At 41.5% G+C, this 72,089-nt stretch overlaps 1 protein-coding gene across 2 annotated transcripts; it reads left to right on the top strand.

Annotated features, from left to right (window-relative positions):
• The first annotated feature begins 31,225 nt into the window (after window positions 1-31,225).
• On the top strand, window positions 31,226-62,313 carry LOC311090232 (uncharacterized protein). Of its 2 annotated transcripts, XR_014607865.1 has the most exons (10): window positions 31,226-31,462; window positions 31,954-32,738; window positions 52,702-52,815; window positions 55,011-55,671; window positions 56,796-56,885; window positions 56,994-57,133; window positions 57,225-57,456; window positions 57,545-57,676; window positions 57,756-57,833; window positions 57,956-62,313. XR_014607865.1 is itself a non-coding variant. In XM_084125417.1 (5 exons), exons 2-5 carry the CDS (start codon window positions 32,203-32,205, stop codon window positions 60,786-60,788), a joined length of 846 nt encoding a protein of 281 aa, XP_083981543.1. In that variant the 5' UTR covers window positions 31,287-31,462; window positions 31,954-32,202; the 3' UTR covers window positions 60,789-62,313. The 2 variants fall into 2 exon arrangements, 1 of the variants encoding a protein (XP_083981543.1); XM_084125417.1 differs by lacking the exons at window positions 56,796-56,885; window positions 56,994-57,133; window positions 57,225-57,456; window positions 57,545-57,676; window positions 57,756-57,833 and having other exon boundaries at window positions 31,287-31,462; window positions 55,011-55,136; window positions 60,719-62,313.
• The last annotated feature ends 9,776 nt before the right edge of the window (window positions 62,314-72,089 follow it).

Raw genomic sequence — 72,089 nt, 5'->3', positions numbered from 1 at the left:
TTTACCAGTCAATCTACGTTCCTACTCTCACCTATGGTCATGAGCTGTGGGTCATGACCGAAAGGACAAGATCCCGGATACAAGCGGCCGAAATGAGCTTTCTCCGCAGGGTGGCTGGGCGATCCCTTAGAGATAGGGTGAGAAGCTCGGTCACTCGGGAGGAGCTCAGAGTAGAGCCGCTGCTCCTCCACATCGAGAGGGGTCAGTTGAGGTGGCTCGGGCATCTTTTCCGGATGCCTCCTGGACGCCTTCCTGGGAAGGTGTTCCGGGCATGTCCCACCGGGAGGAGACCCCGGGGAAGACCTAGGACACGCTGGAGAGACTATGTCTCCCGGCTGGCCTGGGAACGCCTCGGTGTCCCCCCGGAAGAGCTGGAGGAAGTGTCTAGGGAGAGGGACGTCTGGGCATCCCTGCTTAGACTGCTGCCCCCGCGACCCGGCCCCGGATAAGCGGTAGAAGATGGATGGATGGATGGATGATCAGTAAACCTCAAAAATATTTGAAATGTTGGGATAGAGGTGGATTTTTTTTAGAAAGAAGACCATTTAGTCAAATATTGGGAGAAATAGCTGTAAGGCGATTTAGCAGTTAGCTTGATCATGACTGGAACGTGGTTGGAATATGGCGAGACTGTAAAAAAAGGACAGAGTAATCTCTAAAATATTTCCAACACACAGAAAAATAGTTTCAGAAGGAAACGAGGATAGTGTGACAAGCGGTGATTTATAGTGGTTTAAAGTGGTGGGACTGCGCTCTGAGGTAGTGCAGTATAATAACCCAAAAATTAATTTAAACACGCTTAGGATTAACCCTTTGAAGAAGGGTATCAATAGAATTCTGAGCTAGAATCGCGTGCATTCTGATTTTGACAATGAAGCTGTTCAATATTTGAGGAGACTGATCTGAGATCAACTAAAAAAAAAAAAAGAAAAAAAAAAAGAATAAATACTGATCTGAGTTTAACTAAAAACAAGCAAACAAACAAACAAAAATACTGAAAATATTGGAGTTAAATTTTCTTAAAATTTTTCTTTTCCCTGAGAGTGAAGCAGCCCCTCCCTTCGGAATTCACTCTATACCAGGGATGGGCAACTTCGGTCCTGGAGGGCCACTGTCCTACAGAGTTTAGCTCCAACCCTGAAAAAATCACCTGCCTGTAACTTTCTAGTAATCCTGAGGACCTTGGTTAGCTTGTTCAGGTGTGTTTGATTAGGGTTGAAGCTAAACTCTGTAGGACATTGGCCCTCCAGGACCGAAGTTGCCCATCCCTGCTCTATACACACACACATACATAGCCCTGCTGTTCTGAGCGCACAAATAACAAATAATTGACAAATAATTTGCAAGATGGCAGAAAGTGGCTGTAACAGCAGAACAATATCTGCTTGGTACCTGGAAAGGAAAAACAAGAAGCAAGCTAAGGTTTTGAAAAAAGGACTGGATATTAATGCATCTATGGATGTGTAGTCAAGCTGGTTTGAGTCCCAAAAAGACAAGATCAAATCAAAAGCATTCCCAATACTGGCAGCTCATTGGATTGTGAAACAAGGTGGAATCTGTTGCGGTATTAACCCTCTGGGGACCAAGCTGTTTTTGGGGTCCTTGAGATGTTCTGACATGCCTTGACATTTGTGCTTTTTTCAGTAAAAGTGTAAATTCACTCTATATAGCACAAACAGGGCTACCATAATATGCGAGCAACGTGTATGTAGATGTTTGTATTTTTAAGAGAATAATGTTTATGCGTGGTTATTGAAAAAAACCACAAAACACATATTAAATATGTGTCCACTAGACTTTTGACTAATTGATGTTGTCCCTTTGAGTTCTAGCTTCAAAATGATGTAAAAATAGTCTTGCTTTATCGTTCACAAAAAAAAATACATTGATTTAAATGGTGTAAAACAGGTTTTGCTTGGAAAGCCAATATGCGAGGGGGAGGAGTAGTTTACACCTTAGATTATGAATGTCCCACCCACTCTGTATAATGAGCCATTCACTCAGGTGTGAAACTGACTGAGCCACAATGCAAGGACAAAAGATGTATTTAGAAGAAGACTTATATTGACCATTTAAGATTTCGCTTACATCTCTCTTGTAAATATGTTTTGCTATTTTATTCAAAATGTTACAATTACAACAATAACTAGAATGTACATTTCCTGAAGAAAATGTGAAGTGGTGCTTGCAGTGGCAAAACTCGCCACTCGGTTGCTAAAGTGCGTTTAGCTAGTTTTTAGCAAGATTATAACAAAATGATCATCATGCTAGCATTATAAGCATGTGACTAACATAATGCTAACATGTTGCTAGCATGATGTTAATATGATTAGCATGTTGTTAGCATCATGCTAGCATGTTTTTAGGAAAAGCTAACGTGAATGTAGCTAGCATGATTAGCATGTTGTTGGCATGATGCTAGCATTTTTTAACAAGATGCTAACATGAATAGCATGTTTGCTAGCATGTTTGTAGCAAGAAGCTAGCATGATTAGCATGTAGCTAGTATCATGCTAGCATTATTAGCATGTTGCTAGCATCATTCTAGCATTATTAGCATCATGCTAGCATCATGTTAGCATGATTAGCATGTAGCTAGCATGATGCTAGCTTGTTTTACCACGTTGCTAGCATGGTTTACCATGATTTACCATAGTTTACCATGATTTACCACAATTTACCATAGTTTACCAGATTTACTATAGTATACCATGATTTACCATGTTCAAGTATGATTTACTATGATTCTAGCATGATTTGCCATAGTTTACCATGATTTACCACGATTTACTATAGTTTACCATGATTTACTATAGTATACCATGATTTACCATGTTCAAGTATGATTTACTGATTCTAGCATGATTTATCATGATTTACTGATTCTAGCATGATTTACCATAGTTTACCATGATTTACCATAGTTTACCACGATTTACCACGATTTACTATAGTATACCATGATTTACCATGTTGAAGTATGATTTACTGATTCTAGCATGATTTACCATAGTTTACCATGATTTACCATAGTTTACCATGATTTACCACGATTTACCATAGTTTACCATGATTTACTATAGTATACCATGATATACCATGTTCAAGTATGATTTACTGATTCTAGCATGATTTATCATAGTTTACCATGATTTACCATAGTTTACCATGATTTACCATAGTTTACCATGATTTACTATAGTATACCATGATTTACCATGTTCAAGTATGATTTACTATGATTCTAGCATGATTTACCATAGTTTACCATGATTTACCACGATTTACCATAGTTTACTATGATTTACTATAGTATACCATGATTTACCATGTTTTAGTATGATTTACTATGATTCTAGGATGATTTACCATAGTTTACCATGATTTAGTCAAAAGAGCCAAGTCCCATGTCTATACTATGTTTTGATGCAGAGATATACGTTTTGCTAAACGGTTGCTAGGGTACTCTTTTTGGTTGTTATGGAGTTGCTTGACAGCTGCCAATGATGAAACTGCAAAGGCTTCTTGACACTTTGAATGATATAAACCAACTCCCATGCCTCTGCGACATTCAGAATGGAAGATATGCCTCTTTGGATTTTGGTTGCTAGGGTACTCTGTTTGGTTGCTAGGGAGTGGCTTCTCAGCTGTCAATGATGAAATTCCAAAGGCTTCTTGTCAGTATGAATTATATAATCCAACTCCCATGCCTCTGTGACATTCAGAATGGAAGATATGCCTCTTTGGATTTTGGTTGCTAGGGTACTCTGTTTGGTTGGTATGGAGTTACTTGGCAGCTGCCAATGATGCAGTTCCAAAGGCTTCTTGTCACTATGAATGATATAAACCAACTCCCATGCCTCTGTGACATTCAGAATGGAAGATATCCCTCTTTGGATTGTGGTTGCTAAGGTGCTCGACAATGGTTGCTAGGGAGGGGCTTGGAAGTGTTGAGGTGATTTATGACTGTTGCTAGGGCGTTGCTAGGCAGTTGCTAGGGTATTCTGGGTGGTTGCTATGGTGTTGCTAGGCGGTTGCTAGGGTATTCTGGGTGGTTGCTAGGGTGTTGCTAGGCAGTTGCTAGGGTATTCTGGGTGGTTGCTATGGTGTTGCTAGGCGGTTGCTAGGGTATTCTGGGTGGTTGCTATGGTGTTGCTAGGCGGTTGCTAGGGTATTCTGGGTGGTTGCTAGGGTGTTGCTAGGCAGTTGCTAGGGTGTTCTGGGGGGTTGTTATGGTGTTGCTAGGCGGTTGCTAGGGTATTCTGGGTGGTTGCTAGGGCGTTGCTAGGCGGTTGCTAGGGTATTCTGGGTGGTTGCTAGGGCGTTGCTAGGCGGTTGTTAGGGTATTCTGGGTGGTTGCTATGGTGTTGCTAGGCAGTTGCTATGGTATTCTGGGTGGATGCTAGGGCGTTGCTAGGCAGTTGCTAGGGTGTTCTGGGTGGTTGCTAGGCAGTTGCTAGGATATTCTGAGTGGTTGCTATGGTGTTGCTAGGCGGTTGCTAGGGTATTCTGGGTGGTTGCTAGGCGGTTGCTAGGGCGTTGCTAGGCAGTTGCTAGGGTATTCTGGGTGGTTGCTATGGTGTTGCTAGGCGGTTGCTAGGGTATTCTGGGTGGTTGCTAGGGTGTTGCTAGGCAGTTGCTAGGGTGTTCTGGGGGGTTGTTATGGTGTTGCTAGGCGGTTGCTAGGGTATTCTGGGTGGTTGCTAGGGCGTTGCTAGGCGGTTGCTAGGGTATTCTGGGTGGTTGCTAGGGCGTTGCTAGGCGGTTGCTAGGGTATTCTGGGTGGTTGCTATGGTGTTGCTAGGCAGTTGCTATGGTATTCTGGGTGGATGCTAGGGCGTTGCTAGGCAGTTGCTAGGGTGTTCTGGGTGGTTGCTAGGCAGTTGCTAGGTGTTCTGGGTGGTTGCTAGGCAGTTGCTAGGGTGTTCTGGGTGGTTGCTAGAGTTTTTTGGTGGTTACTAGAGCATTTCTAGACATTGCTAGGGTGTTCAGGGTGGTTGCTAAGGTATTTTTGGTAGTTGCTATGGTGTTACTAGGTGGTTGGTAGTTGTCAAATATGGTTACTATGGAGTTTTTATAGAGTTCTTAAAATCTTTAATAACGAGTGCCTTCAGTACGGCACGAGGCCTGCGGCCTCGTGCCTATGGCCGAATAGGCACAAGCATGGAGCGATATCGCAAGGCCATGAGAGTAAAATTGCTTTAAAAAATAAAAAAAAATAAAAAAAATGGTTTTTTTTTGTTTAGGGTGGTTGCTAGGGAGCTCTTAGTGGTTGCTAGGGTGCTGAAACTGGTTGCTAGGGTGTGGCTATGAAGATTTTAGGCCATTACTTATTGGCTGCTTGATAATATAAATCCTAGGGATAGAGGGATAAAGGGAGAGAGAGAGGGAGAGACGCAGGGGTGTCAGGCCCTTTTGGAGTCTGTGTGTGTGAAAACGTCGGTTGGGATTCAAATATTTTTAGAACTCCCAATGTAAAGTCAATGGGACTTTTTTGGCCGCTTTTTCGTCCGCTGTGCGAACATCGTACACCCGATCGCTTAGAAAAGTCATAGCACACCTCTCCTCAATGAGCCGCTCGATTTGACGCCTCACTCAGGGGTCTGTGACAAACGGTGCGGGGCGAGTTTCGCGCCAAACTTTGTCCAGAATAATAAAAAAAAGAATAATAATAAGTATGAGCAATAACAATAGTGATGCTTTCAAAAAAGCACCACTAATTACAATTTCAACAATATTTCAAGTGTACTCTTTCTTTGTAAAAAAAAAAAAAAAAAAAGATTATAGGCCTACATTTTATCATATGTATTCATTAGTTTGAATATAGCCAACATTGGAACATCTAACATCTTAGTCTATGAATTTATTTTTGACAAAAATAGTATTTTTTTTGCAGTTTAATACGTTGCTTATACAAATACATTTTATTTACTCATCTCAGTAGGCTATAGCAAAGCAGTTTATTCTTTCACACACAGACGCGATTCATATTTAGGCTAAACAGTCTTTACAAATATGTCCCCTTCATTCATCTCACAGAAAGGCGAGTCATATTATAGAAATGCGATTCATCTTTTTGCGGTTTACATAGGCCTACACTAACGTTATTCCATAACGTTATTCCACACGTGAGAAAAGAAAACAGCCTACCTCACTCCTCAGCGGAATCTGCTCCTCATTTCAGGAGATATTGCTCCTCATCAGCACTGTTCTGAGGAATATTTTCTCCATAAGGTAGGCTATAATGTCTCACTCGCAAGGAGTCGCGACGCGCTTTGTTTACAGCTGATGTGGGCGTTTCACAGCTCTGAAATAGTTCTCAGAATTTGCGTTTGAATAGCACGCGCTCTCCGGGGAGTGGTCACATTACTGTGAATGAGCTCCTAATGAGCTCGACAGGAGTCGCTCTCTTTTTATACAGATTACAGAAGCTGAGAATATTTGTTTTTTATATAAATGACTTCATTTAAAAGATGCGATCTCAAGCTTTATGCCCGTGGGTCTGTTTGCCTGTTTGACTGAATTTTCGCGGAGTTATAGATCATTTTCGAACGCGTTTCAAATGGGAGTTTACTGACAGAGAGAAGGCAGAAATCGCATCATGTTAATTTTTCTTTATTTGTCAAAAAGCAAAACACTTTATTTTTATTGTGAGTATACAGAAAAAAAATAGAAACTGAACAGGATCGATTGATGTATTACACGAAAATGAAAGATCAAAATTAACAGAGCATTTAGTGTTTATTTTCATTGCTAAAAAAAAAAAACGAGCAAAACGCGCGGGCGCGTTTGTGGTCCCCAGAGGGTTAATGGTTGTCTAGTTCCACTTGTTGAAGCAATGAAGCCTCAAATTCTGTGAATGAGCTCCTAATGAGCTCGACAGGAGTCGCTCTCTTTTTATACAGATTACAGAAGCTGAGAATATTTGTTTTTTATATAAATGACTTCATTTAAAAGATGCGATCTCAAGCTTTATGCCCGTGGGTCTGTTTGCCTGTTTGACTGAATTTTCGCGGAGTTATAGATCATTTTCGAACGCGTTTCAAATGGGAGTTTACTGACAGAGAGAAGGCAGAAATCGCATCATGTTAATTTTTCTTTATTTGTCAAAAAGCAAAACACTTTATTTTTATTGTGAGTATACAGAAAAAAAATAGAAACTGAACAGGATCGATTGATGTATTACACGAAAATGAAAGATCAAAATTAACAGAGCATTTAGTGTTTATTTTCATTGCTAAAAAAAAAAAACGAGCAAAACGCGCGGGCGCGTTTGTGGTCCCCAGAGGGTTAATGGTTGTCTAGTTCCACTTGTTGAAGCAATGAAGCCTCAAATTGAAGCATATAACAAGTTGAACAAAATTATGTCTATTAAATGTTCAGATGAAGAAAACACAACCAGTGATGACTCATTTGATCCAGATTGGACAAATATAATAACTGAAGCTGAAAGGAAATATTCACAAGCACCAGTGAAATCCGCGACAACTGTAACGTCTTCTCCATACAAACCAATCTATGCAACTTTGCCTGAACAATATACAAGTTCATCTAAACCTCTGACACAGCCTCAAGCTTCGAGATCAAATGGAGTTCCAGTTGACAAAATGTATATTGCATCTGCACAAGCAGCTCCAATAATAACAAGATCTAAATTAGCCCAGCCAAACAGAGACATGCTGCGATGTACACCAGCTCGTAATTATAGATCTGACTGGGGTGATGAGATAAGAGATGACAACATGATCACAATTGATAAGATCTGTCCTGAATTTTCTTCACCTGCTGTTAAAAGGGAAGACTTACAATCTGAAATGATGACAGAAGAGAGACCATTCACACCAGGAGAACGTTAAGCCATTCTCACAGCCTTGCCGCCTCTGAAGAGACAAGATCCAAACACAGAGTTTTGGCGAGAATTAGACTCTCTGGTTGAAGCACATCAAATGACATTAAGAGACATACACACCATTGTGAAAGCTAAAATCCCAAGAGACAGATGGGAACGCTTGCCAACGTCGATAACAATAGCCCAATGGGTAGACTTGTGGGTTGACGGCCAGGGAAGACCCCTGGGTCTTTGGCAAGCATTAGATCAGTTCCGAAAAGAAATCCAAAAAATCTTGGGCAGTGGTAAAATTCCATTCACATCAGTGACATTAATTAAGCAAAAGGTGATGAATCTTCAGATGAATATGCTCTGCGTAAGTGGAATGCTTATGAGAGATGGGCCCTCTGTGCTAAGAAACAACCTGACAGAGATGATGTATAGTTCACTGACACACTTGTGGATGGATTTAGCACGAAATACCAACAAGCCTTATCACTTGGAGTCAATCCAGGTGAGACATTTGACCAAATTATGCAATGGCCTGGCTGCCTAGAGATGGCTATGAGATCAAACAAGGAAGAAGGAAACAAGCCATAATCGAAGAGGAGTGGCAACAGCAACAGCTCAATACAACATGGACACAAAAAAGAGGATGATTGTTTGCCTCAATTGTGGAAAGCCTGGCCAAGTTAGAAGAGATTGCTGGGCTAAAGGAGGTGGAGCAGAAGGTCAAGGTCCATCATTTAGACAGGTCAGTGTGAAAAACCATGATGAAACCTCTCAAGGGAAGACGTGGACTGAAGCACAAGTCCGTCAGCTCATTGAGGGAATTATGCCTCCCGTATTAGTAAGAAAAGAGACAATCGCCTTTTCGTCAATGCATTAATAGGGGGCCACACATGTGACATTTTAGTCGACACAGGAGCAGTGATTTCAATAACAGATCTGAGCCTACCTACAACAGATGAAACTATGGAAATTGAAGGAGTTGGAGGAGGTATCACTAAATTTCGCAAAAGTATAAAGTAAAAGTTCCTCTGCAAATACATGAAGATGAAGTCTTATGGACATCTTTCTGGGTGGGGACGAATTCACAAGGAAGCCTCATTGGCATGAACATTCTTCCATTGTTGAACATATCAGAGGTTTTTCAAGATGGCGCCGGTGTGTCTGGTTTGCCGTTTTACCCTGGCTACTTTTATGTTGTTTGTATTGTTTTTGGTTTCTATTACAAAGAACATTGACTCTCTGCTGGTATATGATTGTCAGGAGCTACTAAAAATAAAAAACACCGTGGACCTGTTCACCTGTTCCGTGCTGAGGCTTCACTTTTCCGGAAGCGCAAACGCAGAGGGACACGCGGCGGCCGGCTGGTCAAGATTAAAGCCTGGCTAGCTCTTTCTCCTGAATTGGCTCGGTTTCCTCACTGCATTCCACCAGTGATGGCATTATGTCCAGCATTTCTGCCACCATGTCTCTCGTCGTGCCCTCGTTCCGGTTGGCACCTGGCTATTACCTGTTGTTGGCCCGTATGAGGAGCGCCATGCCCTCCGCCCCTACTCGCCTTCCCTTCGGCGTCCTGGTGGAGTAAACCTCCGCAACCTTCAGCCGCTGCGCCGATCAGCTAATGCGGCTGCCAACCCGATTTCGCCGACTAGATGTGCCTTGATCAACGCTAGGTCTGTCAGTAACAAGACATTTATCCTTAAGGATTTTTTCACCACACATGCTGTGGATATACTCCTTTTGACAGAAACCTGGATAAGTGCTGGTGAGTCCGATGCCCTCATTGAGCTTTCACCTCCAAACTGTACATTTTTCAACTCTCCTAGGAGTACTGGACGTGGAGGAGGAATAGCTACAGTTTTTAAGAAGAGCTTATTTTGTAGGTCTCTGCCACTTTCTACTTTTTCCTCTTTTGAACTCAGCATATTTGTATTAGGTCGTTCAAATCCAGTACTTTGTGCAGTAATTTACCGCTCAATATAACAAACATTTTATAGAAGACTTTTCTGATTTTCTGGCTGGTATCATGACAGATTATGACAAGATTTTAATTGCTGGGGATTTTAACATACATGTCTGCTGTCCTTTAAAACCACTTGCTAGAGACTTTTTAGATATGATTGATCTTTTAATCTTTCACAACATGTGACTGGACCAACACAGGAATATGGCCACACGTTAGATCTTGTTTTATCTTATGGGTTGCCTATTTCTAATATTCGAGTACATAATGCTGTTTTTTCTGATCACATGCCTGTCTTATTTACATTTAATAAAATTAGGGGAAAATGCCCTTTATAAAGGTACAAAAAATGTGTGTTTTCAAACAGTGGGCAGAGTGGAGAGTGTCTAAGAGTGGAGATGATTGATTCTAGCTGGATGCTGTTGTCTTTTTCAAATCTAGTATAGAAGGAGTTGAGGTCATTCGGCAGTGAAGTGGAACTGCTTCCTGCTACCTGGATGGGTTTACGGCTGGAAGAGACAGAGTTCACTGCTGCCATGTTCTTGATGCTCTGCCAAGCCGCACGGAGGTTCCCTTTTTCAAAGGTCTGCTCCACTTTGTTCTTGAATTTCAGCTTGGCAATTTTTATGGCTCGCTTGACCTCTCTATTTACCTCCTTCTTCTCAGTTTCAGAACCGGTAAAAAATAATCTCTTTTTCTTATTCAATATGTTTTTTAGATCTTTAGTCACCCAGGGTTTATTGTTAGGGAAAATTGTAACCTTCTTGGAGGGGATAATACTATCCACACAGAAAGTGATGTATGCTGAAACTGTATCCACTTGCTCACTGATGTTGGTGGAGCAGGATGTGAGGGTATTCCAGTCCGTGGTTTCAAAGCACACTTGAAGCCTGTCAATACTGTCCAGTGTCCACTGTTTGATGTCCTTGATGACTTTCTCCATTCTCTTAACCACAGGTGTGTAGGCGGGAGCAAGCAATATGCTGCTGTGGTCAGCAGAGCCTAAAGGGGGAGGGGGACGGCTCTATAAGCGTTCGGAACTGACCCATAGCATTTGTCCAGTGTTTTCCCTAAACGGGTGGTGCAATTGACATACTGATAAAATCCTTTAATTGATTTGTCTAAAAAACAGTTATTAAAATCACCCATGATGAATTTGGGGGCATCCGGAGATATCAGCTCGAGTCTGTCGAGCGTATTTCTTATATAATCTGTAGCAGTGGATACATTAGCCCTGGGGTGGATGTAAACCAGAATGAAAAACAGTTGTGGAAATTCCCTGGGAAGCTAGAAGGGACGCAGGGAGACAGCCAAGAGTTCGATGTCAGGATTGCACAGTTCTTCTCTGACAACAACTGTTTTGCACCAACGTGGATTAATGTAGAGACAGACACCACCACCATGGTGCTTGCCAGTCAATTCAGTATCACGGTCTAACCTTACAGGGGACCCGAAGCCATCTATGTACATACTATCACTGTTGTCACTTCCAGTTAGCCACGTTTCAGTGAGAGCAAGAATGGAAGCAGTCCGGTATTCATACATGTGATAAACGTTAGCTTGCAGTTCATCAGTCTTGTTACGCAGTGAGCGCACATTAGCAAGGATCACTGCTTATTTCCTCCTCGCCTAAGTTTTGCTTTAATTCCACCCTTCTTCTTCCTTCCCCTGTCTCGTTACCTTCTTTCTATTGTTGTGCAGAGTGTCTGTCCTGTCGGTTGGGAGTTTACGTTGTAGCTCCTCTGGCAACTTGTCAGTGCCTTGGTGAAAGTGAAATTGCAGCTGCAATAAAAAATCCCTGGAATAAGTAATCCGTCGGGTGTCCGGAAGAGTATATCCATATGATGCAGTAGGCAGATAATCCAAAAAAAAGCCCATAGTGTCCATGTAAAGTCCATACTTTGGAGCAGTGAGCGCAAAAGCTAGCTGGTTTAATTAACGTCGGCTTGTTGATCCCAGTATGTGAGGAGGTGGCAGCACCCTCACAAACACACCACGAAAGTGCTGAGCTAGAACTGTACGGTAATAGTTGACAGTCGATCGATACCCGAAACAAAACACTCACAAACTCACGTTACGAAGAGACAAACATTCAAAAGCTACTTTCTGCACCGACCGGTCAACCGCACGAGCAGTGACCCGGAACCCATGAAGTCCTGAAGTTATGCTTCTCCTAGAATGTCTAATTTTGTATGGTACGGTACTGTATATGTAATTTCTCCTTTCTCCCAGCCCCCTTCCAGCACTGTCACCATGGCCTCTCCAAGAAGTCCCACTATCCCCGCACCTCCATCAAACCTTTCTACACCCTCTACCAGTCCCACTGTCTCCCATCCTGTGTCCATTCCTAAAGCCTTTATAAGGACCATCTCCCCTTTCTCTCTCCCACCTTCCTGTACATCCTCTGTGAGGACCACCAATCCCCCTGCCACTGAAATACCCTCAAACTCAGCTGACTTTGTAAGTTTAAAAATAAATAATTTTTACATTCATAACAGTTCATGTGTCAAGTACTGACACAGTATTCTCTCTGTATCTGTGTGTCTGTTCCTTTTTATATTAGGGAACTGCTTCATCTGCCCCAGTAGTGCCTCTGCCTGTGGTTGCATCATCTGGATCATGTCAACTCTGGTTACCTGAAAAAATGAAAACCGGTCTCCCTGTGCAAGATCGGCAATCTCAACATTGTGGAGAAACCAGCGTCTACGTGGTGACCTCAAACTGTGGTATGAACCACCTACCCCATCCCTGATCTACCACCAGGTCCCCACTCCAGAACGCTTCTTCTGCCACCGGCTTTTATTATAAACTATTCACACAAGTTTTCATTTTATTGTATAATCATTGACCAATAACTGCATGTGTGTAGACATAATTAACGTAATGGGTACATGTTTGTTTATTTATTTTGACACAGTCCCCTGATTTCTATTTGGTTGTCCTTTTATCTGTGGTCTCTGCATATGTAAGTACGCATGTGACATTTGTGGCATACGTCTCATGAGAGAAAGAACATTGGGGAATAGCTGTACCTGTCTGGCCAAGCAGCTGAAGCAGAACCACAGTGAGGAGTGGCTGCAGCGCCTGTCAAGGTACTTTGGAGAGTGTGCAGACTTTGTGGATCATCCTAGCCTCTTTCCCGTGGTCTGTCAGGAGCCCCCAGAGCCTGTAGCAGTACCAACCAACAAGTGGCTTATGACAGTTTATGCCAAGGATATCATGAGCAGGATGAACCACATAAAGGCCAGAATCACTTCTGTCTTTGGGTCTGTTTTAAAAATGGACTCAACCAAGAAGGTAATTAATTACATCATTCATAAAAATAACAAAAGATTATTGCAGTTACCACAACAGCTTTATTTAAGATGTGAATTAACCACTTTTTTGTTTTGTATGTGTAATCACAGATCACCAGGAAGCTGTCAGGGGCAGCAAAGGGGACAGCACTGTGGGTGACTTCAGTTGTAAATGAGCTGGGTCAGATCCTTATCAGTGTGCTGACAGCACAGGAAGGACCTGGCCTGGATGTCATGGTGGTAAACCTCATCAGAAGGTACGGCCAGGCAGCTATGCCTCCTCCAAAGCTGCTTTATGTGGACACCGGCTGTTGCATGGAGACTGGTGGACAGACCAAACTCCAGAAAAGATTTGGTGGATGGCCAGACCTCAACATCTGTCTGGATATCTACCATTTCATGCGCCGATTGGCAGCTGGTTATACCACTGACGCCCATCCTCTGTACCCCATTTTTATGGCACGCCTCTCTGTGTGTATCTTTGAGTGGGATGCAGAAGATGTTACCCTTCTACGCCGGTCCAAGAGAGTGCACCTGCAGCAGGAGGGTGTGCCTGGTATAACTGATGCTATGATGGATAAAAACATTTCCAAGGAGGAGCTTGCGCTCCACTGCAGAAGGAAGACCAGAGGACAGGAGACCACCATCAGACTTATTGACCACCTGCTGCAAGAGCTGATGGGGGAAAAGGGAAAAGACCTGCTAGGTGTTCCACTCATGGACAGGGTCAGAATGGAGCACATCTGGCATGTGCAAAAGAGGCATGTTAAGTGCATCCAAGATGTGCCAGGTGTGGCTCTCTATACGGAGACTGAAGAACTTCTGAAGAACTACAGGTGTGCCAGAGGCTCAACATCGCTGGAGTCCTTTCACTTACACCTGAACAGGTTTATTCCAGGTAATATAAATTATTCATCATAATATATTATAAAATTATGATTAACAATTTAATTTTATAGTAATTAATTACAGAGGGACTGCACAAATTATGGTAAAAACACACTACAACTTTAATTTCAGGTACAAAGGCCAAAAGCCTGAACTTCCAGCTGTTTCTGCTAGAAGGCCTGAACAGGTGGAACCAGGACCGGGCTGCACAGTCTCTGGCCACAAAGCCTCTGGCCACAAAGCCATCTAATCTCCTTAGCTACTCCGGAGACCTTGTCCACAGTGTCAATGCCAATAGTTTGAAGGTGCTTCATCGGAAGTATGTTCAGTCTTTCTACCCCCCACCCCAGTACACTGGTACGTTTAGCAGCAAGCATTTACATGGTGTGTGTTTATGCATGTGAGCTAATTCATACTAATAAGTTGTGGTATCTCTTGTCTGTTTTCTCTTTTCCCAGGAGAGCTTATTGGTATTGACTATTTGTATAGGCAGACAGGGCAGGCCCTTCAGGACATGAACCCAGACTCTGAGGAGACTGATGAGCTGTTGGAAGATCTCAACATTGGGGAGGAGCAGGAAGATGAAGGCTTTGGGGACCAGGATTTAGACCCGACTGTTGGGAACCTTATGACCTCAACATCTGTTCCAGGCCAGCCTGCTACTTCATCCACACATCCAGCGGCCTTCTCTGCCTCCATGCAGCCCACCTCTGCCTCCACAAAGCTTGTGGTTACCTCTACCACCACACACTCCGCCTTTACACAGTCAGCGGCCTTCTCTGCCTCCACACTGCCCACCTCTGCCTCCACACAGCCAGCGGCCTTCTCTGCCTCCACACTGCCCACCTCTGCCTCCACATAGTCTACGGCCTTCTCTGCCTCCACACTGCCCACCTCTGCCTCCACACAGCCAGCGGCCTTCTCTGCCTCCACACTGCCCACCTCTGCCTCCACACAGTCTGCGGCCTTCTCTGCCTCCACGCAGCCCACCTCTGCCTCCACAAAGCTTGCGGTTACCTCTACCTCCACACACTCCGCCTCCACACAGCCAGCTGCCTTCTCTGCCTCCACACTGCCCACCTCTGCCTCCACACAGTCTGCGGCCTTCTCTGCCTCCACACTGCCCACCTCTGCCTCCACACAGTCTGCGGCCTTCTCTGCCTCCACACAGTCTGCGGCCTTCTCTGCCTCCACACAGTCTGCGGCCTTCTCTGCCTCCACACTGCCCATCTCTGCCTCCACACATCCTGCGGCCTTCTCTGCCTCCACACAGTCTGCGGCCTTCTCTGCCTCCACACTGCCCACCTCTACCTCTGCTTCCACACAATCTGCAGCCTTCTCTGCCTCTGCCTCCATACAGCATGTGGACAAACCTCTGTTTAACATCTGTTAAACCTGCTGGTGCTACTCCCGAGATGCATGAAGGACAGCTGGTAAGAGGGCTTAATCAAGAGCTGAAAAAGAAAATACCAAAAGTAGTATTGTTTAAATAACTAATTATAACCAATAATTGTTGGTCTGATGTCCTTTTCAGGCTGTGGATGAGCACAACATGTCAGGAATGGATCGTGTGGACACACTAGCAGAGTATCTGGTGAGTCTGCAGAACCATACTGATTTGACCTTGAGCAACCAACAGGTCAGCACTATCATAGGCCTCTGGCAGAACCTGCTGCAATTTGACCAGCAACGGGTGGTGTTTGCTGCCAGGCACCAGGACAGGCTCATAGCAGGAAAGTTTAGTTCTCCCAAGAAAAAGGCAGAGTTTACTGCTGGTGTGGAGAGCCTGAAGCGGTGTGTGCTGGGGTCCACTGCCTCCCCTGCCCAATGGCCAGACTGCTGCCGCTTGGTGGAAACCATTTTTGTTAGACTCTTTCACACAAGACTCCCAAAAAGCAAGGACAGGGTGGGACCCTGACAAGATGGACTCTTATCCTGCAAGATTACCGCAACATCCGGCAGCTAATTCTTGGTAATGGAGCTATCATGCAGAGCACTACTCTCCAGCTGGTTGAGGTCAATCAAACGACCCTCATCCAGTGGCATAATAAACGGGTGAAGCGGCAGGATGTCACACTGCTCCTGCAGGGGATAAATCTACCTGGTCCACTTCCTCTAGCTTCTGAGGTCCTTCCACCTGCTAATATCCACCCTGCTGCTCCTCCCCAAACACACGGCACTGAACATGTGTACAATCTGCCCCCAAGCACTGCAGGACAGGCAAAGACAAAGTGGCAAGTTGAAGCTACTGTCACTACTGCCTCACAGGCAAAGCTATCAGCCCAGAAGCAGCTTTTTCCAAAGCCTCCTGCTGCAACTCCAATGTTTGTCTTCCCCCAAGCAACCTCTGTCTGTCCTCAAGCACCAGTCACCTTCACTTTGTTTGCTGTTCCGACACCTGCATACCATGCACCCCATGCTCCTGTTGCCCCTCTTGCTCCATCAGCACCTTCACCTGCCAGTGGTCGTCCTGCCTCTAAGGCAAGATTTAATAAAAGAAAGGTAGTCTTCAACACTTGCAGGAAGTGTGGACAATTCCGGACTGCAGAGAAAGGGCACAGTCAATATCAGGGCACTATCTACTGCCCCAATACAGAGACAGTACCTAAAGAGCTGTGGTTGGAACAGAACTGTAAATCTAAAATGTAAATAGGTTAGGATGTTCCTATACAGATTCAGTGTTACGTATAGTGTTTTAAATATTTGTTTGCTTGTTTTTATTTTATTTATTTATACTTTTTCAGGTATTTTATACTTTAAGTTTTATACATTTGTACAGAATGTATTAGTTTGTTGTGTTTGTTAATTCTCTCTCTTTCCTAACGTGGTGTCAAATAATACACTTTTTAGAGTTTTGTATATGAATCTTGCAGTCAGTCATTTCTTTGAGTGTACAAAAAAGATGACTTGAATATGATGTATGGTTGTGTTCGGTTCAAAAGTGTTTATCCCAACATAAATAGGTTATGATGTTCTTATACAGATTCTGTGTTATGTAAAGTGTTTTAAATATATGTTTTGTCTGTTTTTATTTTATTTATTTATCAGGTCTTATACAGTTTTATACATTTTGTACAGAATATATTAGTTTGTTGTGTTTGTTAATTCTCTCTTTACTAACATGGTGTCAAATAATACACTTTTTATACAGTTTGTTTTTTATAAATCTTGGAGTGTTTATCCCAACATACACTTTATAAATAAACTAATTGTACACCAGAAGAATTCTTGGTCTGTGAGTTGAAAAAGTCATTGTCTTAAAGGGGACCTATTATGCCCCTTTTCACAAGATGTAAAATAAGTCTCTGATGTCCCCAGAGTGTGTATGTGAAGTTTTAGCTCAAAATACCCAACAGAATTTTATTTACAGCACGTTTAAATCATCATTTTTGGGGTCTGTAAAAAACGCACTGTTTTAGTGCTTCTCCTTTAATGCTAATGAGCTGCTGGTTCACGTCACAGGGGGCGGAGCCTAAGCAGCCGCGATCAGAGCCAGAACCAGGCGGTCAGGGTTTCATATTATTTTGAAGGTACCCCCGGGAGCCGCCATTGGCTAACAAGCCTTCACCTGCTGTTAGCATCCCATTGACTCCCATTCATTTTCGCGTCACTTTGACAGCGAATAACTTTACATCTGAGGCGTTTAAAGACTCCATTTGTCCATTGTTTATTTCTAAAGAAACACGACAATGTATAAAAGGCTCCATTACCTTGTATCTTACGTTATGGCCCCGTAGAAGCAGTTTTTGTAAAAGTAGGCTAACGATTGCGTCATAACCACGCGACTCTCTGGAAATTACCGTAGAGACAGGAAGAGAAGCTCGCAATCAATCGGGGGGACATGGAGGCATAAAGTCCGATAAAGTAAAGGGAGAAGCCCATAGAGAGTCATGACGAAGCCCATAGAGAGTCATGACTCCTGCTCCTAGCTCATGGACAGCTCCTACTCACACTCTCCGTCTCTGCGAGATTCGGAAGGGAATGGTTCCGATTTCGCTTGGCACGGCTACTAGAAAACTTACAACTGTCAGGCAGGCTGCTCACGTCACATCCACGTCGTCAAGCTCAGTTTGAGTCTGCGCAGTACGCTCGGCAATCAGGAAGTGACTGCTTCTAATGTGCTTCAACTTCTCTCCGTTGAAACCTATGGGGTCGCTGTGTCCAGTTTATATACTGTCTATGGCCAGAACAGGGTCTTCTTGATAATAATAAAACAGACAGTCACAGTAATGGTGTTCATTTCGACCATAAAAATGCCTACAGAGTCAGAGAATATATGTTGGAACAGGTATAGTTTAGTTTAATTACGATTATAACCTATTTGGCATTGCTTGTATACACTATTAATGCAAGCCTGCTGTAGGACTCTGTCTGACGATCTGAATTGTCTGAATGATGACACAAAATATACTGATGAGTTTAATAAAGTTTACTGTATGTCACACAAAAGATGAAGCATCAGTTTTTCTTCAGAAAATCACTGTTAGAACTGAGTAAACAGTATAATAAGTGCATAAGTAACTTACATACATTTTTGTAGAGTTGAGGGAGCATTTTCTTTGAAAACAAAATGAATCCACCTAGTCTTCAGTGGCTGGCAGATTTCAAGAGTAAATAGAGAGAGCTATGTGAATGAATACATCCAGCTACAACACCTTCAACGCTTGGGAGATGCTTCGACGCTTCTCGTGAGTGCATTGCTGCAGCAATGGCTGATGTGTACAACTCGCAGTGAACTCGATCAGGGCGGGTCTAAGTTATAACGGCAGTGTCAGTCAACACTCGTGGGCGGGGCCTGTGGCTTTAGTGATGTCACTAAAGCCACACTCTGAAAACGGGTCGTTTGGAGAGACTGCTTATGATTTATGGGGATTAAAAAAAAAGGAGTGAGTGGATTTTTATCACTGTAGGGTGGTTGTGTACACACACTGCCAACACACATTTATGTCCAAACACCATAAAAAAGTGAATTTTGCATAATGGGTCCCCTTTAAACTACTTGAAGTTTGACCAAATCTATTAGGATTACTAAATGTAGAGTTACATGCAATGTTAATTATAATAAACAGCATTGTTAGGTATAACAACACAGTAGTAGGCAGTGTTTCTAAGGTGTAACGACAACGCACTAAGCTCATCAGAAAGCTTTGGGTCTAGGTGGGACTCAAACCTGCGACCTTTGTAGCCACATCGAGCTTCCCTTTTCCACCAGAAACACTACAATTTCAGCAATTCAATTAAAATTCCACTAAGTAGCAACTAGGTAACAATTAAACAACTTGATTACTTCAGCCTCTCTCATCTTTTCTCTCATTCTTTCTGTTTTAGTCATTTTCACTTTCTCCTTTTTCTCCAATCGTAATTTCAAAAGCAGTTCTGTTAAAAAAAGTTATATATATATATATATATATATATATATATATATATAAAATGGCTCATTTGAATTCTGCCGAAGGCATTCAGAATATGTGTGCTACCCAAATAATGACTAAAAGTAAGTCTTTGAGAACGGGTTTCTCAAGTCAGGTGGCGCATTAGACCAGGGGCTCATCTCCTGTTTCCAAAATGCATCACAAACTGCTTGAGAAAGGTGTTCTACTATGATAATTGGTGATGAAAATAAATCATGTTCAACAAGATGTACTTGTGTTTACTAACTGTTTGCCGACAACTCTTCCCCTGCGCTACATCAGTGCTTGGCCCGGCATCTTCCGCATTAGCTAAGGGATGCTTTGCGTTTAGGTGGTTCTTGAGACTGGAAGAACTCCTACAGTAAACTAATTCCGCATTGCACAAGGTGCAAACAACCTTAGTCTTGTCGAGGATTCCATTGGGAAGCTTCTTAAAAATACATTTTCCCTGAAGCAAACCCGGCGGCTTCATAGCTGCATCCATGTTAGCATGTCACGTTTGATGTGGTAATTTCACAGTAGGCATACACACAGGTTTGAAGACTCGTTCTCACCCCCTACAGTGCAATTCGTCTAGGTATACATCCGCGCTAAAATATCAAGGTGAAAGTCATCATAGCTTGCGTAGTATAGACCCAGCTCCCAACCCAACTTTGCGAATAGATTAACGGCGATATTTTTTTTATCGCCCGATAAGAGTCTCACGTTAACGCAGCACGTTAACGCCGATAACGGCCCACCACTAATATATATATATATATATATATATATATATATATATATATATATCAATGCTAATTCAATAGACCATATAAAATATATAAAATAAAGATATGCAACAGGCACGTTTAAACGTTCATGGTTCCAGTGGCAGTAATGCATGTACGGCTTTTCAAAATGTCACAAAGCGTTTTGAGATTGTTTTGCATGAAATATTGAAGTTTATAATTAAGTGTTTTGGCACACCACGACGAGTGGCGCTATGCATTGTTCTAAAGTCGGGTTTTATTCTGGCATGTTGAATTAGTGTTCGACAAACGCGGTGGCGCGTTCATTTGGATTTATTTTTCTCTTAACAGCTAAAATAACTTAATAGGCTATAGTTTATAGAATTGATTTGCTACCAGCTTTCAATCGCTATCAATGAGCCGCGGCGCGGCGGCAGATTACGCAATAGAGAATAAACTGACACTTTTCAAAGTCTGTGATTGTAGCGCCTCTTAGCGGTAAGAGGCTGCAAATACACAGCCACAATTTACCGCCGCGGGAACAAATTATTCTGGTTGTGTACCCTCTGTAAGCTGTACTGTAACTGTCATTCAATATGAAAATAATCTTTGATTTGGTTATCTATATATAAATGCGCTGTTATTATGGTCTTAATAATTGTCGACGTCTCATCTCGAGAGCTTTCTTTCCCGCGCGCCGCTGCATAGCAAACATTCCTGAGGTAAATAATAAAATAAAGAAATGACAATATAACATTTCACAGATATATGAGCTCTTCAACTCCTCGTTCAGCTGGTTCAGCTGAAATCAGCATGAAAATTAATATAAATGTGTAAATGTGATGTATGTGGTCCCGCACATAAAGCACAGCTGCCATCAAATAACAACATGCCTGATGTTCAGTCAGCATATGTGTGTGTTTGGTGTGTGAAGGAGCACAAGCACTGAGAGAACATACTCCTGATAGACGTTTGAAGCACAGATGAAGGTCTGTGATGTCCAGCTGCTGTTTCCCTCCGTCAGAACTGATTGTGCCGTTCACACTGTCCCAGGGTTTAGTGTGGCATCAGTAGCAGCTGAGAGTTCAGTGCAGGTGTGATGGAGAGATGCTCTTCTCATCTGTGTTCTGCTTCATCAATCCTCACATACAAACAGAAAGAGACCAGCATTTATCATTCATGTCTGGAGACATTCTTCACGTTTAACAGCAACTATTTCAGAATGTGTGATTCTTCAAACTCTGAGGCTTTAGGGGAGACCAGGGATGGTTGTAACAATTTTGACCTTTCTGTCTATATCTTGTAGTACTTTGAAGTCAGTGTGTTCAAAATGTGATCCAAACTAGTTACAAGTGTCTGCTATTAAATGACATAGCTATTATCATTACTGGAGGAGTGGTCAGATGAGCTACTGGAAAAGTGGCCTGGTAGGCAGGTGAAGGAGCAGTCAGGTGGAAAATTTGAGGAGTGGTCAGGTGGGCAGCTGGAGGAGTGGTCTGATAGGCAGCTGAAGGAGCAGTCAGGTGGAAAACTTGAGTTGCCGCCTTTTGGGCAGCTGGAGGAATGGTCAGATGGGCAGCTGGAGGAGTGGCCTGGTGGATGGCTGGATCAAGACGATCTGTGACTTGTGAAAGTGTAAACTCACTCTCTTTGAATATGTCTGGATTGTATGGCCAAATTCCACTGCACTGGAATCCAGCTTGAATATTCTTTGGTGTAGCTGCAGATGGAGCTGCTATCCTCACAAGACCTGGTATGTCATATATTGTCATGTTCTTTCCTGGATTCATTCTCATCCAGCAATCACTTGCACTGTTTACCATCCTCTTGAGTGGGCCATATACACTCCTGTCGAGGGGTTGGAGTTTATGACTACAGTGCGGGGGGAATGTTAGCATCACAATTCCATTGTTCTTGCAGAAGTCAATGGCTGTAATTGACAAGTGTGAGCAATGGTTATCCAGGAGAAGTAGCAACTTTTTCTCAGGGCTGACCTTGGTGTGGGTTGCGAAGTGCGGAAATGTTCACGGAAATGTTCATTTGGCGTTTTTGCGTTCGCTGTGCAAAAAAAGAATGGCATCCACTGTACCGGGGTTTAATCTATTTCTCCTAGACTCCAGCACCCGGCCAGCAGAGCTGAATGTGCGCTCGCTTGATGCGCTTGTGGCCGGGATACAGAGTATCATTTTTGACAGCTTGGAAAGCACAGGAAAGGCGATTGACTGGGACTGCCAGAAGCTAAGAATGTCCTCTCTGTCCCAGAAGAACTGTCCCTCAATGTAGCACTGAACCTCGTCTTTCTCGGCGGCAACTTCACTTTCATCCTCCCACTCACTAAACTCGTCTCTTTTTCTTTTGACTCGCTCGGCCTCGTCAACTACAAATAAAATATAACAATATTTAACCTTTAAAACATACAGTACATTAGACCAATAGCTAAAACGCCTATTTATTTTCTGGTGTTACAATACTCACCTCGAGGCATCGGCTCTGGCTCCCTCAGACTTGCTGGAGGTGTAAGCGGCGCACTGTCAAATTCCCTGACAAGCCTTCTGGCCTGGTCGTACACAGCGTTTCTCTCCTCCGCTTGAAACATCTTCAGGGACTTAAAACGGGGACAAAGAAACGTTCCAAGCTTGTGGGTGATGCTGATGGACATTTTCTCGTTTAGCAGCTGCGTTGCCTGTGCCCGAATATAAACCATGTACTCCGGATCACCGTATTGGGGCTCGCAGTGTTTCTTCAGTTTAAAAAACCAAAGCACGACCAGCTGAATAGTTGGATACGTATCACCCTCCAACTCTTCACTCGCAGTTCTAAAAGGCAGCAAAAACTCAGTAACTGTGTTTAACACATCCAGCTGAATGCCATCCATTCTGTGGAGCTGATCTTTCTCCTGCAAGGCCTGTTGGATTTCACGGTACTGTTTACTGACTGACTGCATCATCGCAACTTTACTGTTCCAACGGGTTTCGCATTCCTGTGTCACGGTGTGTGGGAGTTGTACTACAGTCCCGGATTTTTTCAGGTATGTCACAAGGCTTTTGCACTTTGCAATGACATCATTCACGTCACGCATATATGTTGGCGTGTTCTCTCTTACATCAAATGTGTGTTTGAGAACGATGTTAATGACATGGGCTGTGCACGGCACCCACTTGTAGCTGCGAAGGGCAGCTTTTATGTTTGCGCCCTGGTCACTTACAAACATTACTTTTGATATGCTGGCAGGTTCAATACCAAAGTCATGCAGCTCCTTAATAATTTGCTCGTGGATGTTGTGCGCTGTCTTTTTGAGAGTAGAGTCAAATTCAGCTGTGCTTATGACACGACTCTCCAATTTCCAGTCGTCATTAATGAAGTGACCAGTAAACGCCGTGTATGATCGTTTGTTGAACTCATCAGTCCACATGTCAGTGGTAATAGCTATGCCACAATCCAGAGCTTTATTTATCTTCTTTGAGAGGATTTCTTTTTTTTCTTGCGCGGTCGCTTTGGCTCTGTCGCACACAGTTTGCCTGTGAGGGAGTACACTGCTGGCATCCACACGTCCGTAACGTGAACCAATGTTAATTAGACACTGGGCTACGGTATGAAATCCATCTCCAGATACTATGTCGAAGGGCCGCAGGTCTCGACAGCACAATTCAACACAAGCGTCTGTGACCTCGGACTTGACGTGCTGGTACTACTTTACTTTTGAGGAAAGCGGTAATATTTTGAGACGTGCCACTGTCGTCCTTTTTCTTAGACCCACCACAAACATGCCTTGACAGGCTGGAAGTGCCCGTTTTGTGGCTCTCGTGTTTATATATTTTTTCACACGAGTTGCACTTCACATAGCCGACACTGCTGTTTTCTCCTGCTGCAACTATTTCTGAGAACCTGTCCCAAACATTAGATTTAGCAGCCTGACCTTCTTTTCTTTTAATGATGTAAATTCCCGACCTCAATTTCTCCCTCACCTCGTCTTCCATCTCCACTTTTATTTTTTCCTTTTTTGTAGCTGGCGGTGGGAGGCTGGGATCTGTTTGGCGCGCCGCTTTCGTGACGTGTCACGTGGCGCCTGGGCACATCACGCAATTCACATTGCTGCGACCTTCATATTGTAACCTTATCAAATAACCTAATAGAATATGAAAATAGATATTTCCAAATATTTAATATAGGCTGACATTTTTTTATTTTGTTTTTAATGACCCGCCCCGCAAATAAAGTGACAATTTCTTTACCCGCCCCAACCCGACCCGCGGGTAACCCGCGCATCACTATTTCACAGCAAGCTGATACGCAAGTTCTCTCACCTGTAATTTTAATCACATGCAAATTTCAGTATTGTCAATATTTCCCCCATCTATCCATCTCTATATTTTACACTGGCACCATTCTAAATTGATGATTTTCTCCTAACTCCTATTTTATCCCTATTTCTACTCTTTATTCTACTTACCTCGCGTGGACACAGTCCATAAAATGCATCAGCTGCCCCCAACAGATACTCAGTAAGTTGTTTTTCTTGTTCCTCAGTGAAGACCCTCTTTCCACTGTGGTAGCCTACTCTCGGAAGTTCACCTGATCCCTTCTCTTCTAACATCCTCCTCTTTTTACAGAATCTGTACAAGGTTACATGGCAAATGCCATACAACTTTGCCACAGATCTTATAGACTTTCCCTTTGCCCCATCTGATGCTCTCCTCAAAATTGTGAGAGACACCCCTCTGTCTGTCTTTCTCTTCCAAGACCTAGGCATACTGAAATTCAAATAAAACATATATAAATTGAACAAAATTTTCTTGGGGTAGGTTGTAACGTTTCATTGTTGTTACAACTAACCCAGAGTCTTGTTGTTACAACTAACCCAGAGTCATGTAGCCATGAACTAGCTCACCTTACAGCTAACAGGCAAAACATTAGCACTAACAACTTGCATGGAAAATATCTACACAGACACACAATAAACATAATAAAAGTTTGATGAGTTTAACTACAAAGCAGAAATTCCCATAACAAAAACAAAAAAAGTTTAAAAAAAAGTAACTTTCTTGCCTCAAAATTGTTTTTTCCACTCAAACATGTGCTGTGTCTGCCACAGGGCTCTACTTAATCACATGTGGAATAAGAACTAAACTGAGCATGTGCGAAGTGAATCAGGTGATTTGTAACTAGTTCCTGATTGGACAGATTGGAATTGTTACAACTGACCTGTGTTACAACCATCCCCGGTCTCCCCGTGTTGCCCAGATTACTGAGAGCCCTGACAGACACGACACCAGCGCTTCATGTGGAGCTGATTTCAGGCTTTTGGGATGTTGTCCTGTTTTTATGTCTTTCTTTCAACCTTTCCGCTTCTCTTTTGCTTTGTCCACCGTCTCTTCAGGATTCTCCATGATTCTCTATTTCTTCCTCGCTTCTTATTCTCTGATAGTTATCATTGCAATATGTTACAAGACAATGTTTTTATTTTCAGACATTAGGTCATAGATTCTAAATAATGTGCCTTAATATTGTTATGATAAAGTCACTAACAAAAACATTTAAATTCAGACTCTCTCAGGGGAATCTTGTCCCAACTGTCATCTGAAGTTTATAGAGTGTACGGTATAATATAAAGGGAAAATAATGTCTAATAAATACATTTTTAGTTCATTATTTAACAAAAAAAGGCATTTTCAACATAATATTAATAGGTTACTAATATTACTTAAAACAAGTTAATGATTAAATAACAATTCATTAATTAATATAATTATTATTATTATTAATTATTTTTAATTAATGAAGAAACATCTTACCACCAACTTTATCAAAACTGTTCCAATGGTATAAATCTCTCAAATGTTGATGTTGAGAGTAAATTATGAAATGCTGAGATGAGATTTAGTGTCTTCTAGGAGTGTGTCGATACACTGATCTAACGAGACGTGACACGATATTGGGTTCAAGAGAACGAGACGAGACCATATTTTAACACTAATTTTAAGAAATCTTCAATGACGAAATATATGACTGTCTTTTATTTGACTAAAAGTCACAGAATGCAAAACAATGCAGGGACATTATGTAATGTTTTAACTACTAATCATCTTGAAATGAATGTCACTTCAGTCCTACTTTCTGAGTATGAATTATCATATGCAGTAAAAGACAGAATAATATAATGCAAGCGCTGTAAAAGCTCAAACTCGACTCCATCTGATGTCTGACAGCTTTTCACCTCCAGGAGAAATATGGTCTGGTTTTAATATGGCGAGATCTGGATTAGTCAAAGTTCAAATGTATTTGTATAGCACATTTAAACACAACCACAGTTGACCAAAGTGCTTAACAATGTCAGGATACACACAAATAAACACATAAACACAGTAGAGAATGTCACAGGAGCAAAACTCCACTGGAAATGAAAGCTAAGGAACACAGGAGGGTCTTAAGCAACGACTTAAACATGTCATCAGTCCGAGCTGTTCTTATATGAACCGGTAGACTCTTCCAGAGATTAGGATCTCAGAACATGGAGGAACATCTGATTGGACGACCTCAGTGCTTTGACAGGAGAGCGCACATGTAAAAGCTCTGAGAAATAAGAAGGCGCCAACCCATTCAAAACCTTAAAAACAAGCAATAAAATCTTCAAATCAATCCTGAAACGGACAGAAGCCAGTGGAGCGAGGCTAAAACTGGGGTAATGTGCTCACGCGTTTAGTCCCAGTTAGGAGCCGAGCTGCTGCATTCTGGACTAACTGTAAGAGATGAAGAGCTGACTGATCCAATCACACATATAAAGAGTTACAGTAGTCTAGTCTAGACGTAATAAAAGCATGGTCAGCAGAGACCAGGACAACTAGACGAGCCCTAGAGATAAAGCGCCTGTGAAGACCTCGTGGACTCGACAGTCATCGGCACAGATCCTCAGCAAAGACCAGGAGAACCAGACAAGTCCTCCACACAGACCCGATGACCAGCTTCAGATCCTCACACCTAATGCTGGCGTGATCAATCCCAATCTTCAAGCAGAAGGAGCTCAATCAAATACTCTGAATCATATCAATCCACAATCTGACTTGTGATGCAGCCTGGACTCATAATCACACCATGTTCCTTCGTTTGTCCAGAGGAGAACTGGTCAGGTTTTTCCTCCATTCTGTCTCCTGATGGAGTTTGGGTTCTTGCTACTGCTTGCTTAGTTTACGACACTTCATATTCAGCACTATTATTGATCTGACGGCACTAGCCGCGTTTACATTACCCTTCAAGTTGCGCAAATTGAAATTGCGAATTGAAAATACGCCCAATGGAAACAGTTTTTGCGCATTTACAGGTCACCTGACTTGACAAACGCGGTGTGTTTGGACAGAATACGAGACAGAGCTTTTTATTGAATTCATAAAAGACAAAAGAATGACAGAAATATTGGATTCTAAACCTCAAAGAAATGCCACAAAAAAGACCTCGGAGCAGAAATGAGTGAGAAAAACCCAGAAACTCCTCATATGTGCAGCTCACAGTATAAGGGTCTTTCCTTGCCATTAATGCTTGGATAACATGCCTACGTTCCCTTCCATTAATAATAATAATAATGTCTAGTGTGGTACGTGGCTGTGATATATATATATATAAACTTACCAACATCCGTTGCCATGATTTTTGGAATGACTTATCGCGAGAGGAAAAAATGACGTTTTAGTCGCATAACATCGGTTAATGGAAACGCCGTCATTTTGCAAGTGTTTTATCGATATTTAGAAAAAAACCCCAAAAAAAACAACAACAAAAAAATCGCAAAGGTTTTGCGCGAATCTTAATGGAATCGCGCCTACTGACACTATTGGAGGAGAACTGAACTGAGCTGGATGATGACATCACTGCTTTATAGCTGAACTGAACTCGTTTCATATTTGATGAACTTTACACAGTTATTGAACTGAATCAACACTGAACTGACTTCAGCTGATCAATAGCCCTATTCGGACGGGACTAGTTTCACAGGGGGACGTTAGAGAAATTTCTGTTTCACAGACGTACTTTGAGATTTTAATCCTGTCCGAATCTGCCATGTCTGTCTTTTTCTCACATGACCTCTGTAAAAATTCCAGAGCAAATTACCTACTGTTTTTCGTCAAACTCGGCGGTCCTCAGAGAAATCGAATCCCGTCCGAATGCGAATGTCTGTGATTGCCAAAAATGTTTTTATCCAAAACGCTTTTTCTTGTGTTTTGGTCAACGTGAACTACCGTACAATCTCTCGCTATCGTGCCGGTATTCAAGTTTCTGCTTTTTGCGCACCGGTAATGGATGTAGATGTGTTCGGTACACTGCGAAGAAATAAAAAAATTAAATCAACAAGAAGAGCCAAATCATGTAAACTGTTAAGACTGGCTACTGTAATATCAGTTTCAGGTAAGATTACTTTCATTTCTGCACTTAATTACATAACGTGTAAATTATATAAGTTAAAACTTTTTATTCCAGTGGGTTTATTATAAGAACCCAGCTATAAAATCATGATGATAAATGTATGTTTAGTTTTTTTATACTACAATTTTTATAAAATTTTACAAAACACTAAATACGTTAGGACGTTTTACTTTATATTTCGAAGTGCTTAATTTTAAAAGTACTTAATTTCAAAATACATTTGGTCAAATTTCATAAATTGTGTTCAGTGCGAGGTCCATATGACCATACGCAATCCATGCATTCTGAACACGTGATCTTCTGCAATGCCCACATGTAAAACACAGACACTCCTACCTCGGTAATAAACACAGAGATGTTAGTCCCGTCCGAATCCGTACATGAAATCACAGACGTAGGTTGATAAGAATTGTAACTCAAACGTCGTTTGGAAAACTAGTCCCGTCGAATAGGGCTTACGCCACTTCCGACGCATAGTGATTTATAAAAACAAACTTAACGGCAAAATTTGCGCACCTGCACGCAAACTCTGACCCATGCGTACAAACGTTTTGGAGATGGAGCAGTTTGGCGACACCGATGGTGAGCTGGAGTTAAGTGTCTTTTTGGTCACTTTTAGACAGAATATCTAAAGAAAATTAAACATATACAGAAAGATAATACAAATATAATTTCACTCACCAAGCCTGTCACTTAAAGCAAATATCCATCCCTTCTTAAATGTCCGCGCCAGCGAGTGCGCTGGGCCGTTTAGTGAAACTGACGCAAATAAGTTTAAATAAATAAAATAATGATTTAAACTATGTTTTACTTCTGATATAAACATTTAGATTAAATATGCCATTCAAATGAATGGAGTTAAACACTTAAACACGAAATCATTACTGAGAAGTTACAAAAAAAAATTATATTCAATCAATAACAATATTTGTTGTGGATGCGATTGTTTTTTAACACTTTTCCTGTAGCGTGCTGTGTTTTAATGTTTTAACCACAGAGATAATTGCTTATCATGATAATACCAAATTGTCTGAGAAAATAGTTTCGTGCAAATAATGCCCAAGGCCTATCTGTTTCCATTAAAAATATAAATCAATTAAAAATACAATTCGGCCAGTGGAAAAGATTGAGAAAAACTTTCTCTGAAATGTGTTTTACACTATTTGATTTATGTATTCAAAAACAAGGCAAGGATAGGCAACTACATGATTTTTATTAATGTAATGTGTATTGTACCGTTAAACGTTATCACGTGGATGAATAATCATATGCAAATGATATGCAGATGAGGATCTACATAGATAACGTTATTTCGGGGAGGAGACGAATGTGCGCACAATCTTCTGCTGACTGGAGTTTATAAAGTGAATTATGCGCAGGTTCTGGCGTACGAACAGTTTTATAAGTCTGAATATTTTTTGGCGTACGCCATTTTTGCCTTTCGGGCGCACGTACACTTTTTGTAAGGATCCTACACACAGTTTTATAAATGAGAGCCCTGATCTGGGATTTGATGCTCTCCTGTGCTTTATCTCCTGCTCCCTGATTCCTGCTTTATCAGCCAATCATTCATATTACTGAATCACTATTAAATGTGATGAATGTCACTGATCTCCATTCAGTTCAGAAGTTCCTGCTGAAACACAATCACAACAAACTACATCTTGTGTTTATGAGAAAGTGACTGACACGGCTATTGTGTGATATTTAAAGAGATTAAGCTCTACATAAGGTGAATCTGCAGCTTTAGAGAAATATCCACTGAAAAAACCCAAGCTCTTTTATTGTCCAAGATAAACGTGTCGCTTGAACGCTATTGTTGTGGAATGAGCTGATATATAGTTTATAGTAATGGCTGTAGTTCAGAGGTGTTTATTCCTCTTCATGCAGAGTTTATCTCCAACATTGATCCTGATGGTCTTGATTAGCAGCTTCAGTGTGTTTAATTAGAGCTGGAGATAAACTCGCTGGAAGAATCACACACAGTGTAGCCTAATGTTGATTTAATGGCATTACCTTTGATTTATTGTTGAAATCTCACCATTGTTTCAGCATTAATTGCGGGTGCAAAACATAACGTTAACATTAACTTAATGTTAATTCAATGCAGTTAGCGTTGATGCATCAACATCGACTCAACATTGTTTCAATGATTGCTTGCTGGGAAATTAAATAAGTTTTATTAAAACTGTTAAAAATGTACAATGTTTTTACTGTGGTTTTAATCTGATTCTTTCAGGTTTATGTCACATTGCATTGTTCCACATTTGTTGATCGCTTTGAAAAAATCATCTGCTAAATGACTAAATGTAATTATAAACATGATTGGATGATGACAAACTTATTTCATATCATACGATGTGATCAAACAAAGTCCTCTTTATGATTTATTATCAGGAACTCTGCGTTTGCAGAAAGAAAAATGAAAAACAAAACTGAACAAATGAAGGCAAGGATTAACAAATAAAACAAAAAACATGATAAATTACACGGATAAAAACAGACAAGAATGGTCAAAGAACTGAAAAAAATACAGAAGACCAAAATAATGAACAAATGAGTGAACAAATTGACGAATAAACAAAAGCACAAAACGAATTAATAAAAGACCAAAAAATGACCACTTTATATACAAAATATTAATATTATCTCCAACAAGCGATCACGCAACAACGTCTGCGCTCACACGCATGCGCCGTGGTGCTCTCGTGAACGCGCGTCTCTGTTTACGTCTCTCTCTCTCTCGTCACACATAGAAAGTTAAAGTTCTCCTGTCGCTATTTTGAGCAGGAAAAATATGAATAGGCTACGATACGGGAAAACAGAGCATCAAAGTGTTTATCAACGTTTAAGAAGGAATTTACGTGTATATTTATGATGTTAAAGCTGGAGGATTAGAGATCCTGTCATGTAAAAGTTTGATCAGGGTGAGTGTTCATGTGTGACTTTCTCATATTAATATGAATCTCTGGAGGACATTTGACGTGATTGTTTGTTTGATATAAAATCTTTAATTAAAGGTTTCTTTCACTTCAAGGTTTCTGTTTTGTGTTTGGTGATGTTTGTGATAAATCAGAAGTTTAATAGCACATGTGTAAACATGCATAGGCCAACTCACCTCACAGAAAAACGTTTTTTTTTTATTTTATCGGATCAGTGTGTGTCGATGTTGGTCGGGGTTTGTTTTCTTTTTCACCCGAACATGTTTGATCAGCATTTCTCGGTGTCAGTTATTTTTCATAAATTCTAAATCCAACGGTCGACTTGTGTGTGTGTGTGTGTGTGTGAAGGCCCAATGAGCTTGAGTTAACGCAGTCACATGATCCTTTTTCTCACACACTCCAGATATGTTCAGCTAAATTATGAATGTTGTTTATTTTAATCATTTAATTTAGTGTGTGAATGTTTCTTCATTCAGAGTCAGTGGAGGAGATCAAACTCATCAGATTCTCCTGTATCTTCATCATGGCTCATTCACAAGGATCCAGAGATGGAGATTTGGAGGGAAAGTTGCAGGGTCCGACAGAAAAAGTGATTTTGACATCCAAAACAGTTAATTTTTGAACAACAGTCACCCCTCAAGCCATTGTGAGGTAGATAACACTCTTAAAAGGCTAGTGTGAGACACTTTTTTGAAAAGACGCACAAAATAATACACTCGGAAAAAATGGCTAACACTCAGGACCAAGCTAGCCTCAATGAACATGACTGCAGCGTGGACGGGATACGTGAGGCATGTTTTGACGAATTTGTTGAAGAAGAGATGCAGATGGCAAAACCTCTGAGCGACCACACTCCGTTACAGAGTCCAAATCCAAAGAAACTGAAGAGGAGAGATGAATCAAAAGAAGTAAGCATGGAAAGCATATATGATGCTATTCACACTCTGTCACAAAGATTTGAGGAAAGACTGGATGCGTTCGAAGGGAAGTTTGAGAACTTTGAACAGCGCATCCAGAATAATGAAAAAGAGGTGACAGAAAATAAAAATGAAATAATTCAACTCAATGCGCAAGTGGATAGGCTGACAAAAGAGAACAAGGAGCTGAAGGAAAGATGCCGGGAAATCGAGCGATACGGAAGACGATGGAATCTCAAATTGATCAAAAACTGGTCAAAAGAAGATCGTGAAGCCCGGGCAAAGCTGTATCCGACGGTACAGGAGGCCAGACGCAACGGGAAGAAAGCTTACTTGAAGGAAGGGTATGCTATTATAGACGGAAAAAGAGTGGAGGCACCTTTTACAGGTTAAGTTTAGTGTCATCACCTTGATTCAGAAAGTTTGATTAAGGGGACTGTTACTGTTAATGTCAAAGTTGAAATCTATGACAGATTGTTCATTCCTGCCTTAAATCCTATTTTTTAAGCGCATTTAAGAGCGTGTATTTTGTTTCATTCGTATGTCTATTGTTTTCAGTTCTTTAAATGTTCGAGGTTTAAAGAATAACATTAAGCGTAAGGCCACTTTTTAATTTTGTAAGGAAGTCAAAGCCAACCTTATTTTGTTACAAGAGACACATTCTAACAAGGACGATGAAAAATTCTGGAAGCAACAATGGGGAGACTATTTTGTGTTCACATGGAACTTCTCATTCTGAAGGAGTGATGATTTTATTTTTTAGGTTTATAGGGAAAATTATTGATTATAAAAGTGATGAAGCAGGTCACTGGCTAATGGTTGTGGTGGAAGTATTTGATTTTAAAATGATTTTGATTAATGTATATGCAGGGCCGTAGCTAGAGGATTCGGGGCCCCCTGAAAAAATATTGATGTGGGCCCCCTCCACCCTCCACCGATAACATATACTGTAAATAGATGAGTATGGAGGCCCACATATAACAGAAGATGGTGATGTTGTTGTAAAACCTTTATTTTAAAAGTTAAATGTATATAAAAATTACAACTAATAAAAATAAATTGTTAAATAATAATAAAACCAATTTTTAAAAAGTAGCAGCAAAATAATGTTTTTTCCCCCATCAGTCTGTTATACTTCATAAATCAAAAAGTAAACATTTATAAATTGACAAGAATGCAGTCAAATTTAAAAAATAAAGTCATTTATTGTCTTATTTTTTAATAAAGATAATATTATTAAATAAAGCTAAAATTTATTCATTCAAGTGCAGTGTGTTGTATTCGTGTTTTCTTGATTTAATAAATACATCATCAGCCGGCAGGTCCGGTGCATAATGCAATGCGTCGTGACTCGTGTCAATTTTTTAACTATTTACAATAGTGTAAAAAGATAGGAATTTTGACCACGTAATCATTCGGTCGATTGTGGTGCGCACCGATAGGCTAATGAAGAGTGACAGTACCGACAGGCTGTAGACGGTAGTTTTCTTATTCCCACCGAAATAACAATGCAACCTGTCTTTAAGAATGTCTTGATTGACTGGGATACAACAACTCTCCTGGCCTCCCTCTCATTCTTTTCATGGCGCTTCTGGTGCCCTGATTTACGTTTACTTTTCCCCGACATTTTGTCAGTCAATCTCCTGCTCTTCCACCAAGTTCATCGTTAACTTCAGGACCTGCCGCCTCAACTCTGATTGGCTCTGTTCACGAGCTGGGGTGGGACTTACTATTTTATTGGGTCCATCTGATGTTTGTCACTGACTGAATAATTAATAAATACTTTAGATCGGACTAAACCATTTATAGGGAGGTAAGAGATATTTGGAAAAAATATTTAACCAAATTGCATGTTTTTGTGGTTTTCATTTAAATCTCAGGCATACAACTAATATAAATATTATAATTATTCATACAACAGGGGCCTATATAGTATAACTGCTGGATTTTGTGGGGCCCACTGGGCAGTGGGGGCAGCTATAATTGTCACCACCTTTCACCCCACTAGCGACGGCCCTGTGTATATGGGTACAACAACAGGTCTCTCAATAGAAATATGATAAAGTTAAAGTTAACTCAAGCTATCAGGGAATGAAGTGCAACTTATGGCACGGAAAGCATAATAATAGGAGGTGATTTTAACATAGCACCTAATTCCTGGCTTGACAGAAAACCTCCCAAGGCGTTACAACCAGAATATAATGACAGGTTAAACAATTTTTGTTTATCCAATAACTTGGTAGATTATTGGAGAGTGACACACCCAAAAACAATGCAATTTACATGGATCAGCCCAGCAGATGCTAATCTATGCTCAAGGTTAGATTATTAGCTTGTGTCTCCAAATATTACTAATCTTACACCAAAATGTGATATTCAATCATCTTCTCTCACGGACCATTGTCTTATTGGTTTGTCACTCTCAATAGTCAAACAAAAACAAAAATCAAACAATATTTGGAAATTTAACAATACCTTTTCTGTAGCCAGATAATAATATGTCTTGAAACTAATAACATGGATTTGTCAGATATAAGTAAATGGGAGTGGTTTAAATTTCGAGTAAAGCAACAAGCTATTGAAACTGGAAAGAAAATAGCCGACAACCGTAAACGTAAACAAAAGGAAATAGTTGAAAAGATAAGTTTATTATGTGGAAAACCTAACATAACTGTAGAAGAGACACAAGAGTTACACATGCTCCAGAACCGATTAGATGTTATATACTTGGAGAAGGCAAAAGGAGCCTTTGTAAGATCAAAAGCCAAATGGATTGAGCAGGGGAAAAAACTCAGCATATTTTTATAGCCTTGAAAAACGGAGACAGACTAAAAAATGTATAACAAAATTAAACCAAAAATGGAAATATCATTTAAGACACAAATAAAATAACAGAGGAAGTATGTCAATTCTATAGCAACTTATAGAAGAAAAAATTTCAGAGTGACGATTGTGATGCCTTTATGAAAAGTGTAAACGAAAATGTAACAAAACTAACAGATGAAGATAAATTTTTACTAGAAAGAGATGTAACCTTAACAGAAATTGAAACAGCTTTAAAACAAATGAAAAACGGTAAATCACCGGGCATTGATGGATGATCTATAGAATTTTTTAAGACTTTTTGGACAGATATTAAAAATGTATTATTTAATGCGTATCTCGATTGCATAAAAAAATGGTCAGTTATCCCCAACAATGAAAACTGGTCTGATAACCTTGTTGCCCAAACCCAATAAGGATTTATTACTATTAGATAATTGGAGACCTATAACTCTACTTTGCAATGATTATAAATTACTAGCTTTGGTATATGCTAACAGAGTAAAAAATGTCTTGAACAAGTTAATAGATGAATTTCAGTCAGCTTTTATTAAAGGTAGACATATTCATAACAATGTGAGACTAACTATGGACATGTTAGATTACCAGAGCCTTATTAACACAGAAAGCCTAATATTGTTTATTGATTTTTTCAAGGCATTTGATTCTATCGAACATGACTTTTTACTGAAATCGCTCCAACTTTTTGGGTTTGGCAACAACTTTTGTAAGGTAATCAGAATGTTTTATGACCAGATATACAGTTATATTTCACTTCAATCAGACATCACTCCAAGAATCAATGTCTCTTTTGGAATAAGACAAGGGTGCCCAATTTCACCAAAATTATTCATTCTCTGTACGCAGCTTTTGACCTATTTTGTAGTAAATAATAAAGACCTTGAAGGGATAAAAGTTTGTGACACTGAACTGAAAATAAGCCAATTTGCTGACGATACAGTGATATTTCTAAAGGACAAATCAATTCTTCAGAAGGCTTTAAATGCGATTTTTGTTTTTTCTAGGGCATCAGGCCTTTACCTTAATCTAAAAAAAATGTGAAATATTACCTTTGTATAATTGCACTGAGACAGACTTGGAGATGATTACAGTTAAGAATGATGTTAAATACTTGGGTATTCATCTAACCAAAAACGTGGCAATAAGAGAATCCAAAAATATCACAGAGAAATTTGAAGAAATAAAAAGAAACCTAAATCATTGGTTAACAAGAGACTTAACTATTTTAGGACGTAACCTATTGTCAAAATCAGAAGGGATTTCTAAATTAATTTACCCAAGCTATTCTCTCTATATTAGTTCACAAAACATAAGAAAAGCAAATACTATAATTTACCAATTCATCTGGCGTAATAAAACGCACTACATCAAAAAATCTCAGCTTGTAAAGGACTATAATAAAGGGGGGTTAAAAACAATTCATTTTGAATCTATGGTTGGAGTTTATAGAGTTAACTGGGTAAAAGCCTTTTTAGATAAACCTGATTCTCTATGGTATCATATTCCCAAAAATATTTTTTGATAAAGTGGGAGGCTTAGAGTTTCTTTTAAAGTGCAATTTCGAGGTATCCAAATTGCCAGTAAAACTGTCTGAATATCATAAACAAGTTCTTCATTACTGGAAGATGGTATTTACTCATAATTTTACACCACATGCACTGTAAAAAAAAAATCCCGTAAAAAACCGGTAAATCTCTGGCAGCAAAGTTTCCAGACGGGTTCTGTTAAATTACAGCAAATTACCATTTCACAAAATTACAGGCAAAAACCGTAAAAATACAGAATTGACTTTACAGTCAAAATTAATTAAATTACAGTACATTACTGTTAATAATGGCTTATTAAACCGTGGAAAAACAGATAAATTATGTCAAATTACATAAAAAGAGCATTTAACTTTAAGGTTAAACTGTAAATTTAGGGTTTTATAAAGTTATTTTATAATAATGCTCTGTCTATCTACAGTAATTATCTTTTAATATATAGTTTTTCTGTGTAAAATAACTATGAAGTTATGTATAAAAATGTAATAAGTCCATAAATTCAAATACAAAGTTTGTATATTTACAGTTTTTATTTTTTTGCAGATCCAGTTTCACAACTTTGACCAATCTCTAATTAAGCACTTAATAATAGCAAATGTACAATCAATTTCTGTTAAATTAACTAAACCTACAAGTACGGAATACCTGCACATTTACAGTATTACTCATTAAACAAACACTGAGCATCAATATACGTGAATGATAGGAAATACAGGCTTAGTATATCATTTAGAACATGTAAAAATATCCACAAAAAAAGACTTTATATTTATATTAAGAGAACAATAGAAGCAACAAGTGCAGTGACAAGTCCCAGTTAGTGTAGCACAGTGCACAATTTTATTTATTTTTTATTAAAACAAAGATTTAGTATTATTGGGTCAAGTGTTTATGAAAAGATGGATCTTTAGCAGTTTCTTGAAAATGTGTTGAGTTGCGCCGTTCATCCCACCAGCAGGAAACAGTCCAGGGAAAGGTCAGTGAAAGTGATTTTGTCTCTTTGGAATGATGGCACCACAAGGCGCCGTTCACTTGCAGAATACAAGCTTCTGGAGACAAACATAGATCTGAAGCAGTGAGTTTAGGTCTTGCTGCAGCATCTGGATCAGTTGCAGAGGTTTGACTGATGCTGGAAGGCCTGCCAGGAGAGCATTACAATAGTCCAGTCTGGATAGAACAAGAGCTTAGACAAGGAGTTGTGTGGCTCCGATAGGAAAGGCCGGATCTTTCTGGTGTTGTATAAGGCAAATCAGCAGGATCACACAGCAAGGATGGTTTGGCTGAAACCATAAGCAGGTCTGTCTTGGCAAGGTTGAGTTGAAGGTGAAGGTCATTCATCCAGCAAGAATTTTCCAATAGGGCTGCACAATTAATCGAATTTCTAAGCCGCGATTACAAAAAAAAAAAAATCCACTCTGCGTGCATTTAGAGCATGTTATGAGAGGCAAATCACAACTACTTCAGAAAACCCAGCACAATAGTAGGGAACTACCAGGCAGCGACGTATGTGTACGCTGAAATAAAGTCCTTCACCTCAGAAAAACGGACGTTCCTGTCATGTCAGCCGTTATAGGCTACTGTGTTCGTAGCGCACACTCTTCAATTGCACGCGCAAATGTGGCCGCGCGCGCTGTGTATAAAGTGCAAAGGAAACTACGAGCATGCAACGTTGTTACGTTGTAAATTGGTAAGTCACAAAAGTAAAATACCAATAAATCACGTTACTGGTACGTCGTGTGTTAGCTGAGAAGGATTTGCATGCAGGGATGATTTTCATTCTATTCGCCAGGAGCAGTTTCCATGTTTCATTAACAGTTCTAGTTAGTATTGTGTATCACCATGGTAACTGTCGTTTTAATATTAACCCACTGATCTATATAATGACATTCGATATAGATCAGTGTATTAACCCCAAAATGCCACTTTATTTTCACTTTGTGTTTTTTATATTTTAAATGACTTTGGTGGCTCATACCAACATTGTATTAACAAAAGCTAGTTTGGGACTGCTATTTAATAGCTTTAGCATAGGCCTAATGTTTATTTCTTAGTAGTCTTTACTATTAGTCATATTCTTACAATTTATGTGTATGTTACGTAAAGGGGGACAGTGTGTGTGTTCACAATTTTTAAGTAAACATGTATAATAATATGCCTATATATATATATATACAATGTAAATTGTGATAATCGTAATTAATAATCGCAATTACAATTTCAAGGGAATAATCGACAATTATGATTTTTGTCATAATCGTGCAGCCCTAATTTTCCATCAGGTAGGCTGAGATGCGAGCAGCAACCATCAGATCCTCTGGCTGGAATGAAAGGTAGAGATATGTGTCATTAAGTGATAGGAAAAGTCATGTTTCTAAATGACAGAGCCTAGTTACACTACAAAAAAATAAAATAATAATAATAATAATAAATAAATAGATGGGTGGAATCTAACACAATCGTGGTCTTACTGTAGTAAAACCAAACCTTGTGCAGCTACAGTGGCCTGACAAAGGATCAAATGAATATTCATATGGGAAAATACAGTATAAAACAAATTAAATGTTCTGCCACTTTTAGTGCAATCATATGGAATCAGATGACTCAGCCATAACAATATTTTAAATTACTTCTTCCCATACCTTGTTTGCCATGATCATTCTGCTTTCCACTTGACCTGAAATCACACAAAAAAAAATTAACCACTCAGTATTACATTTACACATGTCAGAATATGTTCCACTGGGACAATGCAAAACCTCAACTGACTATGATCTGGAAGCTGAGCAGGAAAGGCTAATAGTGAAGGTTTGAGCTGAGACACCTAGGGGTGTAAGTTAACTTTCTGTTCATCTTGATCAATGCAATTTTCATAACCAATGATCAAAAGTATCATATGAAAAAGGCTACTATGATGAACCCAGTTCATCCAAAATGTAGATAAGTTCATTTCTTCATCAGAACACAAACATTCTATCAACTTTTATTTTATAAGCCTAATATGCACATGTAGGCCTATGCATTCTATAGCTAACGTTACGTGTTGGCAAGCAGATGCAGCCAGAATATGCAATTTATCATGTTGTGTTCATATTCTAGTCTCATGTGCTTTCCTGTATCAAGTAAGTTACAGTATTTACTGAATTCGTTTTCTTAACAGTCTAACTTAGATAGCCACGTCAACCCTTACGAAAATTAACTATGGTTTAACCACAAAGAAACAAACAAAAAAATGGTAGGCCTATTTGTAGTATAACTGTGGTTATTAAAAATAGTAATAAAAATCCGCCAAAAACGTGGTTACTATAATTTTACTATAATTAAAACCAAGGATATTTTTTAAGAGAAGAGTTTTCAGCTTCCAGACAGTGTTTCAAAATGTCCCGCCATTTAAGAGATTGATTTACTGACAGATACTATCGCGTATTAACGAAGATTTTATATACAATTAAACGGACTTTGATGTATAACAAGTCTACGAAAGCTCGTTTTAGGTCTTTTGAGGTGTAGGTTCAACTGATCTTTCTTAAAACAGATGGAAAATGTAAAGACGCATGCTAAGTTACATAGTGTTTTGCCCTTCAGCTCTCGCCAGTTAACTGAACATAATTTAAGAATGCTAACGTTAGCTTGAAAACTGTAAACTTAACACAAATGTACTATAAAATATCGTTCACATGTAACTTAGTATAATGAGACTCTTACCTCAGCCGGTGATCGGTTGGCATGATGTCCGCTGTGATGAACAAGGCTCACTGAAAAGGGCGTTATTTCCGAAGAATACAAACGGACTGACTAAAAACAGAGCTCCTGCTCACGGCTGCTCTTGACGAATACGATTGCTTTGAACCCCTGTTGATCTCACAATCCACTTCACGAGAGTAGACTGAATTCAAATCTCCCGCTTGCCCAAACTCGACTGATCAGCCAACGTTAACCGTTGTGGGCGGGAGTAAACAGCGGAAATGAATTAGTGATGTCCGGTTCGTGAACGAATCGTTCTTTTGAACCGGTTCTTTTTAGTGAACTGGTCGAACCAGTACACTAAATCGGACTGAATCGTTCGAAACAGTTCGCGTCTTGCGTCAGCACTGATCCACAACAAGTTACTAAAGTTACTCACTTTCGGACATGCCTGAGTTCGACAGTCCCTTCGACTCAAAATAAACCAATATCCCGGAGTAGGCATATATGTTACTCCAGTAAATCCAACAGTTCACTGAACTGAGACATGTTGTGCTGAGAGAAGTGATGAGCACGAGCAGTTGATACTGAGCATGCGCGCACTACCGTACAGGTACAGCGGTTCTCGGATCACCAGTACAGAACTGAGAACTGTTTCTTTCGGACACGTTCGATACGGAGAACCGATGAGCTGATGAGCTGAGCATGCGTGCAATTTTTTCAGAGGGACGAAGTGTAACAAAATAGAGAGGCGGTATTAACATTAAGTGACATGGCATCTGACGCACAGAAGCCAATGGCACATGTCACTATGCGTATTGGCACATCCGGTGGCACATCCGGTCTTCATTGGCATGTGCCAGCTGGATAGTGGCATGTGTCACTGACATTATTGGCATGTGCCAGTGGTGGATAGTGGCATGTGTCACTGACATCGCGACACACTGACACTGACATGACACCTGACTGACACCGAGTCGCGGAACATGTCACCGTGTTGCGACACTTCCAGTAGTGACTGACAGATTAATCGAACACCTAGTACTGACGTAATTGTGGCACAAAATCCTAAATAAATAGCCTGATTTTGTGATATTTAAAATATCAATTAAACGAATTAAAGTGCATTAATATTTTTTCAAACGTGTTATTTGTGTCACGTCTGTATTTGATTGGTATGTGCCACTAAATGTTTTGTAATACCAGAGCTACTTTATGTTGTTTATCTCGCAAAGTCACAAACTGCCCATTCTAGGAAAGACGCGAAATAAATCTATCATGGGTCACTACGAATAACGTATTAACAGTCGCGTCCATAAACCTTTATTTTTGCGTGATGCTGCACAGACGCACGCCAGTAGGTGTCAGTATAAGTGAGTGTAACACTGGCCAGCGCAAGATTCTCATCTGTGGCTTTAATATTTCAAAAATAATTTGATCGAATTATGTATGTTGTAGGCTACACATTAACTTAGCGATGTTATAAATCATTTTTTGACAGCATAAAGCAAATTGTTATGCAAGTGGCATATGACGCAATCCATTTGGCACATCTCACGTTTTAGTGACACATGCCAATATCCACTAGTACATGCCAGTTGGCCTGTGTCACTAAAACTGACATGTCTCTTTATGTTGTGGCACCTCCAGTAGTGACACCTGCAGCTGTCTGCCGGAGTATAATGTAGATTATGTAACATATAATGCACATAGTTAATTTGTACAACCAATAAAATATTTTATTTATTGAATAATTCCATACAATTATTTTTGAAATATTAAAGGTACTGAGGAAGGTCCTGCGCGACCGAACGTTTGTTGAATTTTTAAAATGCACTGAGCACTTTTTTGCACTTGTATAAATAAAGAATATTGCTAGTAGCTCGGTATACTCCTTTTCAGATACATAGCCTAACAAACAAATGATTTTTAATAATTAATTTTTTTACACTTTTTGGAAGGACTTGAAATATTAAAGCCACAGATGAGAATCTTGCGCTGGCCAGTGTTACACTCACTTATACTGACACCTACTGGCGTGCGTCTGTGCAGCATCACGCAAAAATAAAGGTTTATGGACGCGACTGTTAATACGTTATTCGTAGTGACCCATGATAGATTTATTTCGCGTCTTTCCTAGAATGGGCAGTTTGTGACTTTGCGAGATAAACAACATAAAGTAGCTCTGGTATTACAAAACATTTAGTGGCACATACCAATCAAATACAGACGTGACACAAATAACACGTTTGAAAAAATATTAATGCACTTTAAATTCGTTTAATTGATATTTTAAATATCACAAAATTAGGCTATTTATTTAGGATTTTGTGCCACAATTACGTCAGTACTAGGTGTTCGATTAATCTGTCAGTCACTACTGGAAGTGTCGCAACACGGTGACATGTTCCGCGACTCGGTGTCAGTCAGGTGTCATGTCAGTGTCAGTGTGTCGCGATGTCAGTGACACATGCCACTATCCACCACTGGCACATGCCAATAATGTCAGTGACACATGCCACTATCCACTGGCACATGCCAATGAAGACCGGATGTGCCACCGGATGTGCCAATACGCATAGTGACATGTGCCATTGGCTTCTGTGCGTCAGATGCCATGTCACTTAATGTTAAAACTGCTGCTGACAAAATAACACATGTTAGAAACATGTTTATCACATAGGCTACTGCCTTTTCACTGTATTATTTTAAAGATTGGAAACGCAAAGAATGGATTGTAAAACTAAACATTTATTATTATAATAAAACATTATTTTCTGGAACAGATCATTTAATTTCTAAGTAAGTTGATATACATTTTTGACGTAAACTCTTGCCAAGGTTTTAAAGGGTGCAAAGTAAAAGTTTATAATGTGTTAATCAAAACATTAACGTATTAAACAGATATGCATCAAGTTTTTAGTTTTGTTGACTGAATAAGGCTATAGCCTAGTAAGGTTTCAGTAGTTCTCAGCTCACACACAGGCATATGCTACGGTTCTCGAGTCAAGAACTGGTTGTTGCAGCAGTTCTCGGATCACCAGCACAGAACCGAGAACTGTTTCTTTCGGACACGTTCGAGAACCGACGAGCTGGAGAGACTGCGCATGCGTGATCGCACCGTCTCTGAACCGAACTTTCTTTTGGCCAACTGATGCTGTTTATACTGTCTATGTGCTGTGCTGATACATGAGCACGGGTGAACCAAGGACTTGAATGAGGGGCCGAATTCGGCGAAATGTAAGTTTATTTAATTACAAATTAAATAAAAATGATGAAGACAGTTTATTCACTTTAAGACATGTAAAACATCCGAGTTTGCGCATCGCCTTAGGCCTACAGGGTTCATTCTCAAAACGTAAAAGAAACCTATCCAAGATGATTATGAAGATGAGTACTATAATTTAACTGAATTTATGATTACAAATGCCTTTATTTGAATGTATATTTATCCGCCGGGATGATAGAATTGACGTCATTACGTGATGACGTAAAAGAACTGGTGAACCGGTTTTTTGAACCGGTTCATTGAAACGAACTGTCCGAAAGAACCGGTTCGCGGAAAAGAACCGGACTTCCCATCACTAAAATGAATTTGAACCTGCGTCATCGCGCGCGCGCACACAAACACACACACACACACACACACAAACACACAAAGCCCTGAATGTGCAGCAACGGAGATTTGGAAAAATATTCATAAAATATACATGAAATTATGGGAGAATGAAAATGAAATAATGATCAAAATGAGTATAAAATAAAATGTGAAATAAAAAATAATTCAGGCCTACTGTAGTCTATGTAGGGTACTGTATGTACAAATCACAGTCTATGGTAGGGCCTACAAATACTTTTATTTAACCTTAAAAAAAACTCACTTTAGCTCCCACATGCTTAATAATCTGTAAGGAAAACATATTGAATAGATGCTGATTTCCGCTGTTATACCTTCTTTTCTTTGTTTTCTAATTTCACAGAAAAAATCTGTAAAATATTACTTAATAATTTCTGTAAAATTACACATAACTCTGTAAAAATACAGACAAGTTCCTTTTAAAAAACGTAAAATTGCTGTAAAACCAAAATACAAGCAATTACCTGTAAATTTAGCAATGGACCTTTAAATTACAGCAAATGCCTTTTATTTTACAGATATTTGCTGTATAATGACAAAACGGTAAAATTCTGTAAAAAAATACAGACAATTACCTGTAAAATTACACTTTTTTTTTACAGTGTGGCTCCACCTTGTGGAACAACAGAGTGATAACAATAAGTAGAAAAACACTTTTTCAGAAATTGGTTTGAAAAGGGAATCATTTTCATCACAGATATATTAGATGAACAAGGTAATTTTCTTAGGTTTACGGATTTTAAAACAAAATTTAATATACAAAGTTTAATAAGGGATTATAATAAGGTATGTAAAACAATACCAATAGCCCTATTAAATATGATACAAAACTATTTACATTATTCCAAAAGTCAAATAAATTTGCCTAAACTGCAACTAAACCAAATTCCCCTAAATAGTGAAAAATGTAACAATAATTGTATTAGAAAATATATTCAAAATATTCAAATGTAAACTATTTCATGATTTTGACCAAAATATAAAAATAAGGCATTATGATGACAAAATAACAAATAAATACATCAAATTCATGAAATGGCCTATACCTCCTAAAATCAAAGAAATGCAATTCAAAATTATAAATGGATATTATCCAGCAGCAGCCATGCTTAAAAAGAGATTTGGTTTTGAAGTGGAGCCATGTGTGTTCTGTTCCCAGGAAGATGAAACTATTGAACATTTGTTTTTCTCTTGTCCAGTGATAAAAAGATTCTGGCAAGATGTCATGAATTGGCTGGAAACAAAAATGGAGAGAATTACACAATTAAAGTTAGAGCAAATTCTTTTCGGTAATGAAAACATTCCGAAGGAACTTTTTAGAATTTACAATATCATAACAATTATGGGTAATTACCATATTCATAAATGTAAATGGCAAAACAAAAATCCATCCCTAATGGTGTTTAAAATTGAACTGAAGGAATACTTTGCTTCTTTGAAACTTCTGAAAGACTCCAGTGATAACATTTACTCTCTATGTGAAGATGTCTCAAAATATTTGTCATTATAACTTGTAAAGCTTCCATGTAACTTTATTTTAAGAATATATGAAGACTGAGGACAGTATGTGAACAACTTTGACATGCCTTATGGACGGAAGTGCCTTTGCTTAATTTATTTTACATTTATTTGTATTTATTTTCTTTATCGAAATTTGTTCTGTTTAACTGTGTTTAACTATGTTCTGCACATAAGTCTCCCAACGAGAGATTTTGTAAATTGTGTTTTGTAAATAAGTGTTTAATAAAAAAAAATTATAATAATAAATGGAGAAAAAAAGAGATGGAGATTTTCCTCCAGGATGCAGGTACTTTCAATAAAAACTGTTAAATATTGTATTGCATCTCAGAAAAAGATCTCACTGATCACAGAAACGGTTTATTAAAACATTTATTTGTTTTGCCTGTTTTTGTTTTAAAGGTCCCATATTGACAAAACGATACTTGGTTACTCACGTAACCTCGGTTCTCTCTAGAGAGGGAACGAGTATTGCGTAAGCTGTGCTTACGCAGCGGGAAAAGCCTTCTTTTCTCGAGATACTGAAACCAAAAATTATCCTTAATTTCATATATTGTCAACGCAGTGCGGCTGCAGGCAGCTGAGCTAGAGCGGCATACTGCGCGCTCATTGGCTGCCGCGCGGCAACTGCTTAAGCCTACCAGTGAGCCTGGCGTGACGTCACGCCCAATGAGGGCGCGCGCGAGCTCGCGCTTCACAGCCCGCCAGAATGGGCGGCGTCAGAGCGTATATAAGGAAGGCTCGTAGGCTATATTCTCTGCTTTCTGTCGACTGAAGCGACACGAGCGATAGGCTCAGCACGGTCAGGGAACGCAATACTCGTTCCCTCTCTAGAGAGAACCGAGGTTACGTGAGTAACCAAGTATCGTTCTCTTACGAGAGGTTCTCTCGTATTGCGTAAGCTGTGCTTACGCAGCGGGAACCCTTTGTCCACGCCGTGCGAGCCTAACAATCACATATGACTCATAGAAAAAACATAGAGGTGATTAAAACAGGTGGCCAGCGGTGCGGGCCAGCGCATGTTCATAAGCACACATAGGGAAAAAACACAGAACGGCACTGCCGGTTCATGTAACTGATACCCTGAGCGTGCAGCTCAACAGACAAGCTAATCGGTAATACAGCCTGACCCTTGGGCAGGACATGAAACACGACTAGACTGACAGAAGTTTAGCCTGCATAGCGGGAACTTCCAGGTTATAAAACCTAACAAATGTGGAGGGGGACGCCCAGCCCGCCGCCCTACAAATGTCATCAATGGAAACCCCACTGGACCATGCCCACGATGAGGCCATGCCTCTGGTGGAATGAGCCCGTATGCCTAACGGACATTGCAGGTCTTTGGACGCATAAGCTGCTGCAATCGCGTCTACTATCCATCTGGATAGTGTCTGTTTCGAAGCGGCGCGACCCTTGGTGCGCCCGCCAAACGAAACGAAAAGCTGCTCTGAGAACCTGAAGGCTGCAGAGCGCGTCACATAACACCTTAACGCCCTGACCGGGCAAAGGCGGTTAACCCCTTCCTCACTGCTGGAGGACGGCAGGGCCGATAGGGTAACGACCTGAGTCCTGAAGGGAGTGCCTAACACTTTGGGGACATAGCCGTGCTTCGGTTTGAGAATGGCTAACGAGTCATTAGGTCCAAACTCGAGGCACGACGCGCTGACGGACAGCGCATGTAAATCTCCCACACGTTTAACTGAAGCCAGAGCTAGCAGAAAAACGGTCTTAAGCGTTAAGTATTTCAACTCCACAGAGTCCAAAGGCTCAAAGGGATGCGCTTTTAAGGACTCCAGGACCAGAGACAGGTCCCAAATAGGAACCGACGGGGGCCGCGGAGGGTTCATTCTCCTGGCCCCGCGTAGAAAGCGGGTAATGAGTTCATTTCTGCCCAGTGCACGGCCGCGCGTCGACTCAGCGAACGCTGCTATGGCCGCGACATAAACCTTGAGCGTGGAGGGGGACCTGCCCGCGTCCAACATCTCTTGGAGAAATTTCAATACCTGTGGAACTCCACAGGTCCGAGCATTAGAACCCATATTCACACACCATTTGTTAAACACTGACCACTTAGACGCATAGAGCCGCCTCGTCGAGGGGGCTCTGGACTGCGTGATCGTGTTAATTACCCCTTCTGGCAGGCCAACGAGTAATCGTTGATTATCCACGCATGCAGAGACCAGTGCTCTGGATGGGGATGCAGAATCGAGCCTCGGGCTTGAGAGAGGAGATCTCTCCTCACCCGAATCGGCCATGGGGCTGTGTCTGCCAGTCTCATTAGCTCGGGGAACCATGGTTGGTTTACCCAGCGTGGGGCTATGAGGAGCACTGCGCAGTTCGCCTCCCTGATCCTCGCTAGCACTTGAGGTAGCATCGAGATCGGTGGGAACGCGTACAGCGGAGCGCTGGGCCAGGTCTGGGCCAGTGCGTCCTCCTGTTTCGAGAAAAACCTCTGGCACTGAGCGTTCTCGCTCGTGGCGAAAAGGTCGATCTCCGCTTCGCCGAAACGACGCCAAAGCGTCTGTATCGTCTGGCGGTGTAAAGACCATTCCCCTGGGGGAACGTTGTCCCTGGACAGTCTGTCCGGGCCGTCGTTCAAGCGACCGGGTACATGAGCTGCCCTTAGGGAGCGCAACGGGCCTTGAGCCCAGGATAGGAGGACAGGGTTCTGGATTTGATTCCGCCCTGGCGGTTCACGTAAGACACCACTGACATGTTGTCCGAGCGAACCAGCACATGGTGTCCCCGTAGAAGCGGTAGAAAGTGCTTCAGCGCTTTCTCGACCGCCAGCATCTCTAGACAGTTTATGTGAAGGTCTTTCTCCGTATTCGACCACGGGCCGCAAATCGGACTGCCTTCGTGAGTCGCTCCCCAACCCATGTTGGACGCGTCTGTCGAGATCACTTTGCGGTGTGCGATGGTTCCCATCGACACTCCCCGCTGATACCATTCGGCCGCCAGCCAGGGCTGCAGGGCTGTAACACAGCGCTGAGTCACTCTGATTGGAGCACGGCCTGAAATCCATGCTTTGCGGGGCATTTCTGTTTTTAGCCAGCGTTGAAGCGGACGCATTCGGAGTAAACCCAACCGCAGGACAGCTGCTGCTGATGCCATGTGGCCCAGCATCCTCTGAAAAGTTTTCAATGGAAAAACTTTTCCCTCTTGAAAGGAGGCGGCGAGGTGTCGAACACAGCGCGCGCGCTGTGCGGACAGTCTGGCCGTCATCGCCGCCGAGTCCAGATCTATACCCAGAAAAGTGATAGACTGGCTGGGGGCTAAAGAGCTCTTGTCCCAGTTCACGGAAAGACCCAAGCTTTGCAGGTGACCGAGAAGCGCTTCTCTGTGGGAAACTAGTTCCTCCGCTGAGTGCGCTATAATGAGCCAATCGTCCAGATAGTTCAGGATTCGCATTCCCCTCGATCTCAGGGGTGCGAGAGCCGCATCCATGCACTTCGTAAATGTACGGGGTGCCAGGGATAGGCCGAACGGCAGGACGGTGTACTGATATACCTGGCCGTCGAAGGCGAATCTCAAGAATGGCCTGTGACGGGGTATAATCTGAATCTGAAAGTACGCGTCTTTCAGGTCGAGAGATATGAACCAGTCCCCCGGGCGAATCTGCGCGAGGATTTGACTGGTTGTGAGCATTTTGAACGGCCGTTTCATAAGCGTTTTGTTCAAATATCTCAGATCCAAAATAGGTCTGAGTGCTCCGCCCTTCTTGGGTACGAGGAAATAGCGGCTGTATACGCCTGCCTCGGAACCCGGAGGGAGAACCCGTTCTATCGCCCCTTTGTGCAGCAAATTCGCTATTTCTGTGTGAAGCAGATGCGCTGCATCCGCTCTCACTATAGTCTCGGCCCGAGCGCGATAGCGCGGAGGGCGGCGAGCGAATTGAAGCGAATAGCCCTTTATCACTGTGTTCAGTACCCACTTCGACACTCCCTGAATAGCTTTCCATGCATTCGCACTCATAGCTAGGGGTCGAATCGCCTCTGAGTCTCGCCCGCCGCACAGCGCGGGACGGGGGATCTGTGGCGGTGTAAGCGCGAGTCGCGCAGTGGCAGTGAGGGGGAACGGGGGTTCGCTGATGGCGGCAGCCGGCTGAACGGCGCTGTGAGAGAGCGTTGTGTGTGACGGCTCGCGGCGCGGAAGCGGGGCGGGCTCGCGCATGTTTATCGGAGAGTGTGCGTGCTGTAAAGCGGGCACAGAGCTCTTTATTATCACACAGCCGGTGGCTGACTCGTACGTGTTTACATGAGAGTGTGCGCGCTGTGTAGCGGGCACAGGGCTCTTTATTAACACACGGCCAGTGGCAGAATGTTCTGGTCCCCAAACGTGTGAGACAGAGCGAGCACTGTGTAGGTGTGAGCGCTGAAGTGTGGGCACGTGACCTACAGTTATCACTCGAGCGGCCGTAGCGCGCTTTATGTGAGTGCACTCTGTGGGGTACACAGGGGGATTTGTGCTTGTGTGTAGTGATGAGCACTGGGAAGTGGGCAAGCTTACTACACTCATAACACTGACGGCGTGAGCCGACTGACCAGATATTACACTCTTTATTCGATTTATCTGGGTCGCCGTAAAAACGGCGTTTGTGTGCAGGCGAGAGAGTTGAAAAACTGGCTCGTTGGCTGCTGTGGGCACTACTGCAGTAGCCTTCGATAAGGGGACTGGCAGAGGGATATATTTTAGCTTTGACGGTGGTCCGGCCGCAGCGGGACTCGACCGTCTTTTCCTCCCGGCGGATGCTAGGAGGACTTTGCAGGCTCGGGCTTCAGCGTTACCTTAGGCCGAGGCCCACGCGGGGGCGGCGGCCTGTGCTGGCTGGTGGAGCGGGACCTAGGGCGGCCGCGCTGGCGCTGCTGGGGGGCTGGGGGTCTAGATGGCCGTTGTGCGGAGCTGCGTGCAGGAGGCTGGTTAGAGCGGCCTGCAGCGGAGCTCGAGCGGCGGGGCAGGAAGAGGTTCATGGCCTGTGACGCTTTCTGTACCTCAGAAAAACGGTCCACGAGGCCACTCACTGCGGGGCCGAAGAGACCAGTAGACGAGAGCGGGGCGTTCAGGAAGACGGACCGCTCTTGTTCCCCCATGTCGGCTAGCGTTAACCACAGGTGGCGCTCAATGACGGTCAGCGAAGCCATGGATCGACCGATAGCTTGGGCCGCTGTCTTCGTCGTGCGAAGGGAAAGGTCCGTCGCACTGCGCAGGTCGGTTAAGGCCGATCTATCCAGTTCTCCCTCGTCGAGCTGGCGGAGGAGGTCCGCTTGGAGAACTTGAAGGACCGCCATTGTGTGCAGGGCTGAGGCGGCTTGCCCAGCGGCGGAGAAGGCGCGGCTGGCGAACGCCGAAGTAGTCCTGCAGGCTTTAGACGGGAGGGCAGTCTTTGAGCGCCATCTCTTGGATGGGGGGCAAAGATGCGCTGCAACCGCCTGTTCGACCGGTGGAATCCGGTCATACCCCTTCTCCGTGGCTCCGTCCACGCGGGAGAGAGTCGAAGAGGCTGGAGAACGGAGTCTGGCCGAAACTGGAGCGTTCCACGATTTAGCAAGCTCGTCGTGAAGCTCAGGCAGAAACGGCGCTGGTCTGGATGCTGGGGCCTGGCGACCGGAGGTCAGGAAGCATCCATCGAGCCTGTTAGGCGGGGGTACCTCTGGCGGTGACCACTCGAGGCCCAGGCGCTCGACTGCCATAGTGAGGAGGCGGAGAAGCTCGGTCTCCACCCCGGCGGGAGCCCTGCTGGAAGCTCTGGTGGAGGAGGCGGATCGGGCGGAGCCGGACCACACCTCGCTGTCCGACGCCATCAAAGAGCACGTGTCCAGCCGATCGTTGTCATCCGCTTCATCCGCTGTGTCGACGGCATCGAGGGCGAGAGCCGTCGGCTGCGCGTCGGGGAGCAGGGGCGGAGAGGGAGAGAGCGAGGCTCGCGGGAGAGGCTCCGGCGAGGCCTTGGCTCGTGTCTCAGGCTCCGGAGGGCGTTGTGAGCGGCGTTTCTTTTTACGCGGCCCAGCAACGGCAGGAGCGGTGTCTGTGAAGAGGGCGAGTCGAGCCCGCAGGGTCGACATCTGCAGCTCTTCGCAGAATTCGCAGCCGCCCGAGGACAACGCGACGGCTGCATGGTCCCGTCCCAGGCAGAGAGCGCAGAGGAGATGGCGGTCTCTGTCGCTGAGCGGCGAGCGGCATGAGCCGCACGTGGTGCGAGGCATTTGTAACAACGCCTCGTGCTGCGGAGAAAAAGCAAACACACACAAAAAGAGCTTATTAATGAAGGATATGTATCGCCGGATAGCTGAGCTGGCACGGCAGGCTGAAGGCGGCGAAGAGATCGTCCGGCTTCCTCAGGCTGTCCTAAGCTGGCTCGTTAGCTTGATCCAAGAAGGCCACGGCGACGGTTTCCTCTCAGAGATCAGCGATGCGAGTGCTTCGCTGAAAAGACAGAAATCAGAGAATATAGCCTACGAGCCTTCCTTATATACGCTCTGACGCCGCCCATTCTGGCGGGCTGTGACGCGCGAGGTCGCGCGCGCCCTCATTGGGCGTGACGTCACGCCAGGCTCACTGGTAGGCTTAAGCAGTTGCCGCGCGGCAGCCAATGAGCGCGCAGTATGCCGCTCTAGCTCAGCTGCCTGCAGCCGCACTGCGTTGACAATATATGAAATTAAGGATAATTTTTGGTTTCAGTATCTCGAGAAAAGAAGGCTTTTCCCGCTGCGTAAACACAGCTTACGCAATACGAGAGAACCTCTCGTAAGAGAACTGAAATTTCCTGGCTTCTTTCATGATAACAGAGGTCTAGGGACTATGAAACTACCATATAAGAAAGGAGCTGTAAAATGTATATTGAGATGTTTTTTGGTACTTATACAGCAAATATATATTCTTAAGGACATCAAAACCTGAAATAAAACTTCAGAAAGATGTACAATATGGGACCTTTAAACCTAATATGAAATGTTAAATAAAAAGATCATAAAGTTTCCTTAAAGTACTTTTTGATGCAAGATGAATGTTTGTTAATATGGTTCCTCTCATAAAGAATGAACACAGTAATCTAAAGGATTAAACTGAATCTGTTCTCTGTTACAGTTCAGTCCAGCAGAAGAGCTCAAACCCAGAGTCCAGCTGTGTGTCTGTGAAGAGTAACCAGTCTATGGATCCGCCAATGAAGTTTAAGAGTGGAAACACACAGTCTGATCTCAGGTATATCATTTCTATGTTATGCTTGTAGTATTTGATATTTTATGAAATTATTATTAATATACAGCAGTTTAATGATTTGAGCCAAACAATTCTAAGCTTCTAGTTTCAGTCTATTAATGATCATCATTGTGCTCTTGTGTAAAGCTTGCTAATCATGCTTAACATTTGCAAACCAATGAGTTCATTTCTCAAAATAATTGTAATCAAAGTTTGAAACAGTGCAAAACTATGGAGGGATTATTGGGTCAGATTTAAAACTAAAAGTCTAAAACTAAAAGTCTTAAACGAAAACTAAAAGTCTAAATTTGAAACTAAAAGTCTAAGTCGAAAACTAAAAGTCTAAGTCGAAAATGAATTTGGTATTTAGGATTGGGCATTTGGTATTTAGGATTGGGCATTTGGTATTTAGCCATTTAGGATTGGGCATTTAGGGATTTAGGATTGGGAATTTGGTATTTAGGATAGGGCATTTTGTATTTAGGATTGGGCATTTGGTCATTTAGCCATTTAGGATTGGGCATTTAGGGATTTAGGATTGGGAATTTGGTATTTGGGATTGAGCATTTAATCATTTAGCCATTTAGGATTGGGGATTTAGGATTGGGAATTTGGAGATTTAGGATTGGGCATTTGAGGATTGAGGATTGAGGAGTTTATGCAAATAAGGAGGCGTGGCCCAAATACTGGAGGCTGGGTTTGAAATGGCTGGTGCGCAGAGGCACCTTATGGACAGCAGAGGGAGCTCCCAGTGCTAAGGAGCACACCGTAATGAAACCAAACAGAGCGAATGAGCAGGGCTGGAGCGAGTAACGTTACTGTACTTTATGTAAGGGATAATGTATAGCGAGGCGGTTGTTATAGCGAATAACAACCCCGACAGGCTGAACGGGACCCCGACGTGAAGCATATAATATAGTATTTATATATACTATATATAAATATATAGTATATATTTACTACCTACAAAATAAATAAATAATTTGACACAAAATATTGATTTAAAAAGGAGTTTATTGATTTAAAAACGATTGTATTGCTTCCGCTAAAGAAAATAGTCCATTCCGCGTCCATAGCAACGCTCTGTTTTTCATGGCAACAGTGTGTTATACTTCGCAGCGGTCTGTTATAATAACAGACCGCATTCTACATTGGAATTCAACCAAGCCAAGTAAAAAAATATATATATTTTAACGCAACGCATCAGAAAAGGTTAGGAAACAGTAACTGTACGTTCACAACGCCGCCGACTTGAGCTGCAAAGAAGCTCTGGCCGCCCTGTCAAGGACGCTTGTCAAAAAGTACGGGGAAGCTTGTTGACGCTTGTTGACAATGACAACGGTTGTTGATAGTGAGTCATTTGCATGTCAGTTTAACAAGGGGGCGCTTGACAGGGCATATAAGAACGAGCAGAGAGAGAGAGAGCCCCGGCCGCGCGCGCGCACTCACTATTAATAATAATAATAATAAGTTATTCTCGTCGTCAGACCGATAGCACTCCTTTCACTGGTGACTTTGTGTGTGAGGCCACATAAATGTCACAACGCTGTCATTAAGTTGAAGTTATCACATTATAAAGTACAGTAACGTTACTCGCTCCAGCCCTGCTCATTCGCTCTGTTTGGTTTCATTACGGTGTGCTCCTTAGCACTGGGAGCTCCCTCTGCTGTCCATAAGGTGCCTCTGCGCACCAGCCATTTCAAACCCAGCCTCCAGTATTTGGGCCCCGCCTCCTTATTTGCATACATTCCTCAATCCTCAAATGCCCAATCCTAAATCCCCAAATTCCCAATCCTAAATCCCCAAATCCCCAATCCTAAATCCTAAATGGCTAAATGATTAAATGCCCAATCCTAAATCTTAAATGGCTAAATGACCAAATGCCCAATCCTAAATACAAAATGCCCTATCCTAAATACCAAATGCCCAATCCTAAATACCAAATTCATTTTCGACTTAGACTTTTAGTTTTCGACTTAGACTTTTAGTTTCAAATTTAGACTTTTAGTTTTCGTTTAAGACTTTTAGTTTTAGACTTTTAGTTTTCAATCTGACCCAATAATCCCTCCATACAAAACACACTGAGTTACAGACGCTAAAACAAAAGAGTTACAACACTCCCTGGTCTTACCTAAGATAGAAGTTTCCAGTAAAAGTGCACAACATTTATAAGTCTGTCTGCTTTTTATTTTACTTAGTTTTGAAACCAGTTCAGTCCAGCAGAAGAGCTCAAACCCAGAGTCCAGCTGTGTGTCTGTGAAGAGTAACCAGTCTATGGACCCGCCAATGAAGTTTAAGAGTGGAAACACACAGTCTGATCTCAGGTATATCTAGGGCTGGGCACCGAACATCGATACTTTTATGGTATCGAACGAAAAACTCTGATACTATGAGTATCGAAAAATGATTTATCTTTCGGTGCCAAATTTCGGTTCCAAAAGCCAAGCAGCTGTGTCTGTGTGAGCCTGTAGCATACTTGCATGTAAGGACCTAAAGCGCCGGCGATTGGTTGTCCACCACCACGTGACGGGGAGGATTTCTAAAGAGATACTCGCAGTCACACAACACACGTGTAGTTGTTTTTTCTCATGTGTTCTACCGCGTCATTTTACAATGCCAAAGAGGTCTAAAGTGTGGCTACACTTTATAAAAGTGCAACATATGCGATAAGAGTATTGCAACCAAAGGCGGCAATACCACCAATTTAATGAAGCACTTGACCATGCACGGGATCAATATTAAGGCAGAAAGTTGCACGGTATTCGACTGTAAAAAGATGGAACCAGAGGAGCCTGTCACCTCATCGCAGTCAAACCCGCCCCCGGTCAACATCATCTGGCATTTCTGGGATTGTAGCAGGTAAGAAAGATAACCTTTTTTAGCGAACAGAAGTTAAAGTAATTGTTTACGCTAACGCAAGTGGTTTGAATGTGTGGATGCAACTCTGCATTGTGATGTAACGTTACCTAGGAGCTATAACGTTATTCTTTGACCAGGCAACATCTTTGTTTTTCCAACGTAACGTTAAGGTTACACATTTTAGAAATACTTGACAGATAAGTGTAATTTCACTACTTAAACCGAATGCATCCCCATAACGTTGACTACCACTTTATGTATGTTAGCTTGTGCTGCTAGTCGGTTGCTGTAGCGTTAGCGCTGTCTATTTCCCCCTTCACATTAGCCTCTGCATCGGTCCACCCTGATGTTAGGAATAGGAAGACAATACCAGAAAGTGTCAATCCCTTCACACTGGCAGCCGCAGCAAGAGGGAAAATGTCCGAGCAAAGACGAGATCAGTGCCACAGAGCAGTCACAGGGTTTATTGTTGAAGGTTTGCTACCTTTTTCGACAGTGGAGGCCCCATGGTGGAGGTGAGCAAGCTATCGATATAAAGGGAGTTTTTTTAAAGGTAGTTTGCCAATATAGCCTCTTTTAGCCTGGATGACATATTTACTGTTATTGTCAGTAAAAAAATGAAACCATTATATTGTTAATGTTTTGTGCTCTAATGTCAATTATAGGGAGATGATAAGCACCTTAAACCCCCAGTATCAGTCCCCCAGCAGAGACATGCTGTCAAATACACTTATTCCTGCATGGTATGCAGTAGAAATAGGAAATCTGAAGAGAAAGTTGCAAGTTGTGGCTGATGTGGCGGTGACTGCTGATGGGTGGACCAGTGTGGCTCAAGACCACTATTTGACCGTTACAGTCCACTATGTGAAAGAAGGTTCCATGAAGGAGAACGTACTCCATACAAGGGCAGTCTACACGTCCCAGACAGGGGAAGTCATAGCAGAGGAAATAGGAGACATTCTGGATGAATTTGAAATAAAGCACAAAGTTGTAGCCATCACTGTAGACAATGCAGCAAACATGGATGTGGCAGTGAAAAAGATGAGCATAATAAAGATTGCCTGCTTTGCTCACACACTAAACATTGTTGCTCAAAAACTGTACAATGTGCCCTCCGTTTCAAGGTGGGGAGGAAGGATCCGTGGAATTGTTGGCTTGTTTGATGAGGTCTAGCCTGGCTAAACCTGTCTTAAAAGAAAAGCCGAAACTTCTCGGTAAGTAGAAATCAAAATACACTAAACTTAATTTGTCTTGATTAAATTGTTTATTAAACTGTTTCCCCAAATGGATAACCAGTTTGACCCATCTGTCTCTCTCTGTAGGCCTTCCAGAACATGCAGTCATCTTGGATGTTAAGAACAGGTGGAATAGCCTCTTTCTAATGGTGGAGAGGTTCCTCGAGCAGTTCCCTGCCATCCAGGCAGCTGCCATGGACGCTCGGTTAAAGAGGACAATGGAGAGGGTATTTGAATTGGCTTGTTCTAGTATCAGTGCTAAATATCTTTTGTTAAGAAGTTTAATCTTGTTAATAAAACTATGTGGACATTTTTCAGATTGGAGCGAGTTACTGATGATGACTTCAGAAAAGCAGAGGAGTTTGTTAAAGTCATGAAGCTACTGTATACTTCAACACTTTGCATGTCCGCTGAAAGGATTCCAACATTGGGTCAGATTCTGCCCATCTTGGGGAAACGTGAGCACCACTTCACCATAAGTGCAGAGGACTCCACATTTACACGGTGCATCAAAGAAAAAATCTGGGGTCATCTTTCAAAAAGATACCAAGTGAGTATCATAATCCTATTGATTTGTCAATTGTTTTCATAAGGTATACTCAGAAACCTAACTTCTATACTATGTTCTTGTCTTGCAGGAGGAGTGCATTCAGCAGTTTTTGGAGGAAAGCACGGCCTTAGACCCAAGATTTAAGTCAAGAGTGGCAGCCGCAGATGCAGTGTGGGACAGAGTAGAGAAGGAGCTGATTAGTAGGGCCACCATACATCAGGTGTGTTTAATATTCTTATTACTGGTAATCTTTCTCCTCTTCCATTGTAAATCAAATCAATGTACATGATGCCCAGCAGCCCGAAGAAGACAATGAAGAGGCAGTAAGTGATGATGACTTATCTGATGAAGCTTGTGCAGCGCCAGTAGCAACACAGGTAAATATATACGGACATCCTGTTTCTTCCTGCTTCATTTTCAGAAGAAAATTAATATGTATGTTTGAGTCTGGCTACCCAGTAATGTTGCCTTATTTTGTTTTTATCTTTTCTGTTTGTAGAAGCAGGCAAAGCTTTCTGCCCTTGAGGAGATTTTTGCAGAGGAAGACATGGCGATAGAAGTAAGAGCCAAGAGCATGACCAGCACCTCAGAGAAGATTCAGGAGGAGATATAGCTCTACAGAGGTTTGCCGTGTACACACTCCACAGTGAATCCAGCGACTTGGTGGTGGAGTATGAAGGACACACTGCCAATGCTATCCAGCTTGGCAGCCAGGTACCTCTGTGTACAAGCCTCATCGACGCCCTTAGAGCATACATTTTCCGCTGCTGGGGACACCATTAGCCAGGAGCGGGCCTGTCTGTTACCAGAAAAAGCCGACATGTTGATCTTTCTGAAGAAAAACTGCTGAGCGGTTAATCACAAATGCAGTTTGATTTTGCACTAAAAAGTGTTTTTTTTTACATTCCTTTGCAATTTTAGTTGGTTCAATATTAGCCTGTACACAATGTAATTTGTTTATTTATTTATTATTTATAATATGTTCATGTTGTGGCAAAAAGGTTTCTCTTTTTTTGTTAATTTTGGCCAAGTTAGGATTGATACCAATCCTGAGTGTCTGCTGACGCACCCCTATCCAAAAAGCACAACCAGTTTTAATAAACAGTGCTTTGTTTTCACCTACAGTAGGTGTATTTAACAGTAGCATTGAAGAACGTAATTAAATGAACAAATATGAAAATAAAACAAAACATAGACTTCACTGTATAAATGATACATTGATACTTATTAAAGCTACTATTAAAGTTATCAGTCAAGAGCAGTGAGTGATTTTCTCTTTGCATTTTGTTGTTTTATTAACATTAAAGGGATAGTTATCCTAAAAATTCAAATTGTCATAATTTACTCTCTCAATTTGTTTTAAACTAGTTGATGTACCCCAGTGACTTCCATAGTATATTTTTCTCCTATGGAAGTCAATGGGGACCAGCTACTGTTTGGTTACCCACATTCTTCAAAAAATTAATATTAGAAAAATATTAGAAAATATTAGAAGGAAATTAATACAGGTTTGGAACAACATTAGAGTGCGTAAATAATGAGAATTTTTATTTTTGGGTGAACTATCCCTTTAAGGACAAGCGGCAGCGTGTTTACTATTACTACTGTCTCTTTAAGAGCTGCGCGCAACGCGTCTAATATACACGCATTTGACAAGCAGATTTTCTCTCAATTTTCTCAAGTTTGCTTTCACTTTAGACTAGGGCTGGGGGAATTAACGCGTTAATCTTTTTTTTTCCTCGTTTTAATGATTTCCTGTTGCGGCTGCTATTGAAAAGGCCGAAAATATGCCATCCTGCCCCTCCGTATTCGGCGATCAGGTTTCATTCTCGCGCAGCTTTCATGAGCGGGTCTTTTCCACTCCGTGTGTGCTCCGCGCTCTCCGTTGTGTGTGTGTGTGTGTGTGTGTGTCGGCGCACTCCTGCGCTCTCTGCTTAATGTTCCGCTGCGCGTTCTGCTCTGTCGTTAACGGCCCAAACGCTCCAATCATGTACCGATCACGCACTGGAAAAGCAAAGTCCGCTCAAATAACGTGAAATTTCTCAGTAGTAGACTTCTGTTTGCAATAGCACTACTGAGCTGGTATAGTCATGCTGAGCAACAATGGTAAAATGACCTGCTCTGATCACAAGCTCTGGTAATAATAGCTTTGTAGGACTATATTTTATTTTGATAATTAGTAAAAAAAAACAAAAAAACAATCTGTTAAATTGATTATGTTGATTGATTATTGAAAAAGAATAATATATTGATATATTGATGTTTAATATTATTTTAATATAGGGCTATTTTCTGTTCCTTTTGTGTTGTTTAATTTAATTAGGTGATTCTAAGTTTAAATATTGATGATTACAAGCCTGGGGGAAATGCAATTAATTGCAATTAATTACAGCAAATTGTGCAATTAATTAGTTTAATTTTTACTTTTTTTTTTTTATCGATTCCCAGCCCTAATTTAGACATAACCGACTTTGTTTATGTAAACCTTGACTGTATTAGCACAATAAGACTCGAAAGATAACTTAGTCCAGTATCCAGGCGCTGGTAGACAGGCTTTTAGTGCATGTGGGCTTCACATGTACACGCTGAGAAACGCACACGTTAGAACAGCGCATCAGCACGCGAAATGTTTAACCGACAAGGCATTAAAGCACATGCAAATTATGAACTTTTGTGAACTGCAGTGTCCCGTTCCGCTGCGTTAACATTTGTGAATATACGTCGCGTTGTTCAGTATGTTGGGACAGAGGCGCCAGAACAGCAACTGATAGAATGCACGATACTACGATATTTCTTCAAAAGCAGATTGTGGAGACATTTTAATCGTCCACGATCAAAAATCGTCATATCGCACACCCCTATGTTGAAATGGATTTTAAAACATATGGTATCGAAAAAAGTATCGTTAGGAACCGGTATCGAAACTGAGGTATCGAAATTGGCACCGGATCGAAAGATTTTGAACAATACCCAGCCCTAGGTATATCATTTCTATAAAAGTTATGCTTATAGTATGACACTTTTGAATTAGACGCATAATTTATCAGTCAGTCAGTCTAATACTAGCAATGACATCAGTGACAAGTAATTTGGTGAGTTCAATTTAAGGACTACATGCCTCTGCACATATATATACGCGCATTCCTTTAGACTAAACACGTAATACGCATGTGCACGCCGTCAGCGCTTTCACAGATTCACCTTTTTGAAGTTCACACAGAGATGACGTTTTTCAAAATGTTTCTATTTATACCTATTTCAGGGTTTGCGTTCTCGAGCGTCAAACACTGTTTTTGACTACGGCCTCAACATCAACACATCAGAGGTGGTGAGTGCCCTCAAAAGGACGAAAAGAACACAGCTCCAGGGCCAGATGACATCTGTGGGCGGACCCTCTGGCACTGTGCTGAGCAGCTGGGAGGTGTGTTCCAGCATCTGTTCCAGGGCTCTTTGAACAGCAGCACAGTCCCCGCGATGTGGAAAAACTCAACAGTGATCCCCATCCCCAAGAAGGGCACCACCAGGGTCCTGAATGACCTTAGACCAGTTGCTCTCACCTCCCTGGTCATGAAGGCCATGGAGAGGATCATCAAGGAGCACATCACCAAGGCAACTAGTTCGATGATGGATCCACTGCAGTTTGCTTATCAGGCTGGCAGGGGTGTCGATGATGCAAAAATATTCATCTTAAACATCATCCACAAGCACTTGGAAATACCAAACACCTCAGCCAGACTTCTCTTTGCAGACTTCTCATCAGCATTTAACACAATGCAACCACACATTTTGGCAGAGAAGCTCATCACACGCTTCCACCTCAACCACCAACTCATCCTGTGGATTATAGATTTCTTCACCAACAGATCACAGGGGGTGTTGGTGAACCACACCTTATCCGACAACCTCTTCACCTCCACGGGCTCTCCACAAGGCTGTGTCCTCTCTCCACTTCTCTTCATCCTCTACACTGATGACTGTAGATCCACCCAGCCAAATTGCCACTGTGTGAAATTTGCTGATGACACAGTCCTCCTGTCTCTGCTTTCCAGTAATACACAACATCACAGCCCAGCCCAGCCCTGCAGGACTTTTTAGTTTGGTGCGAAAAGTCTTGTCTCGAGCTGAACATAGATAAAACTAAGGACATGATTGTAACCTTCTCACCCAAACAGAGACAATTAGCTGAGGCTGTCACCACTATCATCCAGCAGGAGCCAGTGGAGATAGTGGAGACATATAAATACCTGGGATCAACTTTTGACAACCTGCTAAGGTTTTCCACTAACACAGAGGAGATCCTTAAAAAGTGTCATCAGAGACAATATCTACTTAGGAAGCTGAAGTCATTTGGGGTTAACAAAGTCATTCTTAACACATTCTACTATGCTTTTATTGAAAATGTAATAACCTTCTCATTCATTAGCTGGTTCCACTCCATCACCCTGCAAAACAGAAACCGCCTGTTGAGTGTGGTTAAGGTCTGTTCAAAAATCATTGACCAGCCCGTCCGAACTCTCACTGCCTTATGTGACCAACAGACTGTAAAGGTGGCACGCAGGATTATTAATGACCCCTCTCACATCCTGTTTTCGGAGTTTGTGTGGCTACCCTCGGGATGTAGACTCCGTTGTCCGCTTTGTCGGACACAGAGGAGGAAAGCAACCTTCATCCCGAGGGCTGTCCAGCTTATGAACGTTAATAGGAACAAATGATTTTTATTTGCTTTTTTCGCACTCTGATTTTATGTATGATGATATGTGGTATGTAGTGTGTGGTTGTGCAGTGTGCCTGTGTAAGCTACTGTAATGTGCCCTTTTAAATTTCCCCCTGGGGACAAATAAAGTGCTTTGAATTGAATTGAATTGAATAACCACACAAATTATTTTCCCAAAGAAATTAATTTTTAATTTTTCAACACAGAGTCATTTATCATATCACATTAACGTTCATATATTACAATGGATAAGATAATATTTCAAGGGATAATAAAGTGAAGTGAAGCCATCCAAGTTTATCTTTAAGGACTGTAAACATTAGAAAAATGCTACCAAATTCATCAACCAATATTTGGAAACCTACCTGAGACGGATTCCTGGCGAGACTGAGGTTAGGCTTCAGTGCCGAGCTCGATGAGCCACCAAACTGTGGTTTGACAAACTGGGGGAGGATGAAATATCACAAATTGAATGATCACAGAGGTGTAAAGGTCAAAGCAATATACATGTACTTAAAATGTGTTTTGGAGCTTTATCATTGTGTAAGCTACAGTTTTCAGGCTTTGATTTTGATTTGTTTGTTTGAAGTACCATTTCAGGGGTCAGTTTACAGCGTACTTGGCCAGCAGAGGGTATAGCACCACTGGTAGAAACTTCAGCCAAGCCAGCAGGTGATGAAGGAGCTGGGCCAGCTGCAGCAGCAGATGTGGATGTCTGTTCATGAGGTGTTTGATAAAAGTAACAAAGAAACACAAACTCATGAATACAAGTAAATCTTAACAACATATATAAGAGTTGCATATTTAGTCTATTTCTATTAGCTAAGTATCCCAGTTAACTTTACCTTTTTAGTGTGAAATCCACATGTGCAGACCTGTGCTCCACCAAACAGAGACATCTGTCCCTGATGCTGGAGTGGACATTTACCTATCTGTAACAAACCAAAATTAAAATGAACAAAAATACATGGCAATAAGTTTTGATACTGACATATACACAAAGCTATACCTTTTGAAAAAGGTCATGCCATTTCTTTTGCTTGGGGGCTGGTCTATTCCCAGCATCAGCAGGCCAAACCCCTGTAGTGGCAAACCTACTCAGGCGGGACAACCATTCTTCGTCCCCCATGGCACGGTGCCTTTTAGGTTTAGAAGCCATCTGTGATTAAAACAGAATAGGATGGCAATTATGGCAATAGCTCAGATGCTCAATGGGTTCCTCTCACTGTATCCAAAGAGACAACTCTATTGTGCATGAATAAATAAAATAATATATTACAGGCATAACCATGACATTACTAATTATCTAATGTAGACTTTGCTGACTGAAAATAACTTTGTAACTTTGTTAAGAAAGGACAGGGGCTTCAGACTTAAATTAGGCTTATTATAATGCTTATTATTATTATAGTCATATAATATACTAAGAATACTACAGTGCAGGGTTACAGTTTAAATGATTGTCTTTAACTTACCCCTCTCTCTCTCTCTCGCTCCCTAATGCGGACACTGGCTCTATCAGAAGCTATTATTCTGTAATTGTACAGTTACATCAAATTACACATAGCTACTGACAGCTTGACTGTATACAGTTGTTGTAATTTTCACATAACGTTTACATTAAGTTAACAGTTACATCATTATGTTGTTAGCAAGCAAAGTGAAGCGCAAATTAAAATTGTGCGCAAATAATGTAATTGAAAATGTAATAACTTACAGGAAGACACCGGCAAGAACGTTAAACGATCAGAAACTATTGTTAATATTTGACGAGTTTAATTACTTAACGCTACATGAAGACACCTGCTCGAACATATCAGAAACTATTATTCTGTAATTGTTCAACGTTATATTAAATTACAGCTAGCTAACGTTGCTGACAGCTTTAACGTGAATCTACTGTAAGTTACAGTAACTTGCACATAACGTAACATTAAGTTGCATCCTAATGTTCTTAGCTAGCTAAGTGAACCGCAGTATATTTAAATGGAAATGTCAATATATTTAAATATAAATGTGAGTTTAATACACGAGATCAGCCGGGAATAAATAACATCAGAAATGTTAATAACGTTAGATTTATTTACCTGTAAAAATACCGAGACGAGCAGTGCTGATCTCCACTTGCCAGCCGGCGTAGCAACGGCTTATGGCTTCTGAAATGCAGATCTGATTGGTCGAAACACAGGAGGCGGGTGCATGGGAGTCAAAGCGTTTTGACTGGTAAGAAATGAAGCGGAGTCTCTTTTAATTGGCTAAAAATGAACACATGATTTTATTTGATTGGTAAGAAAAGAACCGAGGAAATGGGCATTTGTGCTTTAGGTAGCGCCACAGAGCCACAAAAAGCCTAGCTTTAAGACACTATTGCATGCACATCACTTCTTAGATTTCCACTTTTTGTGCAGATACACACTGTTCACCATGCAAATATTTACATATGTAAAATGTTTAAGTGAGCAGTGCCCACATCCTGTTGAATAGGCACTGCTGGGATTCGAACCCAGGATCTCCTGTTTACTAGACAGGCGCTTTGACCAACTAAGCCACAGCACCACTTGCTGAACCTTTAACAATGTGTTGGTATAAAAAGTCTAAAAGAGGTAGCAGGTCAGGAAAATAGCTGATTACATCATGAAAGAGGTTAGGGCAGGGATGGGCAACTTCGGTCCTGGAGGGCCACTGTCCTACAGAGTTTAGCTTCAACCCTAATCAAACACACCTGAACAAGCTAATCAAGGTCCTCAGGATTACTAGAAAATTACAGGCAGGTGATTTTTTCAGGGTTGGAACTAAACTCTGTAGGACAGTGGCCCTCCAGGACCGAAGTTGCCCATCCCTGGGTTAGGGGATTATTTCCAAAACCTGAGGGGCATTCAGGGCTCTGTTGAAGAAAGAGGGAATATCTGAAACGCTCAATACTTGTGTCTGAAATGTTTTTGGAACCTCTTTACAATCCATCTAAACTCTGTCTTAGCTAGGAGAAATGGAAAGCAATTTTTGCTATGCTTTCAGCTGATCTGAAAGACAAAATCCAGAAAGATTTTCATGAATAATATATTCATTTTTGTAAAGACTTTTTTGAACACACATCCAGAGGCTTGATCTCAACAAAAGGAAGTAGCAGATTTTGGCCTAAGCCAGTGGTTTTCAAACCATTCTCGAAACCTCCCAGACGCTATATATTTTCATATCTTCCTTAATTCAAAAAGGTGAATTGACCTAATTAGTAGAGTACTCTTTGATCTGACTTGGGTGTGTCCAATAAGGGAGATGAGCAAAATTAGAAGGGTAGGCTTCTGAAGTAGTTTGTGGACCCCAGTTTTAAACATGTCTCACTCACAGAGACATCACAGCAAAAGAGGCCATTAACAATTCTGGTGGGACTCAAAACCACAACCATGGAATTTCTTCATTCGCATCCTAGAAGTCCAAAGTTTTAGCCATTGCACCACAGAGCCATAAAGTGACACACTTCAAGGAAGTATTGCATGCACAGCACTTCTTAGTTTTTACAGTTTTGTGCAGGTACACACTGTTCGGCATGCAAAGACTTTCATATGTGAAAAGGATAAGCACTCCCATATCCTGTGGCATAGGCACTGCTGGGATTTGAACCCAGGATCTCCTGTTTACAAGACAGGCGCTTTCGCCAGCTAAGCCACAGCGCCAGTTACAAAAATGCGGTGAAATTTGTCAGTAAAACAAATCTAAGAGAGGCAGCGTTTAGATGTATCGTAACTGGAGGTTCCCAAAACATTTGAGACACGAGTACTGAGAGTTTCGATCCAAAATGAAATGGTTTGAGATATTCCCTTGTCCTTGAACAGAGGCCAGAGATAGTACCTGGCGCTGTGGCTTAGTTGGTCAAAGTGCCTGTCTAGTAAACAGGAGATTCTGGGTTCAAATCCCAGCAGTACCTAATCTGTGTCTTCTAGTAGTATTCTTCTAGTCATTCAAACTTTTCTCAGCAGGAAAGACAATCTGGACTTCTCGGTTGCAAATGAAGACTTTAAAAAGGTTGTTGGATTTTGGGTCCCACCAGAGTCACAAATGGTATCCCTTTGCATAGACGTCTTTGCCAGACTGACATTTGCTTAAACTTTTCCAACTTTTTCAGAAGCCAACGCAGCACATTTTTCTTGTTTTCCTTATTGGGCACACCCAAGTCATTGACTACGTTTACATGCAGCCAATAACCCGTTCAAAACCGGAATATTAGCAATAACCCGGTCGCGCACGGCCATGTAAACACCGGCAAAAACCTGAATATGCTCATATTCCGGGTTTTAAAAACCCGAATATGATCCCTGGGGGATACTTCCCTTTTCTAACCCGAATATTTGGTCATGTAAACGCGTATCGGCATATCCCCATCAAAAGGAACATTGATTTGTGTTCTGCGCATGTTCTATTCACAAGGAATCTTGGTCTTTTGAGTAGAGGAACTTCCAGACGGCGCATACAAAAACCTGCGTGCAGTATACCGGAAGTAAACAAGAAGTAGAGGTAAACATGGTCAGTACCAGACCAGTAGGTCATGGGTCAGTACCAGTACCAAAGCGCAAACAAAGGCAATCGCTATCTGCCCCGAACTATTCATTATCCGCTGCTGCTGTTGTTGTTGTCTTTGGATACAGGAAGAAGAATCGGAAATGACACATATTGCGTCTTAAGGTTGTCCGTACGTCCAGACGCTAACCGTGCGTCGCCGTTTACATCGGGATGTTGCCAATTGATTACAAATTCCATGTATACAGGAGTAACTCTCTCTGCTCACACATGTAAACGAGTTATTCCGAACGTTTCAGAAACCCGAATAGTGACCTTAACCCGACCATAACCCGAATATTGACAGCTTGTAAACGTGAGAGGGACAATTAAAAAACTATGCTGTGCAGATGCGCTTCAAGAATGCTTTGCAAGCCCCTGGCAAAGGATCGAAATCTGCTACTACCTATTGATAAAGTCAAGCCTATGGATCTGCTACTACCTATTGATAAAGTCAAGCCTATGGATATTTGTAGAAACAAAGTCTTTACGTATATGAATAATAATACATGGATATCTTTCTGGATTTTGCCCTTTCATGTCAGAAGAAAGCTCAGGAAACATTTTAGACATGAGTATGGAGAGTGTAGGGCCAAAATGAAATGAGTTCAGACATTCCCTTGAGACCTGAAAGCCCCTCATGTTTTGGAAACAATCCTCTTACCTCTAAGGGACCTCTTTCATGACGTAATCAGCTATTTTCCTGTTGTGCTGCCTCTTTTAGACTTGTTTTACCGACAAATTTCACTGCACTCTTGTAACTGGCGCTGTGGCTTAGCTGGTCAAAGCGCCTGTTTCGTAAACAGGAGATCCTGGGTTCAAATCCCAGCAGTGTCTATGCCACAGGATCTGGGCACCACTCACTTAAATGTTTTACATATGTAAAAATTTGCATGCTGAACAGTGTGTAGCTGCACAAAAAGTGGAAATCTAAGAAGTGACGTGCATGCAATTGTGTCTTAAAGCTAGGCTTTTTGTGGCTCTGTGGCGCTCACAGCAACCTGTCAGACGGCCTTATTTCTGGTAGTGACAACCAAAACTGAGCCAATCGCTGTTTGCAGCGCTTCGAGAATTCTTCGAGGAATTGACCAATGAGAAAAATGGCGGTGATACGTCATTGGCCAATCAAGTGTATAACCGTCGCTAAGGCCCACAGTGATGCGTAGGCCAATCAGTGAATGACTCATGCATAGATATTGACCAATCAGGTTCTAGGCGGGTGTTATAATAAGATTGAATCCTCATCACTACTCTAACACTTACATTTTACCCTTGTAAAAATTCTTTTTGACCGGCACAGTTGCATTAACGATAATCTTCAGCGGCTGTTATAATAAGTTTGACGCCTGTTGCAGCTGCTGTTACAATACGTTTTTATTTCTTGTAAATATACAGTTGTTTATTACCAGCACATTTGTCGACGCCGTAGAAATTGAGGTAAGTTTACATTTATGTTTCATTATACACAGGGCATTCATTGTTTTTTAGCCCTAAATGTGTTTGTTTGTTGTGTATTTGTTGTTTTTGGGGGTATTTGTTTGCTTAAAATACTTCGCTATTATTCGTATTTTACAGTGTTTGAGAGGTGTATGGTGATTTTGGTCTTTCAATCATTAGTTTTTTTTAACCACTAAAAGTGTTACTTGAAGCCCACTTAGTGAAACCATTCACTACCTAATCTTCAGACCAACTGTACTTTACACCCAGTATGCAATTGCAAAACTAAAATAAATAAATAAATAAAAAATGATTTACTGTAGATACATCATTCAAAACTGGTACTTCATTTGGTAATCACTGCAATTTAAATGTCTCACTCATTTACTGATTACCCACACCCCATTATCATGTGCGAAAACACTTATTTATTCAGTTAGAAATCAAACCTCAATGTATTGAAAAACAAATAAAATTAGCACATTTGCATTTCTGTTTATTTTAGAAATTCACAGAATACGGAACATGCATAGGAGTCAAGTCACCTTTATTTCTATATTTCTTTATACAATACATGTTGTTTCAAAGCTTAACAATAGAAACATATTCATATTCTGCTGTAAAACAGCTCTAATAGGACATTAGTGTCAATAAACAGCTCATGTCAGTTCGATAACAGTGTAAAGTTCATCAATTGTGTGTATTATTTGTGCACAAACATGTACGTCACTATCTGTGTTTAGTTTGCCATGTATAATGGCTATTTGATGTATTTATTTGATGTTTGCATGTAGAGATACTATGCAGTCACACCATTTGTAAAAGAGTTAAAATAGTTTTGAATGAAGTGTTTGCTTTTGCAAGAGATGTGTGAAGTTTTGTGTGTAATGTGTGTTTTTTATGTTAATTTTATAGAATGGAGCCTAAATTCAGGAGGAAACCTGAAGGGAGTCTTAATATGTTTGACTCTTTGGTCGCTCTAAGGGTGAAGGAAGAGAACAAAAAGAAACCCTGGTCTCGGGCTCTGTCCCCAGAAAAGGTTTTGGAAACTGCAAGGCGAGTGGTAGTGCACCAAGGTGAAGACCCAAACAGAAAATCATACATACGATGCAGTTTGGGGTCTTCAAAGGTCAAACCTATAAGTGGGTTGCCGAAAATGCTCTGGGATATGCTGGGTATCTGGTGGCAAGCATGAGGAGGGAATCAACTGAAGTGAAAGACTCAAAAAACAACCATGCAAATAAAGCAGTCTTTGCGGACTACATTGGGCTTTTCCCAGAGGGTCGTGAGGCCATCCGTATTAAGGCCGAAAATATGGATTCCACAGGCTCCCGGCAGAAGTCTTCCAGTGCCCCACAGTCCTTATCCACAGGCTCCCTGCAGAAGACTTCCAGTGCCCCACAGTCCTTATCCATAGGCTCCCTGCAGAAGTCTTCAAGTGCCCCACAGTCCTTATCCACAGGCTCCCTGCAGAAGTCTTCCAGTGCCCCACAGTCCTTATCCACAGGCTCCTGGCAGAAGTCTTCCAGTGCCTCACAGTCCTTATCCATAGGCTCCCTGCAGAAGTCTTCAAGTGCCCCACAGTCCTTATCCACAGGCTCCCTGCAGAAGTCTTCCAGTGCCCCACAGTCCTTATCCACAGGCTCCTGGCAGAAGTCTTCCAGTGCCTCACAGTCCTTATCCATAGGCTCCCTGCAGAAGTCTTCAAGTGCCCCACAGTCCTTATCCACAGGCTCCCTGCAGAAGTCTTCCAGTGCCCCACAGTCCTTATCCACAGGCTCCTGGCAGAAGTCTTCCAGTGCCTCACAGTCCTTATCCACAGGCTCCCGGCAGAAGTCTTCCAGTGCCCCACAGTCCTTATCCACAGGCTCCCTGCAGAAGACTTCAAGTGCCCCACAGTCCTTATCCACAGGCTACCTGCAGAAGTCTTCAAGTGCCCCACAGTCCTTATTCACAGGCTCCCGGCAGAAGTCTTCCAGTGCCCCACAGTCCTTATCCACAGGCTCCCGGCAGAAGTCTTCCAGTGCCCCACAGTCCATACCTTCAGTCTCATCTGTCCGGTCCCGTCTGATTGGCAGATCACAAAATCCACAAAGCCTTGACGAAGATCACCTTAAGATCACCTGTAGCCCAACCAGGTACAGATGGTAACCAACCAGAATGCCTATTACCGCCGTAAAAATAAACCAGTCGCATTTCAAAGTCATTCGCGAAATGACCGCCAGGTGGCGCAAAGGGATATTGTGCAAAACAGCAGCAATTGCTGCATTTTTTTCAATTGCCGTAAGTGGGGTTAATGTCAATTAACAGTAAGGATGAAAACTACAACTATGGTAAACATAATAGAACATTTTATAAGGCCAGAAAAATAGAATAACAAGTTAAAAATAGAGACGATAACAATATAACCTGTATTTCATATTGTAGGCCTAGACGTCGGTGGGCGACAAGCCTATTCCCCAGGGAGCAGTGTGAAAAAAACACACACAAAAAAAAAAAAAAAAAAAATTAGTAGGCCTACCAAAAATAACAAACAAAAGTAAATTATGTGCAATGAAAAGCTGATTATTTGTACTATTCTATTGAGGAATGAGACGAATGAAGAGCGCTTCTCGCTCGTGTGAGCGAACACACATTGGAACGTTAGGACATTGCGCAACGAGAAGTCATGGCCGAGTGGTAGAACTTACGTTTCGATCGTTTAGATGACACGGGTTCAAATCCCGAACAAACTTGGACTACTGTAATCTTTAAATTAGCCTATTAATGCATTTTATAGCCTATTATTGATGCAGAGATATTTGTCTAGTTCTAAAACTCTGTTACAACATAGTTTTTTGCTTATATTTATAAAATAAAATTACCATGCATTTCCATTTTACACTAAGGAACAAATATTATACAATGACTTTACTCCTGTAGACTATAATAATTCCAATCGTAATTTCAAAAGCAGTATATATATCAATGATAATTCAATAGACCATATAAAATATATAAAATAAAGATATGCAAGAGGCACGTTTAAACGACAAACAATAAAATCAGAACCACTATTCTGTTACGTTCATGGCTCCAGTGGCAGTAATGCATGCACGGCTTTTCAAAATGTCACAAAGTGTTTTGAGATTGTTTTGCATGAAATATTGAAGTTTATAATTAAGTGTTTTGGCACACCACGACGAGTGGCGCTATGCATTGTTCTAAAGCCAGGTTTTATTCTGGCATGTTGAATTAGTGTTCGACAAACGCGGCGGCGCATTCATTTGAATGAAGAGCGCTTCTCGCTCGTGTGAGCGAACACAGATTGGAACGTTTGGGCATTTCGCAACGAGAAGTCATGGCCGAGTGGTAGAACTTATATCTCGATCATTTAGATGACACGGGTTCAAATCCCGAACCAACTTGGACTACTGAAATTGTTATATTAGCCTATTAATGCATTTTATAGCCTATTATTGATGCAGAGAGATTTGTCTAGTTCTACAACTCTGTTACACCATATTTTTTTTACTTATAGCCTATTTATGAAATAAAATTACCATGCATTTCCATTTTACACTAAGGAACAAATATATACAATGGGTCTCATTCATGAAACACGAGCAGAACGAATTTTTGTGTAAATCGTGTGTAAAGTGGTTCTGGCGTAAATTTTCGGATTCATTAAAATGTTCGTATTTCCCAAATGTTAGTTGGTACGAAAGAAATCTACACCTGGTCCCAGCCACGCGTAAATAGTACGTTTAACATCCGAACGTTTTGCTCATTAATAAACTGCATTTTAATTCAACGTAATCGGGTACATATTTACTCAGCATTTTGAAAAAGTATTATATATAGTAATTACATACGGTTTTTCTTTTTACTTGTATTACGAGAGCCAGTAATAGCATCTGCAAAAGGAACACAAGTCCACAAGTTTTTTTTA

The sequence above is a fragment of the Abramis brama genome (genome assembly GCF_963993115.1).
Source record: "Abramis brama genome assembly, chromosome: 10".
In the NCBI taxonomy this organism is placed as follows: domain Eukaryota; kingdom Metazoa; phylum Chordata; class Actinopteri; order Cypriniformes; family Leuciscidae; genus Abramis; species Abramis brama.
The sequence above is the reverse complement of the archived record's forward strand: the minus strand, read 5'-3'. Positions and strand labels throughout refer to the sequence as shown.

Excerpts from the sequence above, each read along its gene's own strand:
- LOC311090232 (XM_084125417.1), top strand. The coding sequence starts at position 32,203 with ATGGCTAACACTCAGGACCAAGCTAGCCTCAATGAACATGACTGCAGC. Across the intron at positions 32,739-52,701 it reads AAAGCTTACTTGAAGGAAGG|TTCAGTCCAGCAGAAGAGCT; the intron begins GTATGCTATTAT and ends TCTCTGTTACAG. Across the intron at positions 52,816-55,010 it reads AACACACAGTCTGATCTCAG|TTTTGAAACCAGTTCAGTCC; the intron begins GTATATCATTTC and ends TATTTTACTTAG.